Here is a 72,089-nt window from a genome sequence, read left to right as displayed (position 1 = left end):
AGGTGGTGTTCTCATCTCAAGCTGTACAGAACCAACATTCTCTGCTTTAGCCATTTCATATGTTGCTGTGCTTTTCTAGCCCATGGGAGATTTATTTCATCACAAAAAGAGCCACAATAAGTTGGAAAAGCATTGAGTTATAATTTGGAAAACTTTGATGTAGATGGCAATGTAGTAGCTCTCCTTCCCCTGATGTCTACAGATTCTGGCATGTTGCCTGTACCAGAGAATATGCCATCACAAAGAAGATGGGGATACAAAGGCACTGGTTTCTGGAAGTGGTGTCTCCCCCCCCCCCATGGTTTCATCCTGTGTGTGTGTGTGTGGGGGGGGGGGCTGCAGCTGCCAAAAGGCATGCTCAACCTTCTTCTTCATTACAGTGGTGGAGATCTCCATGTGAAGAGTCCTCCACCACTACATGCAGCAAAACTGGGAGAGGGGTACTCAGCCTTCTCCTCTACTGCAATAAAGCTGGGAGGACCACAATGGGAAGAGGGCCCAACTGGGTGTCATCCCTCTTTGGAATGTCACCCAGTACACCCACACCCACCATACCTCACTGGTGTTGCCACTGGTTTCTGGTACTGTCTTGGTATACTCCATGTCATGCCCAGCCTGGAGGATGACTCGGAGGACTCAGACGATGAGCCAGAACCTCTGGGACCTGAGCCTGCAATTGGGGAGCCTGAGGCTGGCCCTAGGTCTGCTGTAGCAGAGTCTGTGGCCTCTCCAGAGGTTCAGCAGCCAAGTCTGCCTGTGGCTGAGTCTGTGGATAGAGGAGGATCAGGGAAGTGTGCCTACCTCCAGGGAGCATCAAGCCAAAAGGATGGGCCTTCTCACGTTGCAGAAGCTTTATCAGAAATGTGCTGGTAATCAGATGCACCTGAATGCCTGCTGCCTGCCTATTTAGACAGTTGGAGAATATGTGGCTAGTTGCCAGTGATTATCTGACCTTCTTGAGGAAAGACTCTGGCCTCTGAACCCTTGCTTCTTGGACTGCTGACCAATCTTGATTATCTGGAACCCTTGACCTTGGACTGCCTTATCAACCTGCCTATCTGATACCTTGGATCCCTCTTCTGTTACTGCATTTAAACTCAAAGACTATATTGCTTGCACTGACTTTGTCAGACGGTGGTTTGTTTGTTTGGGAACTAGGCTGGTCTTATCAGCCATTTGGTCGCTTTCCTGGGCACTCCACTTCATTTGGAGGAGCATCTCATTTGTATCAAAGCATAATTCAGATATTAAGGAGTTAATATCACTATGAATGAGTAGCAAGAGCAAACAAAGTATATTAAAATCTCAGTAATAAGTAAAATTTCCATTATGAGAAATGCAACTATAACTGTGCAGAAAGAAAGAATAAGAAAGAAAGTAACTTGTTTATGCAATTTTGCAGCTGCTAACCAGCTGAAAGCAGCAGCTCCACATGCAGACTTTCTCTCCCATGTCATAGGGCTGTTTTCTTATGCCTCTAAGAGCATCCTGGATCCCACTCACATTACACCATTATAGCCCATGATTCCACTTTAGCTGCCATAGCTGCATCCTAATGCATCTTGGGGTTTGTAGTTTGATAAGGCATGAGAGATCTCTGGCTGATAATTCTAAATGCCTTTTCCTAAACTGCAAGTATTTAAGTATGTACAATATTTAACTATAATAACAGGAAGATCCTTTTCTGGTTTTTTTCAAGTGCTGTATGTCACATACTCATACATAGTACTTGGCTTTTTGGATTCTTTTAACTTCACAAACCCTTTCACTGTTGCTTCACCCCCAATCTGCTGTTTCAAGGCATTACAACAGCACCAAATTCTTGTCCATGCTTTAAAAACAAACAAACAAAACAACAACAACAACAACAACAACAAACCCAAAACCAGTTATTTGATTCACTTGTTTCTGAATACTGTAAATAATTTTGTTCTTCATTATTTTTCATCAAGTTATTTAATCTCTATATTATGGACATATGATATGAAATCCTTCTGAGTTAACATGCCACTAAAGCAACAAGCAAATTCTGACCTCATTTTGTTCACTACATACCACAAACTTCAAAGGTTTTTAAGAATTCTACTGGTTCTTTCCATAATGACACTTAGGTTTACATGCTGTAGTCCTCTGCCTACTTACACAGGAGTAAATCCCATTGAAGTCAAAAAGATTTACTTCTGAGAATATATGAATAGATTACAATTTTATCTTTCAGACATAATGCTTACCTAAGAACTCTTCCTATAAACTGAATTGTATTGAATTTGTCTCATATATATGTGGATTCCCACAAGTGTTCTAAGGTAATGTGCTTTAGTTTGGCATCCATCATCACAGAAGCTAATATTCACCAAAATGGTTATCAGTTCCAAAGACAGTTTGAGGCATGAAGGAAAGGTGATGCTAAAGATGCACAACTGAAATGCTAAGCTGAGAAAACATCTCTGGCGATAGAAAGACCTTAAACAGACAGCTCACATGTATAGATACAATGTAAGTATAGACACTACAAAGGCATAGCAGTCTAGTTTGGGATGTCCAGTTTGGTCAAGAACTCAGGATTCTCTTCTAGAAAGCTTTAGTGCTATACTTCAGAAGAGTTAAGCAGAGATCTCTAGTTGAGCACCTTAGTAAACCACAAAGTGCAGGATTCTGTCAGATGGAGCCATAGGCCTTTTCACACTACCTAAATAGAATGCTGTGATTCCACTTTAATTGCCATGGCAATATCCTAAGGTATCTTGAGGTTTATAGTTTGGTGAGGTATTTAGAATTCTCACCAAACCAGCTGAGAATTCTAAATACCACTCCATAAATTGCAAATGCCAGGATTTTATACGATGGAATGATGACAAAGGAAATGGAATCATAGTGCTATAATTATGTAGTGTGAAAGGGCCCCATGACAATTAAGATAGTCTCAGATTGTTATAATTATGCAGTATGGAGATAGTCTAGATGTCTGCCTGTTTGAAAGTGGCTTCTTTGTCTTATTACAGAACTGTTGAATGGACACCACTACAACAAATGAATGCAGGGATGTTTCTTCCCAAGGAAGTAACATGCCCCTTTAAATATGTTGGACTACTACAGGGCTGGGCAACTGCAAACAGGGCAGGGACCATTTTTCCTTCCTGTTTGGTGGGCCACAGTAGCTCACTTCAGCATGCTCAAAATGATGTGACGTCACATCCAGCTGCCATTTTGGCTGATTTTTAAAAACTATTTATTTTCTTTTGGGGGGGGGGGTCAGTTTTGGGAATGCTTGGAGAGGTTGGGAGAGCAAACAGTTGCGTTCATAGATGGTTTGGGGAGATATGCGATGATTTGGAGGTCAAAATCAGTTTTTTAAAAAACCAAATTTGGGAGGTGTTCTGGAGGCTTTGAGAGCTCTGGCTCTTGTGGGCCAGACTTAGAGGTCCCAAGGGCCACATGCAGCCTTTGGGTTGCACTTTCCCCACCTTTCCACAGTAACAATCAGAGCCATGTGAGCTAGAGATGATAGGGATTTTACTCCAGAACATTAGGATGGTGTGATATTATAGAAAGCGTATGCAACATTTTCTTGACATAGTAATTTTCTATGGTTCTGAGAGGATTTATTTTTCATCATCTAACATGGCATATTTCAAAGGGTTTCATTAGCTGCTATGAATCAGCATCTTTCAGTTGATTTCAGTGAGGTGACACAAAAAATGTATCAACTTGGGATATGGCCCCCTTCGTTTTGAGGAACCTATCTACAAGTGACTCTTCTGACATTTCAGTGATTTACTGCAAGGCATACGGAAAACAGGACAAGAGAAGGTTTTTAGGTTGCCACATGACATCTTCCTGCCTTTTTAGAAATATGTGGAACAGCAATACTCCAAGGAGGCATTATCCTCAATTTAAAAACTGGGGAATTACCTATCTTTTTTTTTTTTTTTTTTGTGATACTTTCATTTTGCAGATAGCTTGTCACTGTGTTCTATACTCATTTATTCATAATTTCCATTGGTAGTCAAGCAAAAAGTCTGCATCTCTTCCCTCTAACAGTGAAACAGAAAACACCAGATGTTGGCGAAACGTCAGGAAGAAAATCTTCTAGGACATGGCCACATAGCCCGAAAAACCCACAAAAAACCAGAAAACATCAGACAGAATGAAAATAAGAACTGGTAATTGTTGTTAAAGCAACTGAATACAGGACAGGCATCATAGCAGTGATTAAAGATTCTGACTGTCCATCTATGGACTTGATATATGTGTGTGTTCGCTTAAGATAAAGAGGTAAATAGGTCAAGTAAAATTTGAGGGTTGGAAGAGGAGAAAATGCTAAAGCTTTGAAAAATTAAATACTGTAACACAAACCTGTGTTGAGTTCAATGGGACTTGCTCTCAGCTGTTGCTATTCATTCTTCCCACTGCTCTCTTCCTTACAGTGACAAGAAGAGCAGGTGCATAGAGTACTTCTGTGCAGTACTTACAAGCACTAGCTATGGTGTCACTGCTGTTGTCTCTGAGAGGTCATCTGCTAGTGTCACTCCCCACTACTGCTGCTGCCCTGTATCTGCTTGGCTCACTAAGGGGCTTGACAGATGGGTGACTCAACACCACTCCTTTGAGCCCTGGAAGCAGGCTGTGGCAACTTCACACTGCATTCTGCGCATGAAAAGCAACTTCTTTTTGTGCCGTAGAAGGGGTACCATAACCACTGGAGTGTGCCGTTATGACATCCCTTGTGTGCAATACTATTTGGGTGTTGCTCATGAGGGATGTCATTGTGGTGCGTCCTGGGTAAATGGGCTCATGCCAAGATGGTGCCCTGGGGGAGGAAGAAGGGCTTTCAGTGTGTGAATACTCAGCCCTTCTTCGCCCCTACAATGTAGTCAGACCAGCACAAAGTGCTGGTCTGTACTGCCTCTTAGTCTGGATCCTCAGCAAAAGCCTGACATGGCAGACACTACCAGCCACACTGTTGCCGTCAGCATAGCCTCTTGCCTCACAGGAGCCTGCAATCCCACCACTGTGGAAAAGTAATGCCACAATGAACCAGGAAAATAGAGTATAATAATTTATTGAGTGAGTCAACAATTATAGAGTTCCAGGTGGGCTTGTCATAACAGTACATGCTGTGTGTATTGGTTCTCTTGTATTGTAATAAATAACTACCAGGTAATATACTGTAGCTATTGTTGAATTATGCTCTGACATCTGAAAGAAATGGAATTATATCCTGATCTGTGTTCAAAGCTGATATACCCACTTTGGGCTCTTGTAGACTTGCAAGCTGATGCCCAGTCAGGCAGATAATAGGAAGAAAGCACTTAGAACTGATGTACTGTTGCAACATTTTGGCTTTTGGCAGTGCTAAGGAGCCTTCTGGAAGCTGCATCCTTCTATCTTAATAATGTGTGACATTTTAAGGGCACTATCATGGGCAGGGACTTGATTGGAGTGGAGAAATTGAATTCTTCCCAGAGTCAAACCTGACGCAAACTGGGAGAATGCAGCAAGAAATGAATCTTTACTACAGCCACAGACTTTCCCACTATTAAACAAAACGTACACAATTTATGTTGTTGTTGTTGTTGTTGCAACATATTCTTGATACACTGAGTCGTTTAGTAATCTGAGTGTTGGATTAGGATACCAGGAGACTGTGCTTTGAATCTCTGCTCAACCATGGAGACCCCCTTGGGTGGCAAGTCACACTGTCTCAGCCTAAAGGGGAAAATAATGGCAAGCAAAAATGTAGCCAAGAAAATCCTATGATAGGGTAGCTTTAAGCTGGAATTGACTCAGAGGCACACCATACACAACAGCAAATTTCTGTTTAGCATATGTTACCTGAATCTATAGGTGAGAAGACTGAGCAAATAAAAAGTTAGCATCAAAAAAGTCCCTGCCCTAACTAATGTCTTACTTTATTCTTTTTTTTAAGGGTTTTGAATATTGCATGTAAGTCAGTGGAATACAAGTTTTAAGAGTGGAACTAATGTTTTTAATTGGCCAGGGATGAAGTCTGAATGGGCAATTTAAATAAACTGACCTTTGTGCAGCTTGGTTGAAGATGACAGTTACAGGGAATGTTGCTGAGAAATGCATGAGAGAAAAAGAAATACCATCCCCTGGATGTCAGCAGTGTTTTTACACTTTCCTATGCTTGACTCTTTATATTTCTCTGAGAATGAAACTAGAAACCTAGACTGTGAATTCCCAGGAAAAACCAGCAGTATCCTAAATTATTTATTATAGAATGAAAGGAGCACAAGGAGTAGGCCAGTTCCAAAAAGTGGGAGCTATCACCCAGAAACTCCTTTCCCATGTTCTCACCAGATGTGCTTATGAAGGTGAGATGATGAAGAGAAGAGCCTCCTGTGAATATATTAAAGCCTGAGTAGGCTCATAAAGCTCGATACAGACCTTCAGTTGCCTGGGCCCAAGTTTTATAGGGCTTTATAGGTCATAATCAGGACTTTGAGTTGTACCCATAAATAGAAGGATGGCCAGTGAAGGTTTTTTTAATAAGGGAGTCTTATTCTTCCTGTAGCCTGTCCCATTCATTAATTTGGTGGTAGGTCCTTGGGCAACTGAAGGTTTTTTGAGCACCTTCCAAGGCAGCACCATGGAGAGGATATTATAGTGATCCTAATGGGTCCAAAAGTGTATATGTCACTACAGCCACATCACATATTTCTAGAATGGCACAGGCAGAGCACTAACTTTAATTGTGCATACACCTGGAAGAAAAGGAACATATCCATATGTGGCAGGAGTGTTGCAAATTACAAAGACTTTTGAAGGAAATAGAACAAGAAATTAATAAAATAATAGAAAAATAAATTAAATAAATACGTATAACTAATAATGTTAGAAATATAGGATTACAGAAGGAAGAGAAATATTTAACTAAACAATTAATTATAGCAGCACATGCAGTGACTGCATATGGGTGGAAGAAGAACGAAAGGTGGAACTGTAATAGGTGGGAACAATACATATCAGATTTAGAATTAGTGTCAGACTCAGATGACATTTACAGATATCTGCCTCAGGAATTCCAAGTACTATGACTGATGATAAGAGGTTGCAGGAATTGTAACTCAAAACATTTGGAGGGCCAAAAAGGATTTATTTTGGTGAATTGAAAGAAGAGATTTGGCTTAATAATGGGAAAATAATGACTGAGTTTGTTGAGGAAGGGGTGTTAGTGTAAACGAAAAAGTTAAAATGCTCTACAAAGGAAACATTGTGTGTGTGTGTGTGTGTGTGTGTGTGTGTGTGTATATGTATGAGGGATTATATATAGTTGAGCACAGTTTTGAGTTAGGCTGTGAATAATTTGTTGGTATGTAAGACAATATGTTATATTAATAAACTCATATAATTAAAGAAAATTGTGTGCACCCTCTCAGCTCCTGCCTAATCTGGATTGAGGGTTTAAATTCAGATGTACATCCAACCTGTGAACCTGCATCTTGAGGTGGAGTATAACCCCACCCAGCACAGATGGAATCCCTGTTCTCTGATATGACTTTTGATTTATCAGGAAACCCCTGACTTGTTGGATCAAACTTCAGTTTGTTTGCTGGCATGTACGGTATGTCTGATGACAGGTTCCAGTTTAGAACAGAAACAGGGTTTTTTTTTTAAGTTGGGCAGAGAATAAAAATAGAGCTGAGTGTCATCAGCATATTGGTGACACTTGACTCCAGACCACCAATCCCAGTGGTTTCATATGTATGTTACATAGCATGGGGGACAAAAACAGAACTCTAAGGGATTCTACAGGCCAGTGACCAAAGAGTCAAGCATTACTATTCTAGCATCACTTTCTGGGCTCCCCCTCCAGTGTCTCTGTCACTGTAAAATAATGTCTCCAAATCTCACCTCAGCAAGGTAGCCCAGGAAGATGGTCAATGGTACAGAAAGTTGCTAAAAAAAAATCCAGCTGAACCAACACATGCACATTCACACTGTCCAGTTCCTGGTGTAGGTCATCCACCAAACTGGCCAAAGCTGTCTGCACCCCACAGCTAGGTCTGAACCCAGAATGAAATGGATGTAAATAATCTATCACATCCAGGAACCCCTGGAACTGGAAGGCCATCACACACTTTTATTTAATATGGTGGGAACCTGGAATGGCTTTTCCAGTAGAGGTCTTACAACAGTTTCCTTCAGGTATGTTGGGTTAGGACCTTGCTTTGCAGAAGAGAGACACTGACTACACCCTTCATCAGCCAGTCTTCCTCTGGTATGTTAGTGAGAAGATAGTCTTTAGAAAGGAATAACAAAGCAGTCCTCAGACATATGCTTAAATAATAAAAATTGAGGGTGTTATTTTCCAGATAAACTGAAACATAAAATCAGCTTGCAGTTTGCTAACAGAGCTACCATAATTTCCAGAAGGGAACATTGATCAAATGCAAGGTGTTTTTCTCTGATAAGATTCATGAATACTCTTTTCACCCCATATCACCATGTGAAAAAAAGCAGACCTCTAGGATAACAATAAGAAAATGAATGGATTTCAAGTTAGGGACAGATATGGTCTAAAAAAACTTAAACACCAAATTTGTTAAACATTGAAGAATGGAAAGCAGCAAAGACAACCTACTGTAATTCAATAATTAGCAAGATCTGGTGAAGACAAAATAGTCTGGATCCCAAATGACCTGCTATTCTGGCTTTAGTTCCCAGAGGAAATGGCTAAAGAAAACATGTCGATGATGATATTGTTCTAATTTATTGCATAACTTCTGGTCTGTCTTCCTGCCTCTTCCTTCCTTAATTAGTTAATGTATGCACTGCGCTTGGAAACTGTCAGTGGCTGGATAAGTACTAGAATTAAGGTCAATTCTTTGCTTAAGAGTCTCACTATGACAGTCTAAGCTATTAGTTCTTAACTCTTCAGTGGTTATGGACCCCTCTGACAGTTATTACTTTAATGGCTTAAACACCACGAAGTCACCAGATCTCGTCTGATCTTGAAAGCTAAGCATAGACAGGGCAGGTTAGTAATTGGATGGGAGACTGCTGAGAAATACTAGGTGCTGTAGGCCATATTTTAGAGGAAGGCAATGACAAACCTCCTCTGAGGATTTGTTGTCTAAGAAAACGCCACAAAATTTGTGTGGTTGCTTTAAGTTGACAGGAAACTTGAAGGCAAACACACACACACACACACACACACACACACTCTTTTGTTTGGAGTGAAAAAAATACTTTAATAACATAATCTGAAATTTTAAAAGGATTTCCACCCATAAAGACAATTTCAAAGCAACAGAAAAAGAGACTGAAGCTGGGGGCAATCTTTTTGTGCCTGATTAATGGACCTCCTGAAGATCATAGGCTAAGAACCTCTGGCCTAAGCAGAATATGAATTCTGAATTCAACTGACATCACTTAGTGCCAACCAATATTTAATTAATATTGTCAGCATGGCAAAGTGGTCGGCACTAATGTCAGTGCAGGCAAAGGGCTCTTCTGTGGTTGTATTCTCTCTGTGCCACATGCTTCCACATCTGTTTCATCTAATATGTTAGATAAACTGCATTTTTACAAGCAGAAGCTGATCTAAGTGGACTCCATGATGAACTACGATGATTCCATCATGACTGTGCTAAAAGCTTTTGCCTCCATTCTTTATGATCTGATTGTACAGCAAGGCCATGCATTTCTTGTTGCCAAATTGCTTTTGAGACTGGAGACAGAAGTCTAGTCATAACACACAGCTTGTCACTCAGCGTGGAGGTAGATGGGTCTGGTTGCTTGAAGACTGAAGAGCAATGTAACCTTTGGGATGGATGCAGGGAAAATATATATATATATATATATATATATATATATATATATATAAAGGGAGACCAGGGCTGAATCTACACAGGGTAAATAATGCAACCTTACCTTGATTCTAGTTCTGTTAGAACACACAATGTTCCTCTTGCTTCAAAGTGAAAACACTTCTTTTTGATGCCTGAGGGCTTTAAGATGATTTTTTAAAACCTCCAATCTAATACATTGTTTTTGGAAAGAACAGTTTTTTTTTTAAAGTGTTTGGTTTGATCTCTGAATTGGGATCACAATATAATTGGGGTGAGTGGAGGTGGGCCCAGGTTGGTGGGTGATCACCTAGGTCAGGTGGCCACCTTGATCACCTCATTCTTCCCATCATGGAAGGACAGTTCCCTTGTTTGTATTGGAGTCTAGAAAAGGTGGTGTCACTTCTTTTTGGGGACGGGGGGCAGATTTAATGTTTATATGTGAACCTTTGCATACACACTATTGCATGCACTTGTAGGTAGGCATTTCATTTCCCCTACTCTACTGGCTTCATTTTGTAGAAGCACAGATGGGCAATTAGGAAAGGAAAACAAAGACTGACTAAGCAGATATGCAACTATGCACATGTGTGGCAGGAATAAAAACAAATTAAAAAATATGCAGCTGGTGCAGTTGTATGACCGGATATAAACTGATGTGGCAAACGTGCACACAGTAGAAAGACCCCTTTGCATCAATGTGGCTATGTAATGGGGTTCTGTATGGATGTGTGGAGGGATACTATTGCCGTGGAGCTGGGATATTGTCCTCATGCAGATGCAGTTTGAGTGAGATGCAGGAGGGTGCTATCTTGAAACCTGTTTGCTAGAGTCCTGGATGTTTTCTAGGTTTCCTTGTCAGTGTGACAAGACAGGGACATGGTGTTAGGGATCAGGGTGTAGCTACTGTTCCCCCACATAAGAATTCTGCCCCTCAATGAAATTTCCCTGAATTTCTCAAATTTCTATCATTGAATTGAGAATTACTTCAGCAACAACATCTAAAGTATCTGCTCCACCCCGGCTCTTCTCTTCTTGTAAAATTTTGTTGCAAGGAACGAAAAGGAACTAAACTCTTGTAACAAAAAAGTTTAAAAATCTAAAATAAATAAATAAATAAATAAATAAATAAATAAATAAATAAATAAAATAGAAATAGCTAATATCCAGATTTCCTAAGGACAAAAAATGTCAAATGATGAAAGAAATTCCCCAAATTCCTGGTCTGCAATCTTATTCAGTCAACCAGCAGTATTCCAAGATAACTCTGAATAGGAAAACTGTGACTCTAGCCCTGAGTACTCTGATTTGTTATATGATCACACCAGCAAGAGGACTATACGTAAAATACTGGAAGCAGGAAAAAAAACACCTGTGAATGTTGAAGATTGGGTAGAAAGACAAATGGATCTTGCTACATCAGATAAATTGATCATCCTGGTAAAAGAAAATTTGATTCAAGTTCATATGAGTATCTGGCAGCCCTCTATAGATTAGGTTAAAATAAAGATTGGGAGAGAGTGCAGTTCCTGGTTTTGATGTTTAAATTCTTCTCAAAATATCTGGAAAATATGTAAATGTAAATGAAAGTTAATTACATAGGGTCACCTTAGGGTTGCCATAAGTTGGAAACGACTTGATGGCACACAACAAGAAGAAGAATCAAAAGATTATATTATGCTCTAAAGAGGTAAAAGACAGTTCAATAGCACCTCTTATTCCCTTATACCCCTTTGGGTATAAACACAAGCAAGACAATCCTCCTAAGGCTCAGGCAAAAACAAAGCACTGCAGCCTCTCCTACCTTGTGTGCTCTTCCTTGTGTTCTTTAAAATGGTCTGGAGATTTATTCAATAAAGATGTATGTATGTATGTTCTTCCTCATTAACAACTTTTGCCATCTTGACGATGTTCTGATGTTGCATGGCCATGTTTTTAATCTGTGAAATAGTGGAGGGTATGTATGGGGAAAGAGATGGATTTCATGCTTTGTTGGCAGCAAACTTTTCATCCCAAGTGCCACAGAGGAACAGAACTTCCAGGGCAGTGCATGGTGAGGAAAGGGAAAAGACAGTTACAAGAGTGATAGCCATGGGTACTGAACAGCACCAATGGCAGGGGTTCTGTTCTTATTGGAATCACACTGGGCTCTCATAGCTGCCTCAGAATGCCAGGGGGTGATGCCAGACCTGATCATTAACTCTGCCCAGAGCTTGGGTACTTATTTTTCTAGACTACAATTCCCAGACTCTCTCAGGTGCATTTTGGGAGCTTTGTTCCAAAAACAATACTTTCATTAGATGGAAATGGATAGAATCACCCACTGGTTGAAAGACAAATTCATGAAAAAAAAAAAAAAACCTGAAGAAGAATGGACTCTCATTAAAAACTGTTGGAAAACTAAATGTCCAAGCTTGCAGCATTTTAAATAAAATAATTAATGTCCCAAACTGTACAAATGCATAGAAACATAGGACTATGTATTTTATCACATGGGGAAAATCAGGGGTTTAAACTGTGATAATCCTGGGGAAATCATGCAATCGCAATTAACATTTTCACACGACGTTACAATTAAAGTGCCATTATCCCAGGAATAAACAGGCAATAGACAGCAACAAATCATTTATGGGGAAATCTTGTGAATGATTTATTGCTGTTTATTGCCTGTTTATTTCCAGAATAATGGCTCTTTAATCACGATGTGTGTGAAAATGTTAATCGCGATTGCACGATTTCCCCAGGATAATCCACTGTTTAAATCTCTGATTTCCCCCATGTGACAAAGTCCTATGTTAGATGAGAGAGAGGACAAACAAATAGTCGAAAGAACAGTGTAAAACAATGAACGTAATTAATGAACATAAATATACAGACTGACAAAATTAAGTAGAAATTCAGTAAGGTTAGATGAGAAGTATATAGTTAAACCTAGACAAATTAGATGAAACTGAACAACAAAGATAGCTAAATGAAATGACCAAGGATAATTTCTTTCTACACTATGACATTTGTTGTTATTGACATATAGAATTTTTTTAAGTTGCATATATAGTAGCAGTTTTAAATGGAACATGTATAAGAAATTGGGAAAATGGGGAAATCACCAAAGAGGAATTCAAATAAATAGCTAACACATGTAAGGGTAAAGTCAGAAAAGCTGAAGTGCAGAATGAACTCAGGCTTGCTAGAGAGGTTAAGAACAAAAAGGGGCTTTGCTGGGGATGTCTGCAGCAAATGGAAGGAAAGGCAGAATTACTCAACACCTTCTTTGCCTCAGTCTTCTCAGAAAAGGCAAAGGGTGCTCAACTTGAGGATAAGGGAGCAGAGGACAGAATGGGGGAATTTCAGCACATAATAAGTAAAGAGATAGTACAGGAATACCTGGTTAATCTAAATGAATATAAATCTCCAGGACCAGACGAACTACATCCAATGGCATTAAAAGAACTGGCAAATGTAATATTGGAGCCATTGGCAATAATCTTTGAAAACTCCTGGAGAACAGGAGAAGTCCCAGCAGATCGGAGGAGGGCAAACGTTGTCCCCACCTTTAAAAAGGGGAAAAAAGAGTATCCCAACAATTGTTGTCCAGTTAGTCTGACATCTATACCAGGAAAGATTCTAGAGCAGATAATTAAACAGAGAGTCTGTGAACATTTAGAAGGCAATGCCATAATCACAAAAAGTCAGAGAAACAAGTCATACTAGATAAATCTGATCTTTTTCTTTTCTTTTTTTTTAAATAAATCACCAGCTTGTTAGATGAAGGGAATGCTGTGGATATAGTATATCTTGATTTCAGCAAGGCCTTTGACAAGGTTCCGCATGTAATGAACTGCCCTAGGCCTGACTTAGAGGCACAGTCAGATTCAGATTCTGAAGATGTGGAGGAGTCTGAGGCAGGGGCAGATCTGGGATTGCCTGGATAGACAGTCACAGAGAAGGCTCAGGAAGTTGCAGCTCAGGACAGGTCAAAATGACCTCAGTAGAGTAAAAAGCTCTGTCAAAACTAACAAAATGAAATTCAACATGGAGCAATGTAAGGTACTGCACTTAGGGCAGAAAAATTAAATGCACAGATATAAGATGGGGGACACCTGGCTGAACAAGACTACGCATGAAAGGGATCTAGGAGTCCAAGTAGAACACAAGTTGAACGTGAATCAACAATGCAATGCAGCAGCTAAGAAGGCCAGTGCAATTTTAGGCTGCATCAATAGAGGTATAGTGTCCAGATCAAGGGAATTAATAGTGCCACCCTGTTGTGCTTTGGTCAGACCCCACCTGGAATATTGTGTCCAGTTCTGGGCACCACAATTCAAAAAGGAAGTTGAGAAACTGGAGCATGTCCAAAGTAGGGTGACTAAAATGGTGAAAGGTCTGGAAACCATATCCTATGAGGAACAACTTAGGGAGCTGGGGATGTTTAGCCTGGAGAAGAGAAGGTTAAGAGGTGATATGATAGCCCTGTGTAAATATTTGAAGGGATGTCACATTGAGGAGGGAGCAAGCTTGTTTTCTGCTGCTCCAGAGACTAGGACCCGGAACAATGGATGCAAATTGCAGGAAAAGAGATTCCACCTCAACATTAGGAGGAACTTCCTGACAGCAAGGGCTGTTTGACAGTGGAACACTCTCCCTCTTGGTGTAGTGGAGTCTCCTTCCTTAGAGAGCTTTAAACAGAGGCTGGATGGCCATCTGTCGGGGATGCTTTGCTTGAGATTTCCTGCATGGCAGGGGGTTGGACTGGATGGCCCTTGTGGTCTCTTCCAACTCTATGATTCTATGAGTTTAATAAAAATATATTTTTTAAAAAGTTTACAAACTTTGGTTCTAGCACAGTATCCTCCCTAGTAGAACCCACTTTCTTTGTGAATTGTGTTGTTTAAAACTGGCTTGTTAACTGGTTAAAAGAAACTTACTGTCTTGTTACAAATGATAATGTTAGGAAGCTGACAGATTCATAAAACATTGTAGCTAAACAATATAAGCACATCAATTATCATTTGCAAGATCTTCTTAAATGTGGAGCCTGACACAAAATATCTTCATTGTTTACACCATCAGCAGCATGGAACATTTTTATGAGCCAGCACTGATTATCATCCAATTAAAATTCACATTTCAAATGTGCAAATAATGTGAATTAATTTGAATTAATTGACTAATGCTTTCAGCTCTGAATATTATTAAAAGCCTGGGAAGAACTGTTAACTAGAGCAAATGATTTATTAATTAGAAAGGTTTTTAGCCAACACAGCAACCTGTGTGGACTAGTTTAGGATTTATTTTGCTTTAATGACTTTGCCTGGGAAGAACTGTTAACTTGCAGAGCTTGGAAGAGGCACAAACAACATTGTTACATGGAATTAAATAGTTTTCTGGTAATGAAGGCATAATTGTGGGTTGAATTCTATGAGTAATTCCAACCAGAATAAACTCTTTGAAACAACTGGATTTACACAAATGTTGATTCACCATTCAGCTACTGATTTAGTGGGTCTACATTAGTTGGTACTACCGAAAGGATTCAGGCCAAAACCACATTTCGAAAGCAGTGTAAGATAGGAAGAGTGAAGTTATTTTATTGATGTATCATGTAATGAAATCTAGTTACTGGAGAGCCAACATGGTGCAGTGCTTTGAGCTATGTCTCTGGAGACCAAAGTTTGGATCCGCACTTGGCCATGGAAACCCACTGGGTGCCCTTGGGCAAGTCACACCTTCTCAGCCGTAGAGGAAGGCAAGGGCAATCCCCTTCTGAACAAATCTGGCTCAGAAAACCCCGTGATAAGTTCATCTTAGGATCTTGTCATGAGTCAGAAACAACTTGAAGGCACATAATAATAGAAGATTACTTTCAAAAATTACTTTAAAAGGCATTTTGACAGAATTTTTTGAGGATTTGGAATTTTACTTCATTCTGTCATAGATCCTAAAGTCGTTTTCCTTAAAAAGTAACAGAAAAGCAACAAGTGCTACAAGTGACATAAATTACTTCCCTTCCCAACTATATAAGGAGACATGGCTCCATCCTGGCTTCTGAGGGACAGAGGGGTGGGCCAATCCCATCAGGCCTCCCCCAAAGGAACTGCGCCCTTCCCAGAAGGCATCTGGCTCCATCCGCCACTCCCTTCCCCTTTTGTATCATGTCTTCTTAGATTGTAAGCCTGAGGGCAGGGAACCGTCTAATTAAAAGATTGTATGTACAGTGCTGTGTAAATTTACAGTGCTATATAAATAAAGCTTAATAACAAATGCCACTGCATTAGTTTTCATACTCTGCCTTATTGGCTCCAGGCATTGCATGATGGTAACTTCACATATATAAGAGTGTGCCCTCCCTCATTTCATGTGATCTTTCTTTGCTGTGAGAAAATGTAGAGGCTTCTTTTCATTCTTTCCTCATTGGTCCTGAAAAAGATTCTTTTTTCCAGTGAAGAAAGAACAATATGTATGACGGCTGCTGCTGGGGATGGTTTTTCTCCTGTCCCTTCCCCCAGAGATCCTGATTCTCAGAACACTCTTTCCTCACTGCTACTAGCAGCCAGAAAACAGCAGTTTGTACAAAATTGACAAGAAATTTGGGATGGGTGGGTTCAATAGTGACACATTAAGCCTTAGGATAAAAGATTGCTTATCCATGCTATCAAGGTTGCTGTACTTGGATTTTTTAAAAAAGTCCTCACAAACAGAGTATTTTGTTCACTTAGTACAGGATTGATTGGGTCTGAAATATTCCTGTATACACCAGCCCTAATATGATAACAGTATTTACATAGAAGTTGTTGGGCAGTAATCTTTTGGGGTGCTCTAGGTGTATATTCTTGCAAGGCAGGGAGTTGCATTAGATGGCTCTTGAGGTTTCTTCCAACTTTATGATTCTACAATACAAACCCATTAAGAACTGAGATCTCATTTTTCAAGAGGCATGCCTGATTCCTAAACATCAGCCCCAGAGAACATAATGGATTTTTCTCCTTTCTGGTTTTCTAACCCATCAAGAGAACACAACTATCTCTTGGAACAAAGAGGGATGCAGGATCATCAAGCCTTTGCATCCTTGCTGTCAACAGATTTCTTAGGTTAGAGACTCTGGATGAAGTCAAGGCTGAAATAACAAGTAAGAACAATATAAGGATGTCATCTTTGTTTGGCAAAAGAAAGAAAAAGACTCCAGAGATTCCACCTCAACATTAGGAGGAACTTCTTGATAGTAAGAGCCATTCGACAGTGGAACACACTCCCTCGGAATGTGGTGGAGTCTCCTTCCTTGGAGATCTTTAAACAGAGGCAGGATGGCCATCTGTCAGGGATGCTTTTATTGTAATTTTCTGCCTGTTGGACTGGATGGCCCTTGTGGTCTCTTCCAACTCTATGATTCTATGAAAAAAGGGAAAGACCAGACAGACAGACAGGTATCTTACTTGTTCTTTCATCCTTGACTTCATCCAGAGTCTCTCTGGACTCAGCAAGACTGGCACAGCCATAACACATATTTGGCAGATGTCCTGGGGCATGAAAGTTTAAATATGTCTGTGCAAAATGATGGATCATTTGTACACCATAAGACTAAAATGCAAGCTCAATTTAAAAAAACACCCCTAAACAAATCTCCACTGCCACTGCATAGCCAAATTCAACAATGGCAGCAGGACACATAAAAGGATGGGTCTGCTTCACTCATTCTGTGTGTGTTGCACACCAATGCTATTGTTATGGTGATTATCCTGAGTGCAAGATGTTCAGCATTCAGTAAGGCCCTTCTATGTCTTTATTTCACCTTGTACATAAGTCAAGGATGTCATATGAGATGGATAGGCCAGCTATTTTTAGAACAAGGGCAGGAGCTAAAATGTGTGCTTGCCACAAAGTTTATTTATCAGAGGGAGAAAGAATAAGAAAAGAAAAAGAAAGCATTAAAATGCATTTTGGCTGTTCTATTATTTCATTGGCTGGCATCCTATTAGTGATATGTAAGTGTAGATTGTGCTATGCATGCAGAGTGACTTTTTTGGGATAGTGAACCATAGTCATATCTAGCTGATGGTGGTGTAGGTAGTTGCATGTGTGGAACCATGTAGTAGCACATTAAAGTACACTGAGTAACATGTCACATATATGCCTCTATGTATCGTCTTTGTGCAATCCACACTGCAATTGCACAACAGGTTGTCAGCCATGCACATTGATAATTTATCCAGATATGTTGTGTTGTGTTGGTATTCAGTAGAGCAATTGTGTAACATAAATCTGCAGGTGGACATACTATGCTATGTTGAAGTGGTTAGGATCTTAGCTTTTATTTGTTTCCTCTGTATTTTCTCCCCATCCCCCATTACTCCTATATAACCCTCCTGGCTCCCTATCCCCAGATGAGATTCTTCTGGTTATCTACCTGTATGAGCCTGCCTGTGTCTTGAGATATTTTGGGCAGGTTCTTCTTTCTTATGGTAATATGGGAGAGGGCCTTCTCAGTGGCTGCTCCCAAGCTCCAAAATTCCCTCCCTAGAAAGGTTACACTGGTGCTCTCCTTGCTGTCTTTTCTTAGGCAGATGAAGACTTTTTGGTATTTCAGCAGGCCATTGATGACTGATTGCTCAAGGGGAATGCCTTGAGCATTGCACAATGTGCTGTATTGTCCATTTGCTGTTTTATTTTCAGTGGCTAGGTTTTAAATTGGTTTTGATTTTATCAATACTTTAATTACATTTTAAACTTTTGCATGAGGTGAAATCTTTTAGTTACTGTATATACTCGTCTATAAGTCTAAAAATGTATGCTGCAAAATTGACCCCAAAATCCCAGGTCAACGTATTTACAGGTCAGTATGATAATGTGATAGCAGCTCTTTCAGATTTCCCCAATGTGGTAGGAACAGTTTCTTTTTCTCTTGAGCCAAGCAGAAAGAGTTTTGGGTGATTAATTGCTGTTAAACAAACACAGTACCTCTCACATTTGCACTGGCTGCTCCTGTCTGGGGAATGAAGGCTGAAACCAAAGTTGAAATGCTGAAGCAAAACGTCTCAATTGGTGTGCACACATACACACAGAGAAGGAGCCTACAAGTTGTGCCCTCGACTTATCCATAAGTCATGGCAAAATTCATAATTTTGGCTTCAAAACCCTACATGAGGTCGACATAGTTGAGTATATACAGGTATGTTTGTTTCACAGGTTGTAAGGAACATTGAGTACAAGACTGGGCAAGAGGTGGGATTTCGTCGTCATCATCATCATCATCATCATCATCATCATCATCATCATCTAATTTTTCCTTCAGTGAGCTCTCCTGAAGTGAGCTCATAATTCTTCTGTTTCCCATTTTAACTCTACAACACTCCTGTGAGGTTGGGCAGGTTGAGAGAGAAAGCTACACAGCTTAGTGGGGATTAAACTTTGGATCTCACAAGTCTGATTCCACTTCTCTGATCATTGCATCATAGTGGCTTATGGTTACTTGACTACATTAGCCAATGAAAGGTTTGATTCAGGTCCAGCATGCATGCCTGAGCACACCATTGGCATGACCACAATTAGGCTAAAACCACCTGGATTGTCTTCCTCAGCCAGCAAAACAACTGCACATTGAAAGGAAAAGAACAGAAGGTTTTTAAAGAAAGGGCTTTTAAGAGGCTGTGGCACTGTTTTAATTGTTCTGTTTTTTTAAACACATTTTATCATTTTAATTGTATATTTTAAATTATTTTTAAATACTGTTGATAGTTTAATTCTATTTTAATGTTGCTCTTTTGTATGTTTTAACTATATCACATTTTAATTTTTAGGCTGCCATGAGCCCTGGTTTTAGGATAACATAATGCTAGAATCCTGTTGGGCAGTTACGAATGGATAACCTAGAGCTACACACTTGTAACTGTTTCATATTCACGATCCCTACATATCCCCTAGTTTAGGGGACACACAGGGACCATGAAAGTTGCCCAATTCTGATTTAAGGGGCAGCAGCTGCTGAGATTAAAAGGGATGTGTTTTCCTGTCATTTGGGAAGCACTTGCATGGCAGTCCCACCCCACTTGCACAAGTAACCTCCAGCATGAAAGGAAATTGAGACAGAGGTCCTGCTTTCCAAGCTGCACCAGAGATTGCTTATGGGAGGACATGGGAAAGTCAGGTAGCTGCCCCCCAAACAACACAACAGACCACTGTTGAATGTAGCAGCTACTGCCCAGTAGGCGAGGACTGGGAAAATTGGAATACGATTCACTGAATAGCATTGTAACTACCATGCTTACACATTTGTAACTTTACAATATGATTCCTGCCAACAACAGTAACGATAACTAGTGGTGGTTCTGATGTCAGCAGGGAGGTGAATCAGCTGTGTGTCTTTAAGGAAACTTTATCAGAGTGTAGCGCCTTGGATAACTCTGTTAAAGTTAGAGGAATGCAGAGTGGATTCATTCAGCGAATAACATGACAGCCTCTGGCCTCCACTGACTTAAAGTGCAGCATGGGAAAGCCTGGGAGAACTGGACCTGACTCCATCTCTACATTTCTGCCCTAAAGCTGCTTTTTTAAAATAATAATAATAATAATAATGATAATATTGTTTCTCCTGTCAACAGAGATTGCTTCTGGTTGTAAAGTATACCAAAATCATGCTATAGTCCCAGGCATACGTGAGCTACATTCTTTTGGAGAGAGTCATATATTTATAGTGCTGTAGCCCCACCTTCTATAGTTTGTTGGGATCTTACCTTCAAACAGATTTTTTAAAATAATCATTTTAAGAAGTAATAATATGGGACAAAATCATTCCAAGACATGAAGCCCAGTATACTCTTACCTTTCATGGAGAAGACAGTAGTTCTGTTCCAGATTCACGATATATTCTTACATGCCATGTGAATGTCCCCTACAAAAACATGAAAGATGTTGAAAGTGTATTGAATCATTTGTTGCTAAGCATGGCTGCCTACAGATTAGAGCATGTTGGTGCTGTATGCAAGAATAGGAAGCACAGAACTGCTGTTGTAAGGAATTAGTAACAACGTAAGTGTGACATGGAATCTTGTTGTGATTGCTTCACATCTTGAGTTTGCATCATGCTTTCTCCAGAACTGTCAAAATTCCAATATTCCTGCCTGTCCTAGACAAGCTTATGAAAAGCAGAATTCCCTTCCTCCCACAGCATTAATGGGCCATTCACACATATGAATACCACAAGCATAATGTTAAGGTTCTTTCTTTGACTATCAATGTGATTACACATTTCCAAAAGTGTGAAAAGAACGCTAGTGCAACAATTCCCTTTAATTCTATGAAAATTATCTAGTCTTGACTAGAGACAGTTTTATTTTCTTTTTAAAATCAGACTTTCATTTTGTGGCTTTGGTTTTCTCCACAAATGGATGGATTTCACACAACCTCCAAAGCGGAAATGTGAAATAACCTAACCACTGTGAATTAATCACTCATCTCAGTTCTTTAAAAATAAATAAATCCTGTCCTCTTTTCTTTTAGTCTTCCCCGAGAATACTGTGAATGGCAGTCCTTGTGACTGTGCACTGACAGTGTTGTCATATCCAAAAGGCACCCTAATAAAAATTTTAAAGACTTGTCTGGACATTGTTTCAAGGTCAACATAATGCCTTTCAGTCTTAATTATGTGAGGTGTTCATACATTTCTATGGACTTTCCAACCACTAATCACTGCGGATTAGTGATTAAATTGCTTTGCAAGCATGATATTTTATCTTATGATAGAATAATGGCATGTAACACGAGACTGGCAGACTTACTGCCTATCCTTTGTTGCTATTGTGATAGTCCTTTAACATGATCTCCATTATGCTGAAATATGAATTAACATTGTTTGGCCAGCATAATCCCACACTGTAATCATACTTTTAGAATATTAAAATGGATCTCCTTGTACTGAGTTGTAACTTTCTACATATCTAAAATGATGAATGGGATTTAGCTTGTCTGCTCCCATCAATGTCAGACGAGTCATCCAGCTAAATAACCACATGTAATCTGAGAGGGGGGTAAAAGGTGATCTTGTTCAGTCATGAAATCTCATTGTTTGGTGGGAAAGCATTACGTTTACTGCTACATTCTTGGGATGATCTCCAAAAGTATTATGAAAAATAGCTTTTCTATGGCACTATTAGTCCCAGCGGTTCTAAAAACTAGACAATTTATTCATTTTGCCATGCTTATGTCACAAATATACAGCGAGAATTACGTTTTTCTGATTCTGCTTTGTTCACTGCCCCCCTCTGAATTCATCCCACTAGCCTACAATGTAGGCCCTACATACTTCTTGAAGAATGGAATCTAGGAAGAGATACAATACTGAGCTCTGACTAGGGCAGAATAAAGCAAAATATTTCCTGTGATTTGGAAACACTGGCTCGATTAATGCAGCCTAAAATTACATTAGCCTTTTTTGCAGCCACATCACGCTGCTGACTCATATGCAGCTTGTTTTTATTTCATTGTGCTTTCTGCACTCCTTCTGGCATCTATTTGCATGATCAAAAAATGTACAAAACAGTATTGTGGAGGAGGGATGGCAGTGGAGGAAGTGTGCTATGTAAAATGATTTTTAAAAATCACTGAAATATTCCACTACATAAAAATATGGGGGGAAATTATACAATATAGATAGTGAATAAAATAAAGCCACTTGCATATCAGCCTTGTTTTCCATGTTGTAAAGCTAGTAGAGTGTGTTGTCAGAATGAAGATGGTGACACAAATATATTTCTCTACATTCGTGAATATTGTTCGTGTGCCAGGAACGTGTCTCCATGTACAGTAATAGTGCCACTGTATTCTGCTTTGGTCAGGCCCCACCTGGGATACTGTGTCCAGTTCTGGGCACCACAATTCAAAAAAGATGTTGAGAAACTGAAGTGTGTCCAAAGGGGGGTGACTAAAATGGTGAAGGGTTTGGAAACCATGCCTATGAGGAACGACTTAGGGAGCTGGGGATGTTTAGCCTGGAGAAGAAAAGGTTAAGAGGTGATATGATAGCCCTGTTTAAATATTTGAAGGGATGTCATATTGAGCAGGGAGCAAGCTTGTTTTCTGCTGCCCAGAACAATGGATGCAAGCTCCAGGAAAAGAGATTCCAACTCAACATTCCGGACAGTAAGGGCTGTTTGACAGTCGAACACACTCTCTCAGAGTGCAGTGGAGTCTCCTTCCCTGGAGGTCTTTAAACAGAGGCTGGATGGTCATCTATCAGAGATGCTTTGATTTGGATTTCCTGCATGGCAGAATGGGGTCGAACTGGATGGCCTTCGTGGTCTCTTCCAGCTCTATGATTCTATGATTCTATACAGTTCACTCCTACTGGAAGTACATGTGAAACAGAGGCTGCTTCAGTGTACTAAATCAGATGACTGGTCCATGTAGTTCAAAATTAATGTACTCAAGCTGGCCACATATGACTAGGGTTTGAGAGACAGCTCTTACCCAACTCCATATGGATACATGAGGAATTGAACAGGGGACAATTAGCATGCAAAAGGTGGTCAGTCTGTGAACTGTGGCCCTCATCTAAGGCATTTTAACCACTTCAAATATATGCATTCCACCAAATCCTTGCACACACTTTAAATCTATGCATTAATTACCACTGAGACTTTGACTGTACAGTGTCTATTCACCCTCAACTGGCTGAATTAAAAGTTCCTCTCTGTTAATTTGCCTTTACAGCTTATAGTAAGCCTCCAGTGGAGCTTAGCTTTAAGTTCTTTACTAGACATTTACAGAGGGATGGCCAAACCATGAAACACCACCAGCACACTGCTGGGGCAAGCAATTGGAGGAACAATACAGGCATTTGATGACTGAGACCATCCATTCTAAGCACCAAGCCCAAGAGATATTGCAAAAGCGGTGGCTGCATGAGCATCAACACACCATTGCAAAACTGCAGAAATTGCATCTGCCCCAAAAGTTGCACCTCAAGCTGCAACCCTTTGCAAAGTTACCAATGGGCTTATGACATGGGATTTCACATAAGACTGGACTGGAAGCTGCAGCCATTGGGGAAGGAGCTGATTGGGGCCAAGGTGTGCAACCCTCTGCCTGGAGTGCCATAATTGCAAACAGGTTCAATGCCCAGTGGTATGGACCACGTGCCCTCTACAAATTGGGACAAAACCAGTGATAGCTGATGCTGGCTTTCCTGGAGTGTACTGAAGTCCAAGATAAGAAGATAAGAAAATCAACTCATTTGAGATGTGGTGCTGGAGAAGAATGCTGAGGATACCATGGATGGCCAGAAAGACAAACAAATTGGTCCTTGAACAGATCAAGCCTGAACTCAAATTAATGCATCCTCTTGTGAGGATTGCCCAGAAGCATCTTGAGTTGGGTCTCAAAGTGCAGCCCAGAGATATTGATCACACCCACTGACAACACTGATGCTCACCTCCATTCCCTCCGTTGAGCAAGGGGTGACAGCTGCTGGGGAGGGGGGGCAAGGTATGGACCGCAGAGAAGTCATAAGGCTGCCCTCCCAGCAGGGGAGTGGTTGGGCATGTGGATCATTGAAGAGAGAGTCCTCTGCTCACACCACTGTCATGCCACCATGGAAGCTAAGACTGAGGCTACTGTATTTTGGCAACGTCATGTAAAGGCATGATTCACTAGAAAAGACAATAATGCTAGGAAAAACAGAAACAGAAGGCAGAAGAAACAGAGGAAGATGCCAGAAGACAGACAGATTCAATTCATGGGCCTGAATTTAGACCTGAGCAGTGGAGGACAGGGGGTCATGGAGATGTCTCCTTCATAGGCTTGCCATGTGTTGGGGTTGACTCAAGGGCAGTTAACAACCACAACAACTGAAGCCCAAGTATGGGAACTCACTGCAACTTTCCCAGGGTGACCAACGTCCTCCTTTTCCAGAACATGCCCTACATTTCAGCCAGGAGGAATTCTACAATGTCTTCCATTTTGAGCATGACCCAGAAGCATGAATTTATATCAATAGGAGTGTTTTTAGCTTTTTATTTGGTCACATCCTCCATTTTTCTTGAAGGTCCTCCATTTTGCTTTGACATGCCCTCCTTTGCAGTGAGAACATATGGTCACCCTGAACTCTCCTCTGTCTCTTTACTTGGAAGGAATAGTAGCCTTAGGATATTAGTTTCATTTTTTTGGGAAGCGGGCATTGCTACGCCAAGGGAGGTGCACCAAGGATGGCAGGAGGCAGCAGGCTCTGAGGCTGGGGGGGGGGGGGGCAGAGTAACCAGATGTCCTAACTGCAAAGGAGGACAAGGCACCTCAAAACATAGGACCAAAGAAAAGCTAAAAAACCCCTTTATATAAATTCATACTTTTTAGTCATGTTCAAAATGGAGGGCATTTTGGAATTCCTCCTGTACAGAGGTGGAAACGTTGGGACAGGGCCTGGAAAAAAGGAGGACCTCTGGTCACTTTGCATGAAAGGCTTCTGCCATGCTCTTTCCCTTCTTGTCAGCATGACCAGATGTAAATAAATGCATGCTTCTGAGTCCAGCTCCACTTGGAGGACATTGTGGAATTCCTCCTGGACAGAAGATGAAAATGTAGGGAGGGACATGTCCTAGAAAAAAAGGTGGACAACTCTGGTCACTCTTTGGTAGGACATGACCCAAGAAAAGCCCCAAATACTAACAGAAATGGATGCAAATCCATACTTGTTAGTCCAGCTCCACTTGGAATGTGGAAATGTCCTGATCAAAAGAAGGATGTCACATGACCAAAGAAAAGCCAAAAACACTAACAGAAATGCATGTCCATGCAAGCTTCTTCTTCGTGATGCTCCAAATGGAGAGCATTGTGGAATTCCTGGCAGAAGGTGGAAATGTGGGGACATGTGCTGGAGAAAAGGAGGACATCTCTGGTCCCTCTGTATGGAGGGCTTCTGCCACACTCCTTCCCTCCTTGTAGGGTGACCAGATGTAAATAAAGTATAAACCCATGCTTCTGAGGCCAGCTCTAAAGGGGAGGACATTTTGGCATTCCTCCTGGACAGAAGATGGAAATATAGGGACATGTCCTGGGGGAAAAAAAGGAGGACATCTCTGGTCACCCTCTGTAAGGTACGGCCAATACTAGCAGAAATGCCTGCTTCTGGTAGTGATGCTCCAAAGGGAGGAGCAGGTGTAAATAAAGTATAAATGCATGCTTCTTTGTGATGCTCCAAATGGGAGGCTGTTGTTCCATTCCTCCTGGGCAGAAGGCGGAAAGGTAGAGAGGGAGAGGTGCTGGGTGCTGCTGCTGCTGCTGCTGGGCTGCTGGGCAGCGCGTGCCTTGGGCGCCTGGCGCTCTTGCTGGCAGGGCTGGGGGCGCGCGCGGGCTGCTTCCCTGCCGACCTCCTGTTGCAGCAGCAGCAGCAGGAAGAGGAGCGTTCGCATCGTCGTCGTGGGCTGCAGCAGAGGCGGCGCGGAGGAGACCCTCCCTGGTTCCCGAAGCGTCGCCTTCCTGCTGCTGCTGCTGCTGCTGCTGCTGCTACTCCTGGGCGGGGACTGAGTGGCGAGGGAGGCGGACTTGGGGAGCCTCAGAGCAACAAGAGCAGCAGCAGCAGCAAGAGCAAGAGCAGCAGTGGCGGTGGCTGGAGGGTCAGTGGGGCTGCCCTCCTCCTCCTCCTCCTCCTCCTCCTCCTCCAGCCCCGTGGATGGACGAGCACCTGAGCCTGCTGCTCCGCTCCCCAGCGGCCGCCCCGTCCTCTTGCCGGCCGCCCCGGGGCCTGGGGGTGGGGGGCAGCAGCCACCACAACCTGGGCTACATTGAGCAGCCTTTCCCCGAGGGCGCTGAGGAAGGGCAAGGGGAAGAGGAAGAGGAGGAAGGGGAAGAGGAGGAGGAGGAGGAGAAAGAGGAGCTCGAGGGGGGCATGACGGTGGTGGGGGGAGAGGACCCCCTCCTGGACGACCCCCAGCCCCCCTGCCATGCCCTGCTGGGGGGCGGGGAGCGCTATGACCACCCAGCGGCCCACACGCTGCCCCCGGCCGGACACCCCCAGCACCCCATGCTCGGAGGCGGTGGCGGAGGGGAGCACGAGTGCTGCGAGCGGGTGGTGATCAACATCTCCGGCCTGCGCTTCGAGACCCAGCTCAAGACCCTGGCCCAGTTCCCAGAGACCCTCCTGGGCGACCCCCGCAAGAGGATGCGCTACTTCGACCCCCTGCGCAACGAGTATTTCTTCGACCGCAACCGGCCCAGCTTCGACGCCATCCTCTACTACTACCAGTCTGGAGGGCGCATCCGACGCCCGGTCAACGTGCCTATCGACATCTTCTCCGAGGAGATCCGCTTCTACCAGTTGGGCGAGGAGGCCATGGAGAAATTCCGGGAGGACGAGGGCTTCATTCGCGAGGAGCAGAGGCCGCTGCCCGAGAAGGAGTTCCAGCGCCAGGTGTGGCTCCTCTTTGAGTACCCAGAAAGTTCCGGACCAGCCCGGGGCATCGCCATCGTCTCTGTCTTAGTGATCCTCATCTCCATTGTCATTTTCTGCCTGGAAACCTTGCCCGAGTTCAGAGACGACCGCGACTATGAGAGCACCGCGGGGACATTTGGGACAGGTGTCGGTCCTTTCGTGGCAGAGGTTTTCACAAATTCTTCATCCCCTCCGACCTCCATGGTGTCCTCTTTCACGGATCCCTTTTTCGTGGTGGAGACACTGTGCATTATCTGGTTCTCCTTTGAGCTGCTTGTCCGCTTCTTTGCTTGCCCCAGCAAGCCCACCTTCTCCAAGAACATTATGAACATCATTGACATTGTGGCCATTATACCTTACTTCATCACCTTGGGGACCGAGCTGGCCGAGCGGCAAGGGAATGGTCAGCAAGCCATGTCTCTCGCCATTCTCAGAGTTATCCGGCTAGTTAGAGTCTTCCGTATATTCAAGCTCTCCCGGCACTCCAAGGGGCTGCAGATCTTGGGGCAGACCCTCAAGGCCAGCATGAGAGAGCTGGGCTTGCTCATTTTCTTCCTCTTCATTGGAGTTATCCTTTTTTCTAGTGCAGTCTACTTTGCGGAGGCTGATGATCCCAACTCAAGTTTCAGCAGTATCCCCGATGCCTTTTGGTGGGCTGTAGTGACCATGACTACCGTGGGTTATGGGGACATGCACCCAATCACGATTGGGGGTAAAATAGTAGGGTCTCTCTGTGCCATAGCTGGGGTACTGACCATTGCCTTGCCTGTGCCTGTGATCGTCTCCAACTTCAATTACTTTTACCACCGGGAAACCGAAGGTGAAGAACAAGCCCAGTATATGCATGTAGGAAGCTGCCAGCACCTCTCCTCCACTGAGGAACTGAGGAAAGCGCGGAGCAACTCCACAATAAGCAAGTCAGAGTACATGGTGATCGAAGAAGGTGGCATCAGCAACAGTGCATTCAAACAGGCTGCCTTTAAGACAGGCAACTGCACAGCCGTAAACAATCCCAACTGTGTGAATATTAAAAAGATCTTTACGGATGTTTAAAAGAGACCCTATACATACATACATACATATATATATATATACGTATACACACATGCACACACACACAGAGGAGGGTCTGCGTAATCGTTTATTGTGAGGAACATGCACCATTGTCAGTCTTTGTGCTCTTGTTTCATACGTGTACTTTTCTGGTCCGTCCTTCTGACCATAGGGATTTTGGGAAGGTAGAAGAACCAAGCAGATGTTAAGGGGGAAAAAAAGACAGATAAGAGGATTCAAAGAAGTACGTGCGTGCTGCTCCCTCAGGGAACAGGTTTTTGTTCTGCACTGTTTGATGCAGGACTGGGTTTTTTTGTTTTTGTTGAGAAACCTGTTTTCTTGTCTGATTTTGCAAAGAGCAGCTCTGTTGCTGATTTTCTGTTCCCTTGCCTATCTGCACTTGTTGGACTGAAAGGTATGAAGCAAAAGCAAAGTGGACATCACCATCTTGCAGACAGTGAGGAAAAAAAATACGATGCTTTAAATTACACAGAGCATCTCTACCATCCTCTTGTAAAACGATGCCTGCTTCTGAAACATCTAATGTGTGATGTGTGAGAGTTCAGTCTTGATTTCTTTATGCCAGGTTAGAGTCTGTGTGCTGTCTGAGTCTGCCCCAGGCATTTGTGTAACCATTATAGACGGGATGACAACCAAAGCCTCCCTTGTGGTTCTGGATTTCTTTGGACCACAGAACCAAACAATTTCTTTCCTGAGCCTGAAATTCTTCCTATGAGGTATAGTGGGGAATCTCTCTTCCCCACAGTATGAGGTTGGAGGTTGATTGACTGGAATGTATCCTGAGTGTTTGGTGTTCTGCATATTGTGAATTGCTAGGCTCCAAGTAAATCACTGATGAACTTTTGGCAGTGACTACAGCCTCAGCTGGGAACCTTAGAAATAAAAGGGATATTTCCATCCATTTCCAATGCATGTACGATAAGCGGTTGCATCTATCGCAAGAAGATTAAAGTGGCAAATGCGCCTTGCAGCGGAAGTTACTAATTTGGACTTGAGTGATGCAGTTTCCATAGCAATTTGGTTTCCTGGGAAACTCCCAAAGGTTGTCATGGCATCCGTTGTCTCCCTCCCCCACTCCTGTGCTGTTTCCATAGTAACCATTCCAGATGGTTCCAACTTCTGTGGTTCCACAGAAAAGCCTCTGCTCTGATAAATCACACACTCACATGCATACATACACACGGCATTAATCCCGGAGAGATTTGAGTTTGGAAACTACGGAATGTTATTCTGTATGCATCATTTTCAGATGGTCAAAATTTCCACTGTTCTGATGCCTGCAGGATCATGAAGAAAAGAAAGAATATGGGCTGGTCCTTGTGTTACAATAGAATCAAAACACCTGTTCCACTAAAACACCAGCAAACCCAATTCTCTAAGTCTCCTTTGCAATTTGGTACCTAATAATTGAAACTGGAAACGAATCTTACTCATTGTGCTACCTAACTACATAGAAAAATAAAAGATGGCCCAGTCCTCTGCTTCTTTCAGGATGAAACATTTATTAAGTCATGGTCCATGACCTAGTTTTATGCAAAATACCCTTTCGTTTCGAAACGTGTGGCACTGAAGATGGCCCAAAATGTTTATACCAAAAGGATGTAAATCTAGGGAAATAAACATCAGCGAATCACAAAGTATTGAGCTGAGAAATACTGAAATCATCAGGGGATTGTACGTTCATCTTCTCCCATCTACACACCTGAGGCTGTGGAATATCAGACAAGACACAGGTGAGCTATTTACTGCTGTAAGAAGACTTGCTCTTCTTAAGGTATATGTTGACATATCAGCAACATGTAATCTCAGATTTAAAACACAACTTCTGAGAGGTTTTAAAAACATTTAACATGCAACAGTGTGTAATTTTATATTTTGTATTAAAATGCCATCACTTGTTTTTCTTAGCTCACTTATACTGAGGCTGGTTCCTTGCTTTTGTTTTAGAATCAGAGTAAAGCTTCCTGTTCTAAAGTAGACCTACTGATGCTAGTACAGGTGGTTCCTGGTGTATTTGATTTCAGGGTAAATAACAGGATATATATTTCTGCTGACATTCAGCATGATTGGCAGTGTTAGCCACAAGTGCTTTTAAAAATGTCTTTCTATAAGAATGCTACGAAGCTTGTTGACTCCTTTTAAAAACAGGCAAATCTGTAGAGCTGCAAGTTAGTGAACCATATCAGTAGTGAGGTCATGATTCAACAAGGTGTAATCACTACGTATTCGAAATATATAAATATTTGAAAAACAAAACATATGGCAGTTGTATACAAACCTCATGGAGTCAGTGTGTTTTGAAAAATGCTTGCCCAATACGTTATAATAGTGATAGAAATGGGAAAAGTTTATTGGCTCAGGTGAGATATTTCTTGTCCTGAGAATTAGAATTTACTTATTAGCATATGGTTTTATGCCTTTTGTATAAAATTACAGTTTACATGCAATGATCTCTTTTGATCCCATTTCATATTCACATCTACTTTTGAATGAATGAATGAATGAAATTTTATTTCTAGACCGCTATTCCTTGCAGATCAACAGCAGTTTACAAAAACACCATCAAAACCAATACATAGCCCAACAATACAAAAACCCACCCATTTTCATTTTCAATCCATAAAACCAGCACACTGAGATAAATTACTTGGCCATATCTTCAGCTATTTGGGCACTTATGTAGAGCTGCAATTGAATCTTGTAATTTCCACCAGCTGGGAACTGGGCTAATTACTGTCTGTGGGGTATAGAGCTGTGCCAGCAGAGTGGTCATAGTAGCTTGTCTGTCTGCAGATTTCATCATATTGTGAGTCTGGCTGGAGATAGTGAATGAGATGGAAATGTTGTAATGGGAGTCTTCTTTTCTTCTTCTTCTTCATTTATTTATTCAAACACATTTTAACATCTGTGGAATATAATCACAAAGCAAGAACTCACTGGCCAGGCAGTTACTTTGGGTGCATCCAAAGGGATAGAGTCCTATTGTGATTTACCTACTGTTTTAGCATCAGACTCTTCCCCCCTCTGTTCTACCCTATATCACTTCCTTTTTTTTTTAATGTTCGGGTGTTGTTGTTTATTTAGCAAAAATAGCACCATCATGAGAGCTAGCATGGTGCAGTGGTGTTGAGCACTGGAATAGGACTCTGGAGACGAGGGTTCGATCCTTGCTCACCCACTGGGTGACCTTGGGCAGGTCAAACATTCCCTCAACCTCAGAGGAAAGCAAAACAAACTCCCTCTGAATAAATCTTGCCAAGAAAACCCTGTTATAGGGTCTCCTTAGGGTCACCATAGCCAGAAACAACTTGGAGACTACAGTACCGTTGTCCACACATAAGGAGGTATTTACAAGCAAAAGTAGAAGTATTTGCAGAAGTATAACAATGTTAGAAAAACATCTTAAGGAGGGGAACCTTCCTGTTGCATCAATACCCATATTCCCACAAGTCCAGTGAAAATAGAGCATGATAAGTAACTGCAGAATGCTGATTCTTGGGGTTAACATTGAAAAAACAGGTGTGAGTGGGGGAATGGAAAAAAGTACCTTGGAAAAAGGCATGGCTTTCTAGTTGGAACCCTGAACAGGCACACACCACCATGTAAAATTTTGCTGCTCATACAAACCACTTTTGACATTTTTCTGGAAGAAGAATGTATAAAAGAGGTTTCTCCTGGGAGAAGAGGAAATAACTTGGCACTAATTGCACTGTTCTTTGGATCCAGGCCATTATGATGAATAGGAACTGTTCTAGGAATAGGTGATCTATACCCGTTACTATGTATATTAAGGGATTTATAAAAATCCTAAATGTTAGAATGAAACTCTGAAAACAGTATTTCTTTACTTCTCTTCATTACTGCCTAGATTAGAACATCACAAATCTGCACATTCTATAGGCATGGTCCAATACACTGGCACTGTATAGAGTCAGACCTCCATATTCGTGGGGGATCTGTTCCGGACCCCTCCCCCCACGGATACGAAAATCTGCATGCTCAAGACCCACTGAAAATAATGGCGGCATGACATGCCCGCATGCCTGCTAGCTTGGTCACGTGCACACACCACAGTTAGCTAAAACAAGAGCTTGCCATCCACAGATGGTTAAATCTGTGGATGGCAACTCCGCTGATAAGAAAGGAGGATTGTATAATGTAAGACAGGGAAATGGCTTACTCCAGAAGAACTGATTTATACTATGCAGTTAGGGGTTGCTGGCTTCTCAGGGCTGGTAACTCTATTCTGTGTTTTTTCATCAAGTCAGGTACAGCACCTTGTACAGGTATTTATAGTACAACTAGCTTAATGCCCAAAGTGGTGTTGTGACTCTACTAACATCAGAGTCACAGCTGCCACTGGAGTGAGGTGTTTCGGGTCAGAAAAGCCTGTTCCAAACTTCATGTGAAATGTGTAGTCTGGCTCTTAATGTAGCCATATAGCAAGTAAATGTGAGCCAAAACTATATATATCAAAACTATAGCAGCGGGTTCTGCCTCTCTATCTTCACTCTGGAGAATAAGGAGTAAAGATTCACAATGTGAAGATGTTAACTGTCTTTTAATTCAGGGACATCGCCATGTTAGCCTGGAAAATCAGTAAGCAAAGGGATCTAGTAGCATCTTTGAGACTAGATCCAAAACACACTGCAGGAATAATCCAGTTTGAGACTGCTTTAACTGCTCTGGCTTAGTGCTAGGGAATCCTGGGAATTGTAGTTTATTGTGCTACCAGAGCTCTCTAACAGAGAAGGCTCAATGTCTCACAAAACTACAGTACAGTTTCCATAATTCCCTAGCATTGAGCCAGGGCAGTTAAAGTGGTCTCAAACTGCATTATTTCTCCAGTGTGTTTTGGACCCAAAAGAAAGAAGCTGGTAGCTTGAGATTTTGTAACATGAGCCTACTTCTTCTGATGTATGAGGTGAATGTATCTGAGGAAGTAGACTCAAGTCTACAAAAGCTCATGCTACCAACTTCTTTCTTTCAGTTACTCAAAGGTCCTACTAGATCCTTTTGCATATTGTGCTTTAATTGTAAGCTACTTTGGAGGCTGCTTTTAGGGCCAAAAAGTGCTGTGCAAATGATGGCACAATTTATGCAGTTTGCAGAAACAACAGCTACCTGGAAATAAAAATTAATTAAAAAGAAATGAAGGGCTGATGAACAACACTTGTCTTCTCAGAACCCTTGCAGAGATTCCCTCGCTCCTGATTCCAGAAGCAAACCTCAGCTCCATACCTGCAGCTGGAGCTGCAAGGTCAAAACATCCCAGAGAGGTAAGCAAGAGATGGGAGTCCCACTAGGGAGGAGGAAAGCATGCCTTATCATATGACTCCTGTGACTTTTTCCACCTCTTCCACCACCCTCCCATTAAAGGAAAAGAGGTGATCATGCAAAGTATAAACAGCCATGACTGCAGATTATTTCCTACTACCCTCTGCAGTAGTGAGAAACATACTTGTTAACACTGTCCCACCCAAGTTACTTTAAAGTTGATACTAGTGTTTTTTGAGCAGGAGGAAAAATGTATGTAGGCATTATGTGGAGAAAGAGAAAACCTGTTGGTCCCAAACCTGAGTTCCTACAATGTGGCAATAAAGGAAGCACAGCTACCTTTGCTGTAAACCAGGGGTAGGCAATCTTTTTGAGCCGGGGGCCGGGTTGCTGTCCCTCAGACAACTGGGGGCCGAAGCCAAAAAATAAATAATTAAATAATTTTTAAAAAATATTAAATATATAAATAAACCAGGACAAATGTAGGACAAAATTTTCAAATGGAAGACACTTTTTTAAAAAAAAAATGGAGGACATGTGAAAAAAATTGCTGATTTTTTAAAAAATGTTAATATAAATGCATGTTTCTGAGGCTTCTATAGACAATTGCCCCCCAAAGGCCCCGGCGGCAATCGGTGGCAGAACCAGGCTGGGGCCGGTCCCAAGGCCTCGCTGGGCCGCATCCGGCCCACGGGCCGCAGGTTGCCTACCCCTGCTGTAAACTATAGGTGCCTATAGCTGCTGCTGACTAAACCATTCTTTTTTTGCTAGATCAGAACTAAGGCACATGCAGCAGAACAAACCAAAACTCTGGACAAGCATTCCAGGTCTTGCAGTGGACAAGTGAGTATTAGTGCCAAGTATTATTGCACTTTGTCATGCCCAAGATACCATGACTACCTTGTCATTCCCCAGCTACATTTCAGGAAAAATTGCTAATGGGGAGTGGGGAACTAGGCTGAAGCATGCAGAGGGGTGGAGCATCTAGAGAAAGCATCCTTTCTCACTGTTACTTCACTCACACTATCAGTTTCTGCAGCCCCTCATTATTCATCACCATCCCATGCTTCTCTTGTCTTTCCACAGGCAACCAGACAGCCATTCAGTTTTCACAGAGGCAGGGGTGGTTCCCTTCCACAGTACCATGCAGACCACAAGCAAGGCCTACAGCAAGCAGCAGCAATGAACCATGGGAAACCAACTGTGCCTCTGTGGAATTTTAGTCTTCATGCTTCTGGGGCTCCTGTTCCTTTCTACAGTGCATGACAGACAGCAGTTTAACAGCTTCAGCTCTAAGCAGCATGGAGATGCTTTGATAAGAAAACCTGCCTCTATTGCTGTTCTGTCTCTCCTGCAGCTTTCAGAGGCACAGGAGCCAACAGTTGCTGCCAAAATTCATCCTGCCACTGATAATATTTAATAAAAGCTGTGACATCGTAAAGCTGTGTTTCAGCTGTGTTTGTTTTCTCATGACGGTTGGCAGGTAGGGAATCATTGTCCTCCACTTGATCCTCTTCTGAGCTGTCCTGGTGAGGTGTATGCACACCAGAAGGCAAACAGTGAGTTCCTTAAGACAGTACTCTGTTGGAGTCAAGGATCTGCATTTTGTCCATGCCCTTGAAAGTGGAGTACTGGCAAGGATGAGTGGGATTTTTCTCCATTCCTGGCCTCCCCTCATTACTGCTATTGTGATGGAAAACCTGTCAGCTGGACTGTATGATGAGGAGAGTTGTGGAGTGGGGATTGATCATAGGATATTCTGGACCAATAACTTAGAGTGATCATCCAAATGTATATGGGCCTGGATGGGATGAAATGAGCTTGGGAAAAAAAAGCACTCTTGGATGTGAATAGGTTTAGCAAACAAACTATTGATCTGTGTGCAAGACATGGATTGGTTATCAAATGTAGGGCTTTTTCTTCTCAGAGCTTGGAAAAAATTACTCTATTAGGCTAAATGTTCCAGAATTTCTCAGCCAGCATGGATCTTGGTCATGGTGAAAAGGCCTGGTATAGATGGGCCCCGAAGGACGCCCTCGTCACAAGCGAGGGGCGCCCTGTACACACTCCCCTTGTCCCTCGCACGTGATGAGGGCGTCCTCAGTGCGTGGCATTGAATAGACAGCACGCGTAGTGATGACATCACTGCTGCACGGCCTCCAGATGGAGCTGTGCAGCAGCGACGTGCTCGCGCCATCGCCAACTGTTTGCAGTGGTGCAAAAAGGAGCTGCTTTTTACCGGTTCTTTTTGCGTAGCCATGCAATTTTGTTGTTGCAGCGTGGCTATGCAGCAAAGAGAGGCAGCCCCTGGCCACATCTTCCTGGTGCTCTGTATTGTGCCTGAGATATTCTGGGAGTTATAGTCTAGCCCCCATCTTTCCCATGCTCTGTTTTTTTTCCTGCCATTTCTCATGAGAACCTCCAGTTCACTAGGACTGAATTAGAGGGTTTTGGCATGCTAACTCTGTGCTTTTCCACTTCATAATGGTTTTTTTTTTAAATTGTAGTCTTTATGTGTTATGGAGCAAACAAACTAGGATAGCATTGCAAGCAGAGAAAACAAATGAGCAAACTCATGGCTGGGAGCTCTCCAGTACATTGGATGGATAAGGGCATTACAGAATGTTCTCATAAAGCAAGTATAATCTCAAACACTTTAGTACATTTGTATGAAGGATATCTGAACCTTATATTTAGTATGTCTGCAGGAAGATTGAACCCAGTAACTCATATAGAGTTATTTCTCAAAAATGTTGTTGAATACTGGTTATGTGCCTTCATATCATCACTGACCTATGGCAATTCTATCATTGGGGTTTCTTGGCAAAATTTATTCAGAAATTTGCCATTGCCTTTCTCTTCAGCTAAGAATGATATGTGTCCAATGTCACTTAATGGGTTTCTAGGGCTAAGTGGGGTTTTGAATCCTGATCTCCCAAAGTCCTAGTCTAGTACTAAAATCACTAAACCACACTGGCTCTCTACTGAAAACAGAAGAATCAGAATTCAAAATAATTGCAGTATGGAATAGCAAACTTACTGGCTTTAATGGGAAATTAGTTAGCTCCTACTAACCAAATGAATGCCTAGTATACTAACTAGATTTATAAAATGGCCATGTGGGGAAAATTGATTCAAAGAAACATCCGTGTTACAAGAATGGGAGAACTCTAGGATCCAGACCATGGTTGCAGTACCTGCACGGACTATAGTGGTCTAGAATTCAATTCCAGAAAATTGTGGGGTCAGAGGACTATGCAGATTCAGTTTCTGGGAGGGGAAGGTCCGAAGGAGAAAGAGGCTCAGAAGGAGGAGTTAAGAGATAGAGGGGATGAAAAAGAATTTCACATGATGTTGCAAGTCACATTCTCTCAGCCTCACAGGATGGCAGTGGCAAACCTCCTCTTAAGAAACTTGCCAGGAAAACACTGTGATATGGTTGCCATAAGTTGGAAATGACTTGAAGGCACAGAACACAAACACACACACACACACACACACACACACACACACTCTGTAGGGTAGAATGAGGTTTGGACATTGATGACTCGTGGCTTTCATTTCAGTAGAGGTTTGAATTTGCTCTGAGTTTTAGTCCAGATTTTAAAGACACTATCTAAGTTGTTGAACCCCATTCCCAAAATAGGTCTTGAATAGTGCCCTTAAAGTTCACACTGAAATCAAATAAATTTACCACCTCACATGGTCATCAAAGTCACCAACTGCCACTATATGTGGAGCCTAGTCCTCAGACTGGAGCACAGTGGTGAAAGAAAAGCATGGGGCTATTATTTATTTCATTTAATTAAGATACTTTTTATAAACTTTTTGGGGGGGCTCTGAGATGATACACTATAGTTAAAAACACAATATTAAATAAGTAACTAAAAAAACAATAGTGATTAGAATTACCTCAAACTCCTCTTTAAAAATTATTCTAAATGAGTCAAATTAGCAACACTTAAAAAAACAACCAGAGCAGCCATCTCTAAACAACCAAAGGCCAAGCATAATAGCACAGTATTCACTAAGTGCTGCAAATTCCAAGGAGTGGAGCCAGCCTGATCTCTCAGGAAGTGGTTCCAGAGTCAAGGTGCTGCTGCAGAGAAAGCACTCTTATGTGTATACAGCAGCCCGGCTTCATGGGGTGGTGGGATATGTAAAAGGGCCTCATTGATTTTCTCTTGAGAAGGGTAATTCTAAGACATGCCCATTCATTCAGCACTATATTCCTTCTGTGTGTCTTGTTTTTGCTTCCTCTTCTAGCTATTTATTTTGTACTGCTCACTCTAGCTATCCTGCTGATCTTCTCTGGAGCAGGTTGGCAAGTGCAGATGGAAAAATAATGTGTGTGTAGGTAGGAACTTTAACTAAAAAGGAGGCTGGCCATGATCTGGTTTACTGAATTACCAGGGGGGAAGTCTTCACTAATTGGCTGGGCTTCCAACTGAAAGATGATTTCAAAATAGAGCTTGTCTTTTCCCTAGCCACTCACATTTGTCCCAGAAAAGCGGAAGGAGATTAAGAGGTTACAGTTTGTAGAGAATGGACCTGGTGAAAACAGATCAAGGTTTCCCAGCCACCTTTCTTTGGATCAGTCATGATCCTACTTGAAGAGAAGCTGAGGATTGTCAACATTCTCTTTATGTGTCTAGGAGAACTGAGGTAAGAGCAAAGACTGCTAGCTAGCAGAAAAAGAGTAACAAGACCCTCTGGTTAAGTGATTTTTAAGTTCACAAGTATCAAGCTAAATGAGGCTCTAGTTTAGTAGGGATCTTGGATTAAGGAAACAGAATGGCAAAGGCAGTAGGTTCTTGAGGAATGTTGAAGACAGGAGTCATGAAGAACAAGACCCATGCAAGAAAGAAAGGCAAGATCTAATGCAAGAAGTCGGGAAGGCCTGAGCAATGGAAATGAAAAATCAGGCCTTCTTTTTTCCTGAGTGTTTTGTAAGGTGGAGAACTGTGCTCATTGCCTACACACCCCGAAGGTATCAGGTTCCATCAGATGGCTTGGAAGCTAAGAAAATATAGCCCTGGGTAGTACTTAGATGGGAGCCCACCTAGGTATATCAGTACAAGCTGCTGTATGTTAAATTTCAGAGGACAATGGCAAATATCTGAGTATTCCTTGTCTTAAGAAAACTATGAAAGTCCAAGGGGTCACTGTAAGTTGACAGGTAAGTTGAACACATGCACATACATCACTATGCTGTTTTCTGTTCCATTATCTATTAAACAGAAACTTGCAAAGTGCTGTGGAAGTTAAATAAAAGATGACCCAAAAGACTTGGAATTCTGCTGTGATACCATCCCCCAGATCCTAATATAGGGAAAGCAAAAAAGGTAGCAGAGAATGATTAACTAATTTCTTTACTCAATATATGGCATTGTCAAATGTGGGAGGACCTTGGGTAAATATGGCTTTTTGGATGTATTGCTATCTAGAGGGTGGGTCATGGTGCTTCTGATTCTTACTATCCATAGGTAACTGGAATTGTATTTGCTTCATTCTGACTATTGCTTGCATGCCCATCTGTTGTATAGACTCTGAAAGCTTGCCTTGATATCACTTGGCTGGGCTGAGCATTAGAAAACATGTCTTGGACATATCCAAAGCCAAACCATCTCCTTCTACACATGTGCCATATTCAGCACAAGGGTTGTTGCAGAGACCATTGTGAGTCCTTCAGCCTACCAACAGAAGAGGTGCTCAGGTACAGAATAGACTTTCTCAGGAGTAAGGGATTCCCTGGGGTGGGGTGGGGGGTAACAGGTCGCCTTCAGCAGTGATGGCTGTACTCCAGAGCCCAGAGAGCTGCACTGGTTAATTTTGGTGCCTCTGGAAAGCTACAGGACATCACCCAAGCCAACATCTGGGGGTGAGGTGTCTGGAAGAGATATTGCACCAGGTCACTTGCATCTTGGGTTTGTTTGTTTGGTGTTTTGGACTCTGAAACAGTTTGTTATAGCCTCCCAAAATGTTCCCCCCCATCCAGGTAAGGATTTGTTTATTTGTTTGGCCAAGAAACTAGTTCTTTTGGATGAATTTTTGGTAGGGGAGATGTCAAAGCCTTGGATGGGTGGGGGGTCAACTTAAAGCAGGGATAAGCAAAATGCAGCCTGTGGGCTCCATGCAAACCCTATGACCCTTAAGTGTATATTTGCGTATATATGTATGCTTCTTTGCATAGAAACTAGTTAGTCTCCAAAATCACCTGCTGATGTGGCAGTTTACTTCCCCAACCCCACAAAAGAAAAAAAAGTTAGCTGAAAAGTAGCCCAAAGGGCAGCTGGAAGTGACATTACATTGCTCTTGCCATGCCTGGTCCAGTCCTCCAAGCAGGTGCATGGAGGAAATACCTTCCATCCCCTCTGCACTTGTGCAGCCCTGTCCTAAAGGGCCACATGTAACTCAAAAGCCGAACACTTTCTACCCCTGTTCTTAAGTGTAGGTCTTGAGGAGATTTATTGTAGGAGTATCTGCAGATGAATTTTGCATAGGCTAAAACCTAGCTCCAAAATCCAGCACCATGGATAGCTCCCTTATAATTATCCAAGCTGTCACTGTTCTTCTGTTGTCTGGATCCTGACCCTATTTGTGATTGTTCTACTTGTAACCTTGAACAGCATTTTAACACCTCTTGGGATATTCCTAGCAGTCTGCTGTTTTGGTCTGGACTAATTAGACTCTGGATTGTTATTTGACTTTGGTTTAGTATCTGTCACACTTGGTTTACTGACTCTGGTAGGACTCTGCTTATTTTCACTCTGGCACTTTCTCAGACTCTGTGCCTGGACAGTCCTTGGCTGGTCTTTTTGTTGTCTGTGAGTGGCTTTAAAACACTGTCACTGAACAGCAGAATGCAGAGGGATCTTGTAGCACCTTTGAGACTAACTGAAAGAAAGAACCTTGTAGTGTAAGCTTTCATAGACTACAATCTATTTCCTCAGATGCAACTCTATCAAGTACCAACTTCTTTTTTTTAGTTGGTCTCAAAGGTGTTACAAGATCCCTTTGCATACTGATATTCCAGACTAACATGGCTATGTCTTTGACTCTGTACTACTTACAGAGAATGGAAACAGGACAGGAATGCCCCTGCAACAAGTAATTGCAGAACCCCCCATCCTAGCAATCTCAGTCTCATTATGGGCAAAAGAAATAACAAGGGTCCTTTTTTATTGATCTTCAAAGTAACACCAGGGGCCTGTGTGTGGCATAGTGGTTTCAGCATTGAACTATGACTCTGGAGATCAGTATTTGATTCTCTGCTCAGCTATGGAAGCCCACTGGGTGACCTTGGGTAGGTCACATCCTCTCAGCCCCAAAGAACTCTGTGCTAGATTCACTTTAGGGTCACCATAAGTCAGAAGCAACTTGAAGGCACACAACAACAGCAACTATAATATAATAATAATAATATTTATTTATATACTGCCCTGTGGCAAACCAATCCGGGCGGTTGACAACAGTAAAATATAATATACAACAATTAAAAACACTTTATCCCTCCCCCCCTTAAGACAATATTAAACAGTATAACATATTAAAACACAATATCAAGCATAAAAACAGCAATTAAACTAAAAACCCTGATATCCCTCTGTTGATCCTCGACCATCACTAAGATGGGGCCACGGGAGGAATGAGGGAATCAGGGACAATGAAGTAATACCATTTGGCAGTCATTGGCACCACAAGGAACTATTTACAAGTATGTTGTTGATTTTTAATGTGACAAAATTCTGATCGCCACTATTTTTTTTCAGTTGTGTGTGAAAGCTGTACAGCTGTATAGATAATGGAGTGGCTGGCATTATGAAAAAATTTTGGTGGGTTTTTTGGGCTATGTGGTCATGTTCTAGAAAGGTTTCTTCCTGACGTTTCGCCAGCATCTGTGGCTGGCATCTTCAGACAATCACAGAGGCTCCCCCCCCCCCCCCTCATTTGTATGGTTTGTGGGTTTGTGTACTTTCAGTTATATTAACAGAAATATTTCTATACTTAATGCAGATTGGTGGGAAGAAATGCATTGTTCCAACTAGAGTAGACCCACTGAATCAATAAGAACCTAAGCAACCTTTCTGTAAATATATTGAGTCAGTGGATATGGTCTAGTTGGGGATAAACAAATAGGTATAGGCTATTAGCATTAATTATCCCTGGGTATATTTCTCTTATACCCGTGTTAGGAGGTAACTATGCTGAATGTAGCTGAGTATTTGGGACGACAGCACCTACTTAAATTGTTTATTTATTCCCTCCAGAACAAGAGGCATGAAGCTATAGGTTAAAGCCAAATTATAGGGTAATTGTACTCAGTGTCCGTTAGGCCCCAAATTTCCATGAGCTTAGAGCAGAGTTTCTTAGCCAGGATTCCTTCTAACCCTAGGGTTGTGCAAGAGGTTGCTAGGGGTTCTGTGAGATATTATGAGTGAGATAAAAAAGCTGAGAAAACCTGGCTTTGATTTAAGAAATGATGCTACTTCTGAAATATGGTCATGCATTAGAGTAGTGGTCCCCAAACTGTGCCCTTTAAGAGATTTTGGATTTCAGCTCCCAGACGCTTTGGCCATGTTGGCCAATAGTCTGGGATTCTGGGAGCTGCAGTCCAAAATCCCTTAAAGAACATAGTTTGGGGACCACTGCATTAGAGGGTGCTTCCAGATGAAGCTGTTATGGTACAACTGGCCTGCTTTGTTCAAAGAGTTTTACTGGAGGTTCAAATGATGTTGCCTTCTGTTTATGTGATTTTAAAAAAGTTATGTATTATATTTGTATTCCACCTTTCTCCTAAAATGGGATTCAAGGTCGAATGCCTATTAGCTTCATATATGAATTATTCAGGAATGGGCAGGAATAGCCTTCTGAACTTTTGGGGAAGATCTGAACACAGGGAAATGATAAGGAAATGCTCAGCATCCTCAAACCCTGGGATGTCCTTTGCAAGAATAAGTAGGACCAGTCAGCTATGTGCCCATTTTTCAAAGCAATAACTGTATTAAGTCTATAGGTTTTTTTTTGGTTTTTTGGGCTATGAATCCATGTTCTAGAAGAGTTTTTTCCTGACATTTCCCAAGCAGCTGTGACATCTTCAGAGGATGCTGGCATGGAAGAGAGCACGGTATATATACTGTTGGGTGAGAGGAAGGGATTTGCATGTTAATCTGTGTATTGTTCTGTTGTTGCAAGGCCTCAGAGTATCTATTTAATTAATGATCCATTGTCTCCTAGGAAACCTCCCTCTACCTGGGTAGTTTTCATTTGCATGGGCTGGGTCTTGATTTTGGTGTTTTTCAGGACTGGTAGCCAAACTTTGGTGGGTTACAGACCACCGAAATGCGTCGGTCTGCTGCCGCCGCCGGTTGCTGCGTCCGGGAACCGCAGCAGCCAAACGGCGCAGTTCCCGGATGCAGCAAAGAAGGAGCGTGAAAATCGTGCTCCTTCTTGCTCCCTGGAAGAGATGCTGCGAGGCGTTAGTCGCACACTCGCGGTGTCACTTCTGGGGTGCGACGTGCGGACACAGAGCGTCCGCTACGTCAATATGGCGTCGGTCATGTGGAACGGCCGCCGCCATTTGTTACGGACTCTGTCCGTAATAGGAGTAGGGGCATCTGGCGGTGTGTAATGCACCTTTGTTTACTTTAAGGGTTCCTCCTTTCCTGTTGAAGTTGTCCAGATGTTTATGGATTTCAATGGCTTCCCTGGTAGGGGACTGGTACTGGTGCATGGACAACCACTTTGAGTAGCAGTGGTCTAGGATGAACTTCTGACACTTAAATTTAAAACATGACTTTTAAGACAGGGCTCGGAAAAGTGTGGATCTCCAGATGTTGTTAGACAGCAATTCCCATCAGTTCTAGCTAGCATAACCAATGATGAGGGAGGATGGAAGTTGTAGTCCAACAGCATCTGGAGGGCCACATGTTTTTCATCCCTGTTCTGATGAATGTTTGCTGTCATGATAGCAAAATACAACCTAGTGACTTATGACTTCTTAGAGCAGATATTCTTGAACTGCAACTCTATTGGCTTCTCTGGCTTTGGTTAATGAGAGTTGTAGTCCTACATCTGGAAGGCCTCATGATTCCTGTCTCTGCCTTAGAGCATTAAGGGTGCATAATTGGTACCCCATACCTGACTCATATTCAGACTCTGCAGTAAAGTTGATGTCTCTTCACTAAAGGTTTCATGCATTCTGTCATGGCTGGGTCATTACGTGGTAGCAAGATGCGACATGGGATAATGAAGAGACCTGGAAGTAATGTGCAAACATCAGGAAGGAGGAGGACCAACAGGGTTACACTGAAAGACCACAGAGGAGTGATCTAGGAGGTAAGGCAGGAGATTTTATCTAAGCCCTGAACTTTTACTGTGCAAATCTAATCTTCCTGCAGAACAATGAGGAAAGAAGGGATATCATAAGGTTGACTTCAATAAAAGCCAAGTCTGGGAAAAATTGGCTACTTAACTGAACACTAATGTCATCATTCCCTTCCCCATTATATTGTTCTAGCTTTGAGCTGGTAGGAATTGTTCTGTAATGCATCTTGTCCTATGGCACTTCATTCAGTTGTGTAACACTTACAAAGGGGGCTTGACATCTTGAATTTAGGCTTTTTTTTAAAAAAGAGACTTGTTCTTAGGTATTGTCAATTCATTTGAGACAAACTACACTCTGGGAGATTCTGGGAACTGTGCTGGCTGGGAGATTTTCGAAGTTGCAGTCCCAAAAGTAATTTACCTAAGCCCCCAATTGTTTGTTTGTTTGTTTCTTGTTAACTAAAAAAGCTCACCCCTGCTGCCGCCTTAGATGTTTGGGGTAATTTTACAGATGTGGGATGTGTGGGGGAGGGTTATACTCTGCACTGTTTTAAGCCCTTTTTTAAAACCAGGAAATAAACTGGAAATGACTTCTGTTTTATTCCCTTGTTTTAAAAAGGCCTCCTCCAGACTTGTCCTTGGACCCCTCTCTTGGGTCTAAAATATTCCAGGGAATTGGGAGGCAGAATCATGGAAAACTTGCTCCCAGAAGGTGCAGTGGGACATTTCGAGTAAAATATTTTTCAGAAGGTGTGGGGGTGGTGTTCAAAACTGTGTAAGAGGTATGTGCATCCCTTGGACCTCAAATGCTTTCTCACCCTAATTTAAGGCAAGGAACCAATCATTTTCCCCCTATGGGTAGTCTGTGGGCTCAAATGGTATTTTACACACCTTTGCCCCCCCTCAACCCCAATACATATGTCTCTCCATAGTCATGACTTCATAGAGAGGGAGGGTATTTTCCTGAGCATGGCTGAACACTTAAAAACAGTACAAAATCTTTTTCTGTAATTGGCATTTCCCTCATTTCCTTTCTGTTAACATAGGGGTGCCATAAGTTGGAAATGTCTTGAATGCACATAACAACAACATCTGTTCTTTAAAAATCAGTATTGATCCTTTCCCAAAGCCTGTAGGTTCTTCTTCTTGATTCTGTGATCCTTGATTCATTTGGTCTTTAGTATTTTTCCTATGCAGAGAGTTTGACAGGTATTGCAACATTTGTATAATTAGGGTCCCAAACACATTGCAGAAATAATCCAGTTGGAGACCACTTTAACTGCCCTGGCTCAATGCTAGGGAATTCTGGGAACTGTAGTTTTGTTAGACATTTAGCCTTCTCTGTCAGAGAGTTCTGGTGCCACAATAAACTACAATTCCCAGAATTCCTTAGCACTAAGCCAGGGCAGTTAAAGCAGTCTTGAACTGGATTATTTCTGCAGTGTGTTTTGGTGCAGCTTGTGGCCTTCCAATAGTGTAAGACTGCAATTCCTATCCATTTCAGGCACCATAACCAATACTGAGAGTTGATTTGAATTGTAATCCAACAATATAAATGGGACTAGAAATTCCATAAAGCCCCACTCACTGTTTTCATGGAGGTGATATTGGGGCAGTATTTATTCTTACTGTATCAAGACACATCTGTTGATGTACACATCAAATTTGCTTCTTATCAGTGTAATCCACATTGCACTGCTTTTTATCCCAACCCCAGTCCTTCACACAAAAAAACATAACAGACAGGAATGGTAGGGAACAGTGTGGCAGGTAAAGCTTGCACTTCTTTTCAGCTGCTCCAGAGAACAAGGCCCGGAACAGTGGATGCAAGCTACAAGAAAAGTGATTGCACCTAAGCATTAGGAAGAACATCCTGACAGTAAGGGCTGTTTGACAGTGGAACACATTCCCTTGGAGACTGCTGGAGTCTCCCTCCTTGGAGGTCTTTAAGCAGAGGCTGGATGGCCATCTGTTGGGGATGCTTTGATTGAGGGTTCCTGCATGGCAGGAGGGTTGGACTGGATGGCCCTTGTGGTCTCTTCCAATTCTATGATTCTATGATTCTTGTTTTTAGTTGTCTTGCTCCCTATTTACTGTGCATCATGATAGCTGCCTCCCACATTTTCAAGTTTTTGTCACCAAGTATTTGTCAGGAAATGGGTCCAGACCAGGTTCTTTAAGCATGCTTGACAGGCTGCACAGGATGATAAAAATGCACATAGAATCAAATTAGACATAAGGGAAAATGTGAATTCCCAGTGACGAACACACTTTTCTCTCCACAACAGGATTGTCCTAGAAGATGCATGTCTTTGCAATCAGCCATGCAAATTAAAGCCATGTTTACCTTCCAGTGATCAATTGCAAAGCAAAGCATGCTAATGCAAAATGTGACAATGAGAATAATTAGCTGCTATGACAAACAGTTGTCTTTCATTACTTGAAGAAGCACATTTTCAAAAAGTGTGAAACTCACATTATCTACTGGGTCCTAACTTTTTTTCAGTCATGGACCTTTTAAGGATCTGATGAAAGCTATGGATACTCTTCACAGAAAGGTACATATAAACATATACACATAAAACTTGGCATATTGTTCATTTTACCATATTGAAAACTGATTTTTAGACACATAGGCCCCATCCAAACTGAGCTATTTGGACTGGATGGAACTGGGTAGATCCGGAGGCCGTCCCCCCGAATCTCTTTGGAAGCAAGTGCTCACTATTTACCTCAGGGTACTTTAACCCTGAATGCCATGCAGCTCCAGGTTTACTGAACCAGTTAAAATAAGGCTCCTTTGCTGTCAATCAAATTCTCTTCTGCTGACGTCAAGGGTGACGTTTCTTACAGTGATTCGGCCACCGGATGGGTGATTTCGCCTTCCCCCTCCTTTTTAAAAAACAACCAGGCGCGGGTATGCCCATATTTTGTCAAATTTAAAAACCTCCTCTGTGTGTGTGTGTGTTGTGGGTATTTGGCCCATTTTCAAACCCAAAATGCAATCTAATGCCATCTCTGCATCCTGCATCCTCCCTCCATGTCACCCCAGAGTGCCTCATACACATGTAATAATAATAATAATAATAATAATGATAATAATGATAATAATAATAAATTCCTCACCTCAGAATGCCAGAAAAGGATGCCATACATCATTTGCTTTCCCTCAGCTACCCCTGAATTCCTTACAGACAGTAGCAAAAGCATTCTGTATCAATTTGCCAATATGGAAAGAGAAAAGTTTGTAACATTCACATTGTAGCATTCGCAAAGGAAAAAAGCTTCCTGCAAAATGCTGCTGGAAGCAAGGAAATGAAAAGGAAAGTGAACAGGCAGGCAGCCAGCCACATTCTATCTATATATCTATCTACCTGTAACAAAAAAACATGCGCATAGTCTGCCAAAAATAATTTTAAAAATAAAAGAGAGAGAGAAAGCTGTCTGGTGCGAGAGGGAGGCTTGTTCTGTTTTGTGCCCTCCCTCTGATCTGCCCTGAACTTGACCCTTCATCCTGCTCCTTCCTTCTCCTCCTCCTGCTTCGTTACCCAGATTGCCCTCCATGGCCCCCTTCTTTTCCCCGTCTCCTTCATCCTCCTCCTCCTCCTCCTCCTCCTCCATCACTCTTGACACCCTTTCTCTAGTTCCTCCCTCTGCCCTCCCTCTGACTGCCCTTTGCATCCCCCGTCAGTCACCCCGATTGCCCTTTTTTGCATCCTTCCTCCGGCTCCTTCCTCCTTTGCCGCGATGAAGGGGAGGGAATGCTCTGCCCCACCTCTGATCTAAATCCCTCCCCTGAACTTGCCCCAATCATGATTGGGGGCAAGTTCATATTTGCCCAACCTGGTTTTTTTCAAAAGATATGGCTTTTACCCTGATTCCAAATGACTCGCGCTAAGGAGCATTTGCCCCGAAACGGTTGTGCAAGCCTCTGATTCGCTTGTGGGAGATTCGGGGCGAATATGAACTTCACATGCATAATTCAGTTCCTGATCTGGGGTAAAAGGTAGTCTGAATGGCCCCATAGTCTGGAATGAAAAAAAAATGCAACGAACATTTGAAACTGCTAAATTTTAGCCATAAAAATCACTGTAGTTGGAAAAAATTAAAGTGACAAGGAAGAAAATTGAAGGGAAAAAACCTTTTTGCATGCATTTGATGGAGCCCCTAAAATCATCCATGGAAAAAATGAAAGTGACAAGGAAGGGGGTCTGTGGATTCCCAGCTGAGAACTCCTGATCTTGGTTGCATCCACACTGCAGAAATAATACAGAAAACCAGAAGTGGACTTGTGTCCACTTTGGAGGTTTGAGAGGCATTTTTGGTAGTTTGTGTTGTCCCTGGACAGTCCCAGGGGCAGTAAAGTGACGTGTTGGGGTGTTTCTCATACTTTCTCTGAAAGAGTACTGTCTGATGCTTCAACTTTTCTTTCACGGTGCAATGATGTAGAGCTATTAGGAAGTGGATTTGCATCCCAGTTTTGACACAAGAACAAGTTCTATCCTTTCAAATGTTAAACCTGAGCTGGCAGTACTGTTCTTTTTTGACTCTGGCTATAATCCCATGCATATTTGCCTGACATTGAGCTCCACTGAATTCAGTCATAATTCTGAGTAAACAAGCATAGGTTTGATCTGTTCAAAGGGCTTAATAACACTGGCATGATTTAGACGGGCCTTTGCAGCGCCCCTGTCATGTGCTAGGGCTGGCCGAGGATACACCGTCCATATTGGCCTCAACCCTAGCACATGATGGGGGCGTCAAAATGGTGGCGCCCTGTACATACGGGCGCCGCCATTTTGATGTGACGGATGCTTAGTGTCTGCATGTCCCAGCGCCTTTGTGATGCCGCATGTGTGCCATTGGCGCATTGCGGCGTCACAAAGGTGCTGCAAGAAGAACCCACTTTTTGCAGGTTCTTTTTGTTCCGCGACGGAGCCGCATGGTTTGTCCACTGCAGCTCCCTCGCGGAGCAAACCAGGGCGGTGGGAGACCGCCCTTTTTGGGTGGTCTGTATCCCGCCACTGATTGCAAAATGAAAGCTTGTACAGTGGTCACTGACCTCTTTAAAACCCCTTAATTGTACTATGTTTGTTTGGTTTTAGCCTTCTGCAGTTAACATCTTCCTTCACTAGATTTGTGTGAAACATTTTGTGCTAGACACTTACACGTAGTACTTGGATATTTGGTTCACAGCAAGCCCTACAGTAACACAGTGCCAAATATTCATGCATGACAAATCCCCTCCAGTCCTCATCATTTCATCTTTTTTTCATGAATTGAGACATGCTCAGATAAATGTAACTTGTCTTGTAACATACTGAACTGTGGAAAGCTTTTGCATTTTGCTTGCCAGTCTGGCTCAAGATGGCTATATTTTTCACCTGTTTCTGCCTCACTGTTCTGAAGTGTGTGTTAAAACAGAAAGCTCTATAAAGTAAAATACAAGAGAAGTTGCAAATCTGGCACATTTTTTATTGTTAGTATGCTGATATTGCTTCCATAAACAATTTGAAAATTGGAACAGATTCAGTATTTGTTTTTGTACATGTGTTATGTATGGCACATGTTTGTTATTTTGAGTATACTAGCATTATTTTTAAGGGGCCAAAATACCCTGAAGGCACCAGATACTTGGATGGGAGACCCCCAACAAAAACCAAGTTCTGTAAGCGATATTTCAGAGGAAGAAACTGGCGAAACCACTACTGGGTATTCCTTGCTTAAGAAAACCTTATGAAATTCATGGGGTTGACAAGTGATTTGAAGGCACATACACAACAGACAGTATTACTACTGTAAACAACCTGAAAATTACAACCAATTTATTATTTATATACTTATTCTTGTTGCATTATATGTTGTAGTCTACCTACCTTATATTTGACTCTCCACTTCTTGTAAGAAATTAGGGTAGCATAATTTTGTCCATCACCATCCACCTTCTATTTCTATTAGTGACAATGCTGAGATACAGTGATTTGGTTCACAGTTGCACTGAGGTTTGCACTGTAGAGGCAATGGTATGATCTCAGTCAAGTAAAGAATCCCCTCTGGCTTTTACTCTGACTTTACTTTAAAGGCACTGTCTTAAGATACCAAACAATATCCCCCAAATAGGTTTGGCTTCTTGGATGCCTCCTGTAGAATTTGGATTAAAATTCGGAGAGAATTTACCACCCCACTGATATCCAAGCCACAAGGTTCTACTGGACTAAGTCCTTTCTGGTTGAAATCCAGTGAGGAAGAGCACATTTTAAAATGTTTTGCTACAGGAATCTATAGTCACCTTGGATTATCCATCTGTCCCTTCTTTTCTAGCAGATTTCCCAGCTTCACAAGGGTTAGAACCCATTATTCCCACCTCACCCTACCCACCCCCTGACCCTACTGATTTTTCTTTCCTTGTGTTCACTGTTTTGTTTTCCCACTGGTCTTTCTCTCTTGGTACTGCAGGTCACAGCCAGCTTGCAATTAAGTAAAATAAAATATAGTGTGTTCTTGCCTTACATAAGCCCCCCCCCCCCCCAATAAGGCAAATTCCAGGTATGCTTGTGCATGTGGTGGCATGTGTCCCATTTCTTGTTTGTGGTGCGGTTCTCAGCGTAAGCTGTATGATGCAGGCGCACTGTAAAATTAATCCAGTGTTAAACACCAAGGTGTATCTACCTAGGGTCTCCATAGCATGCTTACCTATTTTCAGGGCCCAAGCCCTATCATACTGTAGACTTTCTAAGGGAAAGAATGAAGCAGTTAAGGAAGACATCACATGTGGTGGTTATGGACAAAAAATTAATTTGTGAAAACTACATGCATGACTTTAAAGTTATTTTGAGTTTGTCAAGGGATATTTGCTTTTAAATACCATTATGTTGAGCTCTCATAACTGGAACAATGTGAGGAGTGATACTGCAAGATCCAAAAATAATTCCTGCTTATGGAGGCTGGTGGCTTCCATGTTAGTGGGGCAGTGAATCTACACAGGATGTAAAGTTCAACCCTCATACCTGTGGGATCAGTGACAGCAATTTCACTTATGCGCATCCAAAAAATGTCTCCCTAGGCATCTGGAGGTCTTCCAGTTTGACTCTATGGTCAAATTCTGCTGGAAATATAACATTTGCTATGAACTGCAGTTTCACTTTATCCACAGTAATCATGGGAATGGATCCCCCACAGTTACAGGGGTCATACTGTATGCATTTTACCTTTAAAGGAGCCATCCAGAGTGTCGAGTCCTATCTCCTATAAAGGTTCAGTACCTTTTAAAGTTTAGACCCTAACTGGATTTGTTCTCCACCTGATATGAAAGCCAGACCAGTTCCTGCTCTCCATTGAGCATTTATCTGATTATGTTTTTGAAGTGCAGAGTTGAAGACTTTGAGTAACATTTTTCGTTAAACTGCTTTAGGCTGGCAATCATGTCATTAGTCATTGTTTTTAGATTACAAGTACTACTTTTAGTAGGAGAGAGCTAAAGGCTGCAGTTGTACCCACTTTATTTGAATAATGCCTCATTTAGATGCATGGGGCTTACTTTTGAGAAAGTATGCAGAACTTTGGGCTGCATATGCTAGCTCTTGGAAGTATTATTCCAGGTTTCTATCTTACAGGATGTTATTGTACAGTCGGCCCTCCTTATCCACAGATATTTTTATCCATGGATTCAAGCATCCATGGCTTGAACATATTCCAAAAAAGTATAAATTCCAAATGGTAAACCTTGATTTTGTCATTTGATATAAAGGACACAATTTTGCTCTGCCGTTATATTTAATGGGACTTGAGCATCCATGGATTTTGTTATCCACAGGGGATCCTGGAACCAAACCCCAGCAGATAAGAAGGTCCCACTGTATGTGCCTTCAAATTGTTTCTGATTTGTGTTGTCACTGAGGCAACCCTATCATGGGATTTTCATGGCAAGATTTGCTCATAGGAGTTTATCTTTCCATTCTTCTGAGGCTAACAGAATGTGACTTGCCCAAGGGTCACCCAGTGAGTCCTCATGACCAAGCAGGGATTTGAACACTGGGCTTCTGGAGTCAAGTCCAACACTCAAACCAGTATACCAGTCTGGCTTTCATGAGATGTAGGGATATCAATTAATATTTGGATATTTCATTCTTACAAGTGCAGATACATAATTTCCAGTAGTTTCCATATGTTGGGAAAAAAGAGTATTTGTCTGGTATTCAGACATCCTGAAGTGTTTGGGGAAATTATTCTGTTAAGAAATACATGTTGTTTGTTTGAGAACTGTTGGATTTCATGTAAAATTACTGTTTCCAAGCAGCCATGTGTGTTTTTTGTGTGCAAATTTCCTATTTCCTATTCAAAACCCAGCAATAGAGAAAAAGCCTGTTCAAAGATTTTGCACAGCAAAAAACTTGCACAATGAAAACCATATACAAAATTATTACACAAAACAGCCTTCTTGCACAAAAATCATGCTTTTGTTATGAAATAGTTTATGAAATATTTTTGTTTTATTATGGTTCCTGTTCATAAAGTTCCTGTATGTGTATATTCTTTTGCAGAATTATTTCCCAAAATACTTTGTGATGTATGCATGTGCGGTAAATACTGAGTCCTCATTTCCCCATTGTATTATTCTTCCTGGCTGAGTTTTGTCAATGTCAGGAAACCCATTTGTCAGCTAGGAGCTGATATTCTTTCACTCCCTAATGAGATGCTCTGTATTTTATGCCTATCATTCACTTGGATTGATTCTGTTGTCTGATCTGGCATTTTGTTTTCTGTCACCCTCATCACATTTCACATTTTATTTGGGGTATGAGACTTGGCTGAAGTGATTTATTTTAGCCTCCTTTTGAAATAAACCCTCTTTCTTTTGCAAGATATACGTGATAGGATGTTGTAAAGCCAGCAGGGTTTGTGGCCTATCTGATCTTACTTCTGAAAAAAGAACAATGCATGCTTTTGAGGAAGTGTGTTTTCATATTAATGAATCAAATTTAAATATTCCATTACATGGGTTTGTGCACATATTTGAATTCACACAATGTAAATTAATGATACCTCTTTATTTCCATATTAAGAGCAAATATTTGTTTCAGAGAAGTGTAGGGCCTGAAGAGGCTTTCAGCTCTGCAAGTAATCTATGATTCTTTGTTCTGGAACTGCAGACAGATGGATAATTCATTTATATTAGCCTTCAGCTATCATCACCAAATAAAATGGGAAAGGTTTGGCTCTTACAATTAGGCTTCTAATATATAGTTATGAATATGTAATGATATCATTGTCAACTTTATTCAGATCACTGTTCTAATTTTCTAACATTCTAGCATCTTTGGGGCAGAGACAGAGGAGCATTTAGAAACATCAAGAAAACCTTTCATCAGTATCAATTGCTATGTACTGTCTACAAAATAATAATAATAATAATAATAATAAAATTTTTATTTATATGCCGCCCTTCCTCCGATCAGGGCAGCTTACAACACATTAAAAACAACAAAAATACACGCTAAATAAAATACACATAAACCAACAGTAAAAAGCCCCATAGCCCAACCTCTTGGCCACGAAAGAGGAGGGAGGCCCACAGGATATTTATTCGGGGAATGCCTGTTGGAATAGGAAGGTTTTAAGGTCCTTCCTAAATTGGGCCAGGGTAGTAGACGAGCGGAGCTCTGTGGGCAGCGCATTCCAAAGGGCTGGGGCAGCTATGGAGAACGTCCTCCGAGAAGTGGAGGCTAACCTAGCCCCAGGCACCTTCAGTAGCTGCTGCCCAGTCGTTCTGAGGGTGCGAGGCGGAATGTACGAGGAGAGGCGGTCCTTTAGGTATCCTGGGCCCAAGCCATTTAGGCCTTTATAGGTAATTACCAACACCTTATATTGAGCTCGGAAGCGAATGGGCAGCCAATGGAGATCTTTCAAAACCGGTGTTATATGGCTGGTCCTGGGAGCACCAGTGACCAGCCGGGCTGCCATGTTCTGCACCATTTGCAGCTTCCGAGTTTGGTATAAGGGTTGCCCCATGTAGAGTGCATTGCAGAAATCCAATCTCGAAGTTACCAGAGCATGTACAACAGTTTCTAGGTCCCTCTGGGCCAGGTATGGGCGCAGCTGGCGAATCAGCCGAAGCTGATAACAGGTGCTCCTGACCGTCGCATTCACCTGAGCAGTCAGGTGAAGCGACGAGTCAAGAAGCACCCCCAGACTGCGCACGGAGTCCTTCACAGGGAGCGTGACCCCGTTCAGGACAGGTGGAACCACCGCCATTCCTGGACCAGGAGAACCTATCACTAGTACCTCCGTTTTCTCTGGATTCAGCTTGAGTCGGTTTTCCCTCATCCAGCCCATTACTGACTCTAGACAGGCCACGAGAGGAGAGACGCCATCCCCAGTCACTGCATCAGTCGGAGACATAGAGAAAATGATTTGGGTATCATCAGCGTACTGATAAACCCGCGCCCCATGTCTCCGGATGATCTCTCCCAGCGGTTTCATGTAAATGTTAAATAGCATGGGAGACAGAATGGCCCCTTGAGGGACCCCGGTTTTAAGGGGCCTCTCGTCGGAGCACACGTCTCCCAGCTGCACCATCTGGGACCTCCCGGAGAGGTAGGAGCGGAACCACTGGAGCGCAGTGCCCCCGATCCCCACCTCTGCCAGGCGTCCCAGAAGGATACCATGGTCTATGGTATCGAAAGCCACTGAGATGTCCAAAAGCACCAGCAGGGACACGCTTCCCCCGTTGATGCTCAGACGGAGATCATCGACCAAGGCGACCATGGCCGTCTCAACCCCGTAACCCGCCCGGAAGCCAGTTTGAAATGGGTCCAGATAGTCCGTTTTGTCCAAGACCGCCTGAAGCTGGATAGCAACCGCCCTCTCGATCACCTTCCCCAAAAATGGTAGCAGCGAGACAGGCCGATAATTATTATGTACCAGGGGGTCGAGGGAGGGTTTTTTTAGGATCGGTTTTACGATGGCCAATTCAATACCCAGTGTTGTTGTTCGCAACCTCCATTATTGAGCCTTAAAAAAAAAAAAAATCAAAATGGGAAAGCCTTGATTGTTTACTATTGTATATACTCATGTATAAGTCAACATAAGTTGAGGGTAAAACTTAGGAGCATATAACAAAGGATATAAAGAATGAAGCAAATGAAAACTATGCCAAAGAACTTATAAAATTCTAGCAAACATAACTGTTTGTGCTTGTTTGAAAGGCTTCATGGATGAAGAGGTAACTATAGTAAACGGTGGCTGTGGAATGTGTGGGAAAGGGTGGGGCTAAGAAAACTTAAACATGTCAACAAGGATGTAAAGGCAAGATTTAAAATACAGTTTTAACTCTTATCACAAAAAAGGAACCATCCCCTTCTCTGAGCAGAGTGGCAAAAGGCAAGAGTCCATCCCAGGAGAACCTAAAAGAAGCACCAACCCCCTCTACTCTCTCAGCGTTTTTTTGAGTGCTACAAGTTGCTGATCTGCAAGGAATCTCATTGATTTTGCCACTTGATTAGGAGTAGGCAAAACACAATAAGAACAGAAGAACATCAGCATTAGTAAAACAGGCAAAAATTATTATTTTTTCCTTTAGTTTTCCAATGTGTCATTTCCATGAAAAGAACCGAGAAAAGGATAGTATGACTATGAATTGCAGTGATCAAATACTGTATTATTGCCTTCATCTTTTCTTCCTCCACTATCACTTTATTTATACCCTGTCTTTGGGTCTTCCTGGTATGTAGTATTTAGAAATAATTTTGGTGCAGTTAATTTTGACCATCATTATAATATTCCAAAATACATTTTTATTTTATCTTTTTCAATTGACAATTTTTCAATTTCTTTTCTACCAAAAATGGCTTTAGGCAAAAACGTTTTTTCATCCCCAGCCCCTGGGCATTTGCATGTCCAGTAGCCTCCTTTCAGGGATGCTTTGACCATGGATTTTTGCACTGGCAGAGTGTTGGACAAAATGGCTCTTCTTCTCTCTTCTGACTCTGTCAATGTATGATATTGGGGCGGTACAGACCAGTATTTTGTGCCAGCCTGATTGCAAACTAAGGTTGCGTGAGGGCTGAGCATTTACACACTCATCAACCCTACCATGCACCCTGGGTGCCATCTTGATGTGTGCCTGTACAGCCGGCACCATGATGATGTTGTTCGTGCACAGCGCTGCACAGGAGGGGCATCATAAGGCCACTCTGTGGCCCTTATGGTGCCCCTGTAGCGCCAGGAATAGGAACTGCATTTTGCAGCTCCCTTTTCAAGCAGATTGGGGCATGGTGTCCGGTTGCCGTGTCCCCAACACTGCACTTTCAGGGGCAGCACAGAGCTGCCCCTGTCAGGCCGTTTGTCACGCCCCAAAGTCTTCACAATCTACCACACAGCCAGAGCTCTGCCAGTGCAGGTGTGGGCAACCTACTGCCTTTCACATGTTTTGGTGTACAACTCCCAAAATCTGTAGCCATGATGATGGGAGTTGACAGAAGCTGTAGGCCAAAACATCTGATCCCTTTACTAGCAGATCTATCTTTTGCCCACTCAGGTTTGAAGGGACCCCCAGCCTTTTAGTATTAAGCTTTTGTACATTGTGAACAGTTCTGAAGAAGAGGTATTTCAGAAGGTACAGTTTGTGCACATTTTGAACAAAGTTATAGCTTGTTCAAAATGAAAGGATGCAGAAAGTGAGGCTGCTCTCCCTTCCCCTCCCCTCTTTCCCTCACTTACCTTATTCTTACTCTTATTTAACCTCTTTCCAAGTCTTCTTCTCTTATATTGTTGGCAATATCTATATTTTTGCTGTCTACCTTTGGTGCCTTGTTTTCTATCATCTTCCTCTGCCTTCCATTTAATTTCTCTGCATGTCAGTCAACACATTCGCCTTCATCTCTCCAAGTCCATACATTGTTTTTACAGTATTTACTTTTGTAAATGTCTTTTTGCTTCTTCTCCCTTCTCATTTCCCCCTCTCTCCCTCCTTTTGTCCCCCCCCCCCATAGCATTCACTCTCTCTTTCATCTTTACATCAACCCTTCTCTCTCTTGCTCTGCTTCAAGCCTTTCTTTTCCCATGCACACTCTGCCCCTTAAGCTGCTGGGCTTCTCTTCCTGTCTTTTGTTTCTTCCCTTTCTCTTGTTCTATGCAACACAATATGTATTGAATTGCTCACTGCCACAACTAGCACAACATATCATGGAGTGAAAAATTCTAGTGAGGATGGCAGGGGAGGTGATAAATTTGGTAGAGTAAACCACCAGGAACAGGGGATATTCCAATTGAACTGCTACGCATACAGAATAAACTCCAGTGTTAACTAACCTATACCAGCAAATATAAAAAGCAAAACAGTGGCCAACAAACCGTAAATGGTCAATATATATCCCTATATATATATCCCTAGCCACTAAAAAGGAGGCAGAATAGATTGTAGCAACTATAGGGAACATTGTAGACCCACGTATTGTTCCTGATAAAACATCCTTAAATTTCCTTGGGGGAAAAGTATTTAAAAGTATATTGGTATATTGTAATAATACAGAGATGAGACAGTCATTTTAAAAAAAAATTATTGTGGGAGTATACTGTTACTGCAGTCCCAAAGATAAGATATGGGGGATATGCAAGGAAGGATGAATTGGTAGTCATGAGGGATGAACTGTCCTAGTATCTGCTGGAACTGGGAAACAAATGTGGCGAATCATGGCATCTCACAGGAAATTGCTGACATGCCTTGCTGATAACTTCCTCTTTCAGAAGGTGGAAGGAATGAGGGTGCCAGCTATCTATGACATCATCTTAACCAATAAGGAAGAGGTGGTCAATGTGATTAAAGAAGCAGAAACTTGACAGTGTAATGCTGCAATTCAGGATCTTATAGAAACCTGAAGGTGAGTATAGTAAAAAGTTTTGTCTTGGATTTCAGGTGATTTACATAAATTCAGGGTGCATCCAGACTGATTAAAAAGACCAGAAAGTCCCAGATTTTGTTCCTGTTGTTTCAAATTTTATTTTGGAGATCTATACATGTTTGGTTTATTTCAAAATGTTTTCTGTCAGCTCACAGTATGCTCAGAGACCTTTTTATACCAGCTTCTCAGGCAGGTTTATTTTAACCCAGTATAAAATCAGAAAGAACAGGAACAAAATCTGGAATTTTTCAGTCTGGATGCATCCTCAGAGTAGTTTTAGGAAGGATTTAATGGTTAGGTATACTAGTAGGGAAAGAAGCTCAAGAAGGCTGGGAGTTCTGAATAGAATTCTGAATAAATTCCATAATAGACTGTGTGAATTGCAATTGTACAAACAAGTCCAGTGTGAAAGAAAATGGAAGACATCTAGAAAAGCTGCATAAGAGGAAAGTGAGGAACATCGTTATTGTAGTTGTTATTTTATTTTAAAGGACATTTATAAGAAATTAAAGGACATTACTAAGGATAACTATAGGTATGTTGTCATAGTACAGCTGGCCCTTCGTATCTGCTGGTGTTCCATTTCGGACCCCCTCCACAGATGGCAAATTCTGCTCGATGTCAAGCCCTATTTTCTTCAATGATGGCATGATATGCGTGCAACTGTGTTGGTGTAGCAGTGTACATGTACCACCATTGGGGAGAATGGGGTGAGGCCATCTGTAATCTAATCTGTGGATGGTAAGCCTACGGATAGGAAGAGCAGACTACAGTGCACTCGCGTTCTACGCAGGCACGCCTTACATGGACTCCAGCATATGCTGAATGTCTGTGCTGGAAGAAGCCTCGGCATGTCCGGAAGGTGCAATGGTGCATACATGGGAAACTGTGGCAAGAAAAATTCTAGAATGACCAGAATCTTTGCAGTTTGGCACTTATTCTGCACAGAATTCAGATGAAATTGTTTTGTGTAGAAATTAGCACAGGAAGTTAATTTCTTTGCAGAAAATGCTGTTTTTCTGTGCAAAACAACCATGTGCCGGTTTTATGCAGAATAAATTACAGCATTTCATGCACAGAAATCAGCATTTTCTGCTCTGAAATTAATATTTCTGCATTTCAATATTATTTTCCATGCAGAAAGTCTATTTCTGCACAGAAAATGCTGATTTCTGTACAAAGCATCTATGTTGCATCTTTTTTCACAGAATAAGTGCTGAAATATAAATATCCCACAGAAGCAGTGTGGATTTCAAAGACTTTTTTTTTTGTTGCAGTGGGAAGAAAATAGATGAAATTACTCATTGCTACCTCCAAGCATAGAATTACACCCCAGTTATACCTAGAAAAGCTGCTAATATTGGAGCAATAAATAAAAGCTGGATGTCTTTGAAGTATGTGCAGTAGAGAAGCATGTGTTCAACTGTTTCAACCATGCCTGACTGACAAGTTTTGCTCATTACCCAATTTCCTGGAGGGATTGGGGAGGGAGGGCTAAGAGGAAACCCACAGTAGGCACCTATTTCTACCCACTAACAAAGGGGGTTCCAAGGTTGGTGGAAGTTATAGAAGTAATGCATGCCTTGTGAATGGTAAATGAAGGCTTCTCGTGCTATACAAATGTTTACACTAGTGACTAGACAAGAGCATAGCATAAGATATGGTGAGTGTCTGTGTGTACACACTTCACCACGCCTTACAGAATAAGAATGCTGAAGTTTCCAGATAGCACTGATCTGAGACCCTTTCAGCACTACACAGCTGTAGTACTCTGACTTCACTTTAACTTCCACAACAACTTCCAATGGAATCCTGGGATTTGCTGTTCAGGAGGTGCATTTAGAATTCCCAGCCAGAATTCTCGTGTCTCATTAAATTATAAGCTACCATATTCAATACAATGCAGCTGAGTTAGTTAAAGTGGAATCATAGTGCTATAATTGTGTAGCATGAACCCTGTTTTAATTAGTTCTCTTCATCTGCTTTGGTTTCCTCACATGAACTACCAAATGGTTTCCTCTTATAAAGTATGCTGATTTCTCTTGCAACCTTCATCACCTTACAATCCTCTTTCTCTTTGGCCTGAAGACAAGAGTGGACACTATCAGAGGACCTTATCTTATGGACTGTGCCCACATAAACTTCCTCCACATTCCATCCTTCAAATCATCTTTTTATAATGCAAGAACCTTCCCCCTACCCAGGAAAACTGCAATAGCAAGAACTTCATTTCTTCATGAGAGTGATGGTATGTGTAAGCATAATGAGATGATGGTTACACAGTGTGCATGTACAGAGTGCTTTCATTTAACCACTGAGTCATCCATGTCAATAGTGTCTGTAGACAAGGGGGCAAGTGATAAGGGAAAGGTGGAAACTCACAAATGGTCAGTGTTCATATGAAGAGATGACTGACCAAAATGGCAGTGTTCATATGAAGGGATTCTAGAGGGCAAAGAGCTTAATTTCACTAACCACTAAATATTTGAGTCCTCATCACTTGTACTGGTATAAGGGATGCCACAATCTGGCCTATAGGTATGCTCAGAGAATCTGTGATTGGCTTGATCAACTACTAATAACTGCATTCTGTGATTTGTCATATATTGCTCCACTGTAATAGTTTGTTTAAGTTTTGCATGAAATCAAACAATTTCCCCCCTGAAAGCATGGGCTTTAAATTTATTTAGGCAATATGTCTGACACTGTATGTAACTGCTACATACCAAAGCAAAATATATTTTCCTGTTCAGTGCCAGGGCAACACAGTGTAACCCTAATCCTGAACCAGCTTTGTGATTTCATGCCAAATCTGATTGGCTATATGGGATTATTAGCCCTGTCAATGAATGGTACACCTTTTAACCTTCTTTGGTCATGTGAATGACAAACATTATCTGACAGAATGTTGAATTTAGATGTTATAACTTTTGCTTTTCATTTTAGGGCACAAAGATGCAAATGTTCACAAGTACCTTTACAAGAGGGATTCTATTTTTGTCTTTCAAAATATGTCATCCATCCTTCAGTAATTGAATATACAGTAAATGCTGTAATTTATTCTGCTCAACAGATAACAGAAGATGTCTCAGTAAGTGCAACAGAACTCCACCAGCTTCTTAAGTACTTATAAAAAGACCCATCACAGACATCAGAAAGAAGTAACTAATCATGCTGTGAACTGAAGGATGGTCTACCCTCTTGTGTCTCAGTATTTTGTCTTGTGATGGTAAAACAAATTCTTGCCTTTATGTGTTTTCTGACAAGTGCATTATGCAGAATTGAACATATTTTGTGTTGTTAAGACAAAATGAAATGCAATATTGTGAGCAAGATCCAAACAGGGGAAAGGGGGTGAAATTGTTTGGACGATGTTCTTGCCTTTACAAAACCTCTCATGCAAGCTTCAGTAACCAGATATTAAACATACATTGAGCTGCTAATAAACCTTCCAAATGTGTTGACTGTAAAACATCCCATCTGTTTTCTTTTGTACCAGTTTATTTTGAGTTGTAATGAGAAATGAATGTTTTCTGCTCTGTTTTTAATAACTCTCCCTTCCACCATTACATGTGTATTATTTCTAAAATGGTACCTTTGTTATAAAACACATTCCTGCTTATTTTAGCCTTTGTATACAAATATATGTTATAGTTATTTAAATTATTCCCCAAAGGTTTTTGAAAAGCTTGAAAATGTGTGCCTTGTTTGCAGCATTTATTTCAATAAGGAAAACATGTTACAATGCTTGTATGTTTAATAGCTAGGTGTAGTTACAATCAGCTGTTTCTTGGAAATATGTATTTCCCCTTCAGACGTATACTGTCAAAATGGTCTTGTGAAAAAGTTTGCCCTGCTGAGTTCAATGGAACTTACTCCCAGAAAGTTAGTATGGAATTGTAGCCCATACTTCATTAATTATCCCAGAATTACTCTGTAAGGCTGTGATAACAGATAATCTACATCACCCATCCAGATGTTTTGGATTTCAGCTCCCAGAATTCCTGATTGTTGTCCAAAACACTTGAAGGACTAAAACTGAAGAATTGCTCATCTAGATAGACTGATCGATCTAGACCACAGGCTAACCAAGAAGCTACCAAGCACTGAGAGTGTCTGGTCTCATCACAGCACAGATCTCATGAGCCACTTAGGAGGGTCACAGAGAGCCTTACTTGTCACAGTATTGATAGGGGAGTTTCGCTGGCAATTGCAATGTGCTTTCCGTGAGAACATAAGGGTACAGTCAGCTGAGCTGTGCTCCAATACATATATTCCCTTGAAATCAGTATGGTTGGTGCAATGTGGCTGAAGGATTAGTTAAAAAAAAGCATGCAGAATTGCTTATCTAGTTTTAGCATTAGGTATTCAAAAGGGTAAAAGATTGCAGTCATAAACATCATATGATCCTTTACAGGTAGGTTTTAGGATGTTTCAAGGCAATTCCAGTCACTTACCAAACAAGACACATTGTGCAACTAGTGGTCCTTTTCTCCTTAACTAATTTTCTATGTTAAGAAAAGAGACTGAAGAAGTGATGGGAAAATATGGGAGAGTTACAGTTGACAGGACAATGGTGTCTGGACAGCCTTTCCACCTTCTAAATTCCACGCATGAGGCATGAAGTTGCATAATAAAAGCAGCCTCTGAGGTATCCATTAATGTACAGCCAGGAATGCTAAATTACAAGCTGAAGCAACAAGAAGTGCAATAGAAGTGTGTATTTCACAACCAAGGTAACATTCTTGCCTTCACTACTCTGAAGAAGCCAAAATGGCAGCTTAAGTATGTGCTGTCGGTGAGGCAAAGTGTGTTTCCCTTGTCCTAGCCATTTCTTTTCTCTGTGCCTTTCCAGATCAAGTTTTATTTTTACAAAGATAAAGTTGGAAACTTTTAGCCATAGCTCCCCCCATCTAATGGCAGTAGTGTTAGGCTCTATCTTGCCATCATATAGTAGAAAAGTCAGGGTAGCCTTACTGCACTGAGGAGGAGGGTAGCCCTTAAGACACACATTCTCACACAATCCGAGAGACAGGCTGTGCTTATAGTGTTGGGCAATGAGAGAGTATCCTCTTCAAAGGAGGAAAGAATCAGACAAGAAAAAGCTGCAACTAAAACTGTGGGGTATTTAAGTATCTCAAGTGGTGTGGGAAGGGGAAGAAGAAACCTGTACTGCCAAGTAATAGCAATGGCAGTCATGGGCGTCATCTGATCAGTGCTTATGTCCATAATACCCCTTTCCTTTTTACAGCAGTTCCATTAGTAGTGTTATTAAAATTTAGTATCCTGCCAGTACCAACAAATAATAGATTCTGTATCTCTCAAGCAAATAGATACCCCTCCCTATTCACTAAATATGACTGTTCCAAGAAACAAAGGAAGGAAAAGAGAGAGGATTTGTTGCCAAAAACTAGCTGATAATCAGCACCTAGCTAAAACATAAATCCAGATTCTCAGAATGATACCTCCCGTGATAGCAAATGTGTATTTAAAAGTATCTCATAGTGTTGACTTAAATGTTCACTTGTTAGTTAAACTGCAGGAATGCAGACCTTATCCTTCCAAAACTGTGTTACAGTTCATTTTGCTACTACTTGACAACCTAAAGCACAGCAGCTTTTGAAAGTTTCCAGATTACTGCACTTCAGATATATAAGCCCAGATAAAATAAAATCATCTTGAAAGCTAAGCCCAAATTCTGTCGTCAATCCAGGTTTTTTTTGGGGGGGGGCGGGGGGGGGAGAGACTAAATAATATGGCACTCATGACAATAAGCTTTCATATCTCCAGCAAACCTTGGAATAGTTTCTTCCAATAGTTGTTCCAATACCTAGTTCCAATAGGTAAAACAATTGCAATTTTCTTGCAGTTCAGTGCTACTTTTGGAATGCAAGAAAAATGTAGCTTCCAAGGAATAAATATGTTTGCTGCAGGGAAACCCCCTCTTTCTTTGCATCCCTGCAATAACTTTGTAACACAACTATGGCCCGTTACAGACCGCCCAAAAGGGGCAGTCTTGGGCCGCTGCCGGTTGCAGCGGGAGGAGCTGCAGCAGCCAAACTGCACGACTCCTCCGCGCTGCAAAAAAGGAGTGCAGAAATCGCACTCCTTCCGGCAATCCGGAAGAGCCGCCACAAGTGCCAAAGCGTGCACTTGCGACGGCTCTTCCGGGTTTAGACGTTCGGATGCTGCGCGTCCGTTACGTCAAGATGGCTGCGCCCATCTGTATAGGGTGCCACCATCTTGCCGTACGGAATACGCGCGAGGGGCAAGGCGTGTCCGGAAGCGCCGCCCCTCGCGTGTATTCCTGGTGTAACGATGGTGCCGCTTAGGCCCGTCTGTAAGGCGCCAAAGTTTCCTGAATCAGAACATCTGAAAAACATCATAGGAACAAACATCATAGGAACAAGAAGATGAAATGGCACAATGGGCTCAGGTTGACAATGTTCCTTTCAGAATCTGCTAAAAGTTATATGTTCTCAAAGTGATTTTCTTTGCCAAAGTTCAGTGTCAGCTAAATGGTTTTTAACTGGTATTTTGTTTTGCAGCTTTGCAATTAGTATTTGTTCTCCAAAAAGCAATTAGTATTTGGATTTCATTATAAGAAAGTGGTAGTTAAATTACAGACATTATCTGTGTAGTCAGTACAACGCTTTCTCTGAGTTTGATGGAAAACCTTTTTAACCATGTGCTTAACATAGGAGAAACTGCACTGTTAATAAATAGCAATGCATCCAATAATGTAACTACACATTCTCTGTGCAGATTCTTCAATATTATTTTCTATACAGTTAAAATAATAATAAATATTATGACATCAGTAGGCTATCATCTGGGAAATTTCATTTATCTGGATTAATTTTTGCAGCTTATGAAAGACACACAAGCCTCTCAAAATTCACAGGAGACTAGAACATTTTTTTCTGTTGCCATCTCTGGTTAAAAAGAATTCTTACTGAAATCTTTCTTAAGATATTGGATTAGTCTTGTGGAAGGTACTCTATGTCCAGAATTCTGTATGACATGGTATTTTCATGTAGATTGTAGCTTCAAATGTTTGTTCTGCTATTTTTATTTTAGGCTTTCTAGCCAAAATGCAATGAAGAAAACAGCTCAGATGTGTCCTCATGTGTGTAGTTTGCTATTCCAGGTATACCACAGGACTATGTGAATGAGCATAATCAGATTAGGCACAGGGGGAAGGGTTCACAGCACTGTCTGCCCTCTTCTCTCTCTCAAGTTGACAGTTCAGGATTGTCTGTGGCCCTGAGGTTTCTGGACCCAAACCTGAGACTTAGAGATGGCTCCTGATGATATTGGTAAGCATTATGCATTAAGTACTGACCACAGTTGATCACAGCTTGTCATTCACACTGTGTGTGTGTGTGTGTGTGTGTGTGTGTGTGTGAGAGAGAGAGAGAGAGAGAGAGAGATCAAGGTGAAATAAGGGAATTATTCTTTCTCACTTACTTGTGGAGATGAGATTAGGACCATTTAATCAAGGCAGAAGGTGAGTGCTGAGGAGAGCAGAGGGTAATCCCTGGTACCACAAGGACAGGAAGGTTAGCAATAGCAATTTCATGTATATACTGCTTCATACTACTCTAAGCAGTCTCTAAGTGGTTTACACCTGTAAGGTAATTGCCCCATCAAGCTGGGTACTCATTTTAGTGACCTCAGAAGGATGTAAGCCTGAGTTGAGCCAAAGTCGTGGCTGGTATTGAATTAACTTAGGACTTTATCACACGAGGGTAGAAAAATGGGATTCTAGCAGGATATTATTATTATTATTATTATTATTATTATTATTATTAACCTTTATTTATGAAGTGCTGTAAATTAAAAGTGTCTTTGGTTGGTACTTATCACATGACATCATATTTGTCCTCTGCTGCCTTGCATTCAATTTGTTACTATAGCACAAATTTTCATTGACAAGCAAAACCCCTCAATAGGCTCTCATTCTTAATGCTATTCCATTACTGCCTTTGTGCGATAGGTCCCTTCTGCTTCAGTTCCACTTCGCAGGCAGTCACATGGTATGAGTAGGCATTACTCTGCTCCTATCCTTCTTTCCCCCCTCCCCCTTGAAGCAATCGTGGTGGCCAACATCTCTCCAAGGCCAGCTGCTGTGTGTATATTTACAAAGAAGCTGGCTTTGGCAGATGGGTTGGCAACTGCAATCCATGGTTGGCAGCTGCAATCAACTGGAAGGTGACATTTGGCAATGAATAAAATTGATCATTCCACCATGGATTGTCAAAGTGCTATCATGGGGAAAAGTGTGATAACAAATGATGCCAAACTGGTACACTTCCATTTCTAATCTAGCACAATTGTGGCAGGACAGCAAGCTGGTGTGATAAAGTCCTAAGTCCAAGTTACATCAACAGATGCATGAAGCCTTGCACATCATAGCAAACTGGTGCTCTCCTAGGTGAGGCTGAGATTTGTATACAGTAGACCCTTGTTATACACTGGGGTTTGGTTCCAATATCCCCTGTGGATAACAAAATCCGTGGATGCTCAAGTCCCATTAAATATAATGACATGGCAAAATGGTGTCCCTTATAAAAAAAATGGAAAATCAAGGTTTGATATTTGAAATTTATACTTTTTTTGAACATTTTCAAACCATGGATGCTTGAATCTGTGTATAAAAAAATCCGTGTATAAGAAGGGCTGACTGTACAATCCTTTCCACTTGCTAGAGGTGAGCCCAACAAAATTGGAGAATTTGCAACCTCTTTTCTGACATGGAGATGACCCAGGAAAATTGGTGACTTAAAGCCATGTTCTGAGATCTGGCACCCTATTTGTCTCTTTTCAGCAAAATGTGTAAACCAGCCTAACCAATTGTATATGCAAAAGCCCTGTACTGTCTTGGCAATAGGGATGTGTTAGCATTTCAGAAGGCTCATTTTAAAATAAGAACATTCTGAAATTTGCAGGTTTCTTCATAAATAGTAGGACAAGCTCTTTAGCTTTTAAACATTGGAATACTGGAGAAAGCAGAACTGATATTCATACATTCATGCAAATGGCTTTGCTCTTAAAAGTCTGTTTTTGCATCCCTGGGTATTCAACTTGGTGTGTGGTGCTAAATCAGTATTGCCAATGCTTTTTAAATCTTTCTTTCTGAAAGGTTTTCTATCTTTTATAGCTATGTGGCAGTATTGTCCTCTCCAAGCTAGAAATAACTTCCAATTGAATTTGGTTGATTCAGATGTGTAAGAATTTGTTTTTGCTTTGTTTTTGATAAGAACCTGCCAAAATTGCAAATTTCTCTCTATATGAAATGAAATGAACCTAACATTTTACAAATTTGAATGAGCAAGAAAGCAGGATTGTCAGATTCACTGATCCTTTGTGGATCCCTTGTGGATGCTATTCTCAGTTCTTGTCTGACACACTAAGCACTAAGCCACACTGCTTCTTGTAATGCATACACATAAGTAAGTGAGCAGAGCCAGCATATACATGTTGACTTACACAGCTGTAATACTTGCCAGTCCTATTCTCATATGCCAGTCTATCCAACCTTTCCTTTCTTTGCCAAAAATGCAAAACATACTCTAAAGGTGACCTTGAAATACTGCAAGGAAGCATCAGTGTTTTCAGTGGCACTGGATACGGATGGGATTTGATTCAAAGTCTTCTGAAGTTCCATAATGCATTACTTTAAAAGCTTTACATCAATTTGTAGCCAAGCCATATCAGCTGTTTTTGCTAAGATGAAGTGTACATTGAATTTTGCTAACTAATTCCAGAAACAGCAGCAAAAGTTATATCTTAGCAATGTCATTGAAAGGACAATGAATTTTTGCTTTGTCTAGAAGCAGGAAAAACTTTGCAGGATTGGGTAAGAACTGCTATTGATCCGGAACCAATTTTTGTCACTGTTGGAACAGTGAAATGACACCCTCTCCGTTTTGTACATTGGTGGGACAGGATATAATCAGCTTTTCTAGCTTTATAAGTAATAGTGAAGCCTGCTTACAGCTGAGGTTCATATGAATATCTTTATCAGTTAATTTCAAGCACTGCACAGCAGAATATAAGATACAACCCAAAGCTCAAGAGGCTGTGAATTTGAGAGGATTCCTAAAACAGAGCCATATGTTCAAAAGAAACATACAGTCAGATAAGGATCCCAGATCAAAAATGTCTGTAGAGAGTTACATCCTTTCTAACTATTTTAGAAAACATCCATGGATTTAGGACCATTTAATTTCACTGCAGTGAATTTAATGTCTCTCAATTGGCTCCTTAATCTGTCTGCCTCAAAATGAATAAAGTTGGAATGCTTAGATATAATTTACTGAATGAAGATAACAGATGTGCTAAGCTCAATAAATAGCCTCCCAACCTCCATCATGTGGCCTGAGAATATATTCTGCTGTCCCAAATTATGTGGTGCACCTAGCTCCCATTTTGATTTTCCACATGGCAAAGAAAATTCTACATAGAACATTACACTGGAGAAAATACAAGAAATTAAAATGGAGCCTAGATCCATCTGTCTGGTGCTGCTTGTTTCACTGTTCCTACTACTACAGCTGAACTGCCGATAAGCATGCCTCCGCTGCTGACATACACTCTAACTCACAATTTTGCAGAGACAGTCTTTATTAATCCTCTGCTCCCAAGGTTTTTTGGCTGCTTTGAAAATGTCCCAGTTTCTCCTCCCACTTTCCCACATTGTCCTCAATGTTCTTAAATTGATTCAAACTGAGTTCAAAGTGTAAAAGTACTTTGCACTCAGTTAACTCAGCAGTGGGGAGAGGAGGGGAAGGGTGAAATCTTGCTCTTCCTTGTAGAGAAATTTGCAGGCAACAGCAAATTGCTGCAGTATCTCCTAGCTTAGGTCATCTTCATCAGAACATTTATCATCTTGACCACATGTTGCTTGGCCACACGTGTTCCAGTTGTGATATATAAATTATGAGGTAAGGAAGGTATGTCAACAATCTTAGATACATGGATGGCACCATATTACTAGTGGAAAACATCACAGACATAGAACAATTCCTAAAGAAAGTCAAAGATGAAAGTGCAAAGGCAGGCTTAATGCTGAACATAAATACAAAATAATGATCATGGAAGAAATACATAAATTCCACCTGGGCCTCATTCCCACTACTGTTTAAACGGGATTGTGATTCGGTATGAGCCAGTTTAAACGAGTATGGTTCCCACTTAATCCGAATCGCTGAAGTGATTCTGAAAAGGGGGGGCATGCTCTAGACCCATTTAAACTATGTCTTTTTGATGCTGGTTTTCTCCACTTCTTTTCATCCAAATCGAATCTGCGCAAGTGGGAACCAGCACCGAATCGGATTCGATTTCAGAAATCTCTTTTAAATGAATCACTTCTGAGCAAATGGGAACTGGACGCAGATTTGAATCAGTTTATGAAGTGGAAATGGATATTCTGTGCAGGAACCTATTCTATTTAAACCAATTCATTTCCCAATGGGAACCACAAGTGGGTTATCTGCTTCAGGAACCTATAGACAGAACTGATAAATAGAACTGATTCATTTCAGAATGGCAACCACAAGTGGGTTATTTTGATTTGATTAGATGACAGAAAATGCGATCAGGGCAAATGTAGTGGGAACCACAATCCGATGTCAAAGCAATTCATCGATTCAAATCGGAAACCGATTTAAGTGTAAATGGGAATGAGGCCCTAGACAATGAAGACATTGAAATAGTCAAAGAATTCCCATTCCTAGGCTCAGACATCGATCAGAATGGTGACTGCAGCCAAGAAATACGAAGACTAGGAATGGAAAGACAGCCATGAAAAGAACTAGACAAGATCCTAAAGAATAAAGAGCTTAGCCAGGCCTTCTCTGGGAGGAAGTCTCAGGGCTCTGGTGATGCATACATGATAGAAGGGCTTAGCTAGAAGCAACTAAGGAAAATAACTGAATTTGACCTGCAGCACTGGAGGAGGGAAGAGATTAAATCTTTTCCCTGAGCCATTTTCCTAGTTAAAAGTCACCTCCCGTAGCTGCTAATTACGAATGCCTAGCAGCAGTATGTTCCTTTCCTCTGGTGCAGGGAAAATAACAGCCAGAGGGGGCATTTGATCAAGGAAGTGGCATGTGTAGAAGGGTTAATACCACTTCCACGGTGCTATAGTCCCTGATCCAGCCCCCGCCCCCCAATTGCTGTTCTATATAATCGTCTCCCCTCACAGCTGCCTGAGAATTAGCCTCAGAGGGTTTCATCAGTTTTGGGCAGGCATGGAGAGTTACTGAGGAGAGATGCCCTACCACTTTTAGATTCTTGTATTCCATCAGCAGAAAAGTGTTGACTCCTAACTTTAAACTGAAATCCTATATTTACATTTACCTGGAATAACCCTTACTGAATTCAGGAAGATTTGCTTCTGAGTTGTTGCTGTGGTGGTGGTGTGCTTTCACATCGTTTCCAACTTATGGTGACCCTAAGGTGACCCTTGGAGTGTGGTGGAGTCTCCTCCTTGAAGGTCTTTAAACAGAGGCTGGATGGCCATCTTATTGGGGATGTTTTGATTGAGAGTTCCTGCACGGCAGGGGGGTTGGACTGGATGGCCCTTGTGGTCTCTTCCATCTCTATGATTCTATCACTTTGTTTCTTGGGGCTGAGAGTGTGTGACTTGCTCAAGGTCACCCAGTGGGTTACCATGGACAAGCTGGGAATTGAACCCTGGTCACTAGAGTCATAGTCCAATGTTCAAACTATCACACCAAGCTGGCTCTGAGCAGACATGCAAACAATTGTGCCATTCTCTAAACTGGAGCCCATGCAGACAGGACCTGAAAGCAAATTTCACTGACATCTATGATACAGATTGGAAGGTATGTATTTATGAATGGAGTGTTAGTACCATGAAAAGCAATTTAAAGGTTCAAATACTCTGGGTTAATCCCATTGAATTAATGGCACTAAATCTGCTTAAATCCAAGGGTTCTGTCTTGATGGATTTGTGAATAGTGGCCTAAAAGCACAGTCTGTTGAGAATAAACATGCAAAACAAACAAGGCATACTTTTAAAAAAATACATCCACAGCTAAGCAATAACTTGATTTAGATCAACCAAGGTCTAATCTGCACTGCAGAAATAATGCAGTCTGACGCAGCTTAAATTGGCATGGCTCCGTGCTATGGAATTCTGGGATTTTTAGTTTTGTGACATATTTAACCACCTCTGTCAGAGAGCTCTGGTGCCATAACAAACTACAAATCCCAGTATTCCATAGCATTGAGCTATGGCAGTTAGAGCTGTGTCAAACTGCTTTATTTCTACAGTGCAGATTAGACCCCAAATGCTACACAGCAAAAACTTTTCATCATGGTGCCAAAAAAATGGTGGGGATGGGATGAGAAAACAGCAAAGTCCAAAACTTGGGCTGGATGTTGTGAACATGTTCACAGACTGAATTAATCTGCAGGTGGACGGTGAGTAAGAAGTTGGAAGGAGGGAGGGGCAGTTCACTGCCACCCCCAGCAGCCCTTTCCAGGCACATGCACCAGTGACCCAACCCTAATGAAGCTCTTTTGAATGGTTCTGTTGAAAAGAATGGAAGCTGTATAGCAAGTGTTGAAATTCTTTAGCTCACTGAACCCCACCAGAACACCTCAGTTGCTCATTGTTGTTAATTGTCATAAAGCTGATTTTGACTTATGTCGATCCTATGAATGAGAGTCTTCCAAGATTCCTAGTCAACAGCTGCTCTGCTTGGGAAAACTCAGGGCTATGGCTTTTATCAGTTGCATCTGTCTGTCTATAATGCAGTCTTCCTTTTCTCCTACTGCCTTGTATATTACTAAGCATCATTGCCGTGATTCTGTATCACTTATTTAGCTAAATAACCACTGACGTTACATAGCTAAGTAATGCCTCCTGGCCTAACCCCTTCCATTCCCACTAACCAGGCAGTTGCTGTTGTGAGCAACTGAGGTCTGTTCCCCTGTCAATCAGGAATTAGCTGACTAACATTCCCACTCCCTTCCATGAGTGATTTCCAGAGTGACATTCAGAAGCAGTCCCTATTGCAACTTCCCCTCACACTGGAGAGTGTTCATGCAAGGGGGGGGGGGGCGGGGGCGGGGTAGAAATGTCAGTCTGCTGCTTCCTGATTGATAGGGAAGAGACCCTTGTTGTTCACAGCAGATATTGCACAGTATGTGGGAACTGGGAGACTTTCACAGTCCCTATGTATTTGCTAAACTAGTGAATATATAGGAAACATAAATATGAACCGGTCATGAATGCGTTACACATTTGTTAAT

At 41.7% G+C, this 72,089-nt stretch overlaps 1 protein-coding gene across 11 annotated transcripts; it reads left to right on the top strand.

Annotated features, from left to right (window-relative positions):
* Positions 1-26,430: 26,430 nt before the first annotated feature.
* Positions 26,431-63,508, top strand: LOC149316153 (potassium voltage-gated channel subfamily A member 3-like). 11 transcript variants are annotated; one of them, XM_089514883.1, is made up of 7 exons: positions 26,431-30,032; positions 33,485-33,578; positions 34,348-34,419; positions 43,766-43,914; positions 57,646-57,779; positions 59,889-60,048; positions 60,874-63,508. In XM_089514883.1, exon 1 carries the CDS (start codon positions 26,467-26,469, stop codon positions 28,276-28,278), a length of 1,812 nt encoding a protein of 603 aa, XP_089371009.1. In that variant the 5' UTR covers positions 26,431-26,466; the 3' UTR covers positions 28,279-30,032; positions 33,485-33,578; positions 34,348-34,419; positions 43,766-43,914; positions 57,646-57,779; positions 59,889-60,048; positions 60,874-63,508. The 11 variants fall into 11 exon arrangements, with proteins under 11 accessions (XP_089371009.1, XP_089371011.1, XP_089371018.1 ...); XM_089514885.1 differs by lacking the exon at positions 60,874-63,508 and adding an exon at positions 60,747-60,776; XM_089514892.1 differs by lacking the exon at positions 33,485-33,578 and having other exon boundaries at positions 34,353-34,419.
* The last annotated feature ends 8,581 nt before the right edge of the window (positions 63,509-72,089 follow it).

The sequence above is a fragment of the Sceloporus occidentalis genome, unplaced genomic scaffold, assembly GCF_023333645.1.
Source record: "Sceloporus occidentalis isolate IW3139 unplaced genomic scaffold, rSceOcc1.0.p SCAF_3, whole genome shotgun sequence".
NCBI lineage: Eukaryota > Metazoa > Chordata > Lepidosauria > Squamata > Phrynosomatidae > Sceloporus > Sceloporus occidentalis.
This window is presented reverse-complemented; position numbering and strand designations above follow the sequence as displayed.

What these genes read in the sequence shown, in the direction of transcription:
- LOC149316153 (XM_089514893.1), top strand. Translation starts at nt 26,467, where the DNA reads ATGGACGAGCACCTGAGCCTGCTGCTCCGCTCCCCAGCGGCCGCCCCG.